General features: G+C 41.3%; 1 protein-coding gene across 3 annotated transcripts; it reads right to left on the minus strand.

The window, feature by feature from the left end:
- Positions 1-23,636: 23,636 nt before the first annotated feature.
- ARHGAP36 (Rho GTPase activating protein 36) lies at positions 23,637-57,056 on the minus strand. 3 transcript variants are annotated; one of them, XM_045583518.1, is made up of 13 exons: positions 56,938-57,056; positions 31,802-31,957; positions 30,346-30,411; positions 29,555-29,814; positions 29,123-29,315; positions 28,854-28,909; positions 28,463-28,613; positions 27,853-28,001; positions 27,500-27,676; positions 27,177-27,274; positions 26,935-27,041; positions 24,774-24,895; positions 23,637-24,737 (listed from the first exon to the last, which is right to left on the minus strand). In XM_045583518.1, exons 1-13 carry the CDS (start codon positions 56,993-56,995, stop codon positions 24,702-24,704), a joined length of 1,629 nt encoding a protein of 542 aa, XP_045439474.1. In that variant the 5' UTR covers positions 56,996-57,056; the 3' UTR covers positions 23,637-24,701. The 3 variants fall into 3 exon arrangements, with proteins under 3 accessions (XP_045439474.1, XP_045439473.1, XP_045439472.1); XM_045583517.1 differs by lacking the exon at positions 56,938-57,056 and having other exon boundaries at positions 31,802-32,107; XM_045583516.1 differs by lacking the exon at positions 56,938-57,056 and having other exon boundaries at positions 26,899-27,041; positions 31,802-32,105.
- Positions 57,057-72,089: the final 15,033 nt, after the last annotated feature.

Genomic DNA, 72,089 nt, shown 5'->3' on the forward strand with positions numbered 1-72,089 from the left:
GGTTTCGCTGAAGAAGATGTTCTGCCTGTGGTCTGCAACTTGAGTGAGTACTGAAGCATTAGTCTGCCTGTCAGCAGCCTGCCTATACATTTTAGACTTGACTAGTTGCCACATTCACATAAGCTGTTCTCTCCCTCTCCCTCCCCCTTCTCTCTATATATATATTTTTACTTGTTCCATTTCTCTAGTGAAACTAGACTGTTTACAATTGCATAAGAAATCAAATGCTTAGAGATATATCTGGTAATTTAATTTAATTTTATTGTTTAAGGTATTACAAATTGTAATGAAAATTAAATTATATTTTGAAAAAAATTAAAGACAAAAATGAGAGATATACTATATTATTTATCAGGAAACTAAATTATTTATCAGGAGACTAAAAATATTGCTAGAAAGTAAAATCTCCCCTAATTTACATTTGGATTAAACCCAATCCCAATTAAAAAAATCCCAGTATGTTTTTGGAGAATTTATTAGGTAATTCTAAAATTCATAAGGAAATCCAAAGGGCCAAGAATAATGGGGATTATGTAGAAGAGTTGCAAAGAGGAGGAATTCACCCCCTGTTAAAAAGACCTGAGGAGAGGGCAGGAGCTCATAGGAGGGAGTCAATGGGGGGAAAGGGGACCCAAATAAATTCAATAAAAAAGAGGGTACAGTACAAGCAAAAGGCTAGTCAAACTACTTATTAGAAGAAACTAAAATCCAGAATCAGACACATACCTATATGCTGACCTTGTTTATAATAATATACTATAGGACTTTGCAGAAAGAATGGTCTGTTTAATAGTTCTGAATCAAGTGACTATCCATAGGAAAAAATAAATTTTGGATAGATTCCAGAATGGTATTTTTGAGGAGCACAGTAGACTTTATCTATAGCATAACAACCATTTAATCATTATAAATTGTTATTTTTAAAGACATTGAAAGATTCTGGAAATGTTCTCAGAGCCCAAAGCAAATGATGAAATATTTAACAAAAAAATTACTTAAAATTCAGTGAGAACAATGAGAGTTAGTGGCATTTGAGCCTTGAAATGTTTAACTCACCACCACTATCAGCTCTGTGATGGAAACTACTCCAGGCATCTGCAATCAAGAAGATGGATTCCCTCTCCACCTAGCTCCTAGTCTAGGATCACAGTTTTAACCTGGGAAGCAATGACCACCAGCATCGCTTATCATCCTAAGCTTCATATTCAGAAATTCTCTTCTGAGCAGTCACAGTGCCTAGTATTTCTTACTCCATCCAGTCTCTTCTCTTAGGATAAAAGCTTTATTCCAAACATGGTAGGTTAAAAAAATGTTTTACCCTGAAATACAGCTAGCCCAACATTCCAGAAGGACAAAGATTTTACACTATGAGAAGCATGCTGTAGTCCCTTGCATTGGTGCATACATTCTTCCCAAGGAAAAAAGTAAGCATGAGAAACAAAAGCTCCATAGATGACAATAAGGAAACGGACTTGATTTTGAAAAGAATGTGGGTTTGTAATACAGCTGTATAACAAAGCCACTGTTCTCAAAACTGCCTGGTACTGGCACAAGAAAAGACAAAGGACAGAATAATAATTTAAAAATTTCAGTGGATTAGACAGGCGTGTCTGAGCCTTGTCCCAGAGCAGAAAGAAAGAACAGCTGAAGGTCTCACCGGGATGGTTTGTTGGCAAGTTAAGGGACAGCTAAACTCCAGGAGAAGGTGGAGGACTTCTGGATGGGGTTCTCCTGACCAGGCAGCCCCCACTGCTGCTGGGTCCCCTCCCAGAGCTACAGGCTTGGACTCAGAGACCGCACCATCTTGAAGGGGAAAGTGGATGTTATCAGAAAGTTTAAAAGTTACAACTGTGGCAACAACCAAATAGCTGCGAGCCCCAGAACCGGTCCCTAATTGGCACAAACATGCAGATTCAGAGGAGCTCTACACCCCACCACGGAAAGGTCAGATTTCGCCTGGGATAAGGTAAGGTTTCAGTCTGACGTATGTGAAATGTTATTTCCTAATTGTTTCACTCTGCATCTTCTTGATTTCTGGAAGGTTTGAGACGCTTTAATATTCCTAATTACCATTCAGGTTTTCACTTATTGGACTGGTTTTTTAATATCCTTTTCTCTGGACCAATCATAGGGCCTCTTTCAGGTGCAATGGCCTTAGGTAGAGAAATACAGTCAACCTGCTCTTAAACCCTGGAGCTCATTCTCCCCATGCCTCTCATTTTCCTGCCTCTATCTCCCTTTTTCAAACCCAACTGGGAATCAGAGATGTCCCTTAATATGGACTATAGAGGTCAGGATGCAAGGATGTCCATTGGCACACCCATAATGGTTGTTCATATTTCAAAACATGTTGAGTAGAGCCTGGCAGGTGTGGCTCAGTGGTTGAGCATTGACCTATGAATAAGGAGGCCATGGCTCAATACCTAGTCAGAATACGTGCCCCGGTTGAAGGCTTGATCCCCAATAGGGAGCGTGCAATAAGCAGCTAATCAATGATTCTCTCTCATCATTAAAATTTCTATCTCTCTCTCCCTCTCCAATCCTCTCTGAAATCAATAAAAAAATATATATACTTTTAAAAATTTTTTCAGAGGGACAAAGTGTGTAGAAATGAAGAGACAAGTGGGAAAAAAATCAGCCGAGGGGCAAGGGTGGATATAACAAGGTTAATATGAGTCTATTATGAGTTTATTGGAATAGAAAAGATGAGAGATGATTTTGGTTAGGATGGTAAAGTTGCTCAGTTCTGAAGGATTGATCACAATTTACTGAAGTGAAGGGATTGATCGCAATTTACTGAAGGATTGGCCATGAAGTGTGAGAGAAGGAAAGTCAAGGATGACTTTAAGGTTTGTAGGCAATTCATTCTCTTGGTTTTTTCTTATGCTTTCATTCTGTATATCAAGTACTTGTCATTCAACAGACTTCCATCACCTGGCTCACATTCAGTTATCAGGTGAGATTCCTCACTGTCTCTGCTTTTGCATGGACTCTTTCTGTTTCATAGAGCTCCTAGAGGTTTGAGTTTATCTGTTTTGGTTATTTTTTGGAGCTTTAGAAAAGAGGAAAGAGTAAGTAGGTAGGCACTTTGAAAAAGAAATTTTAAATTTTTACATCATTTTAGTTATTGACCTGATTCATTTAATGTTGGAAGTTTGTAAATTTTCAAAAATATTAAGTTGCTTAAAACTATAAGTAACCTTATGTAAAGTTTACCACTCTCAAAATATTGATAGCATCCTAGTTTTTGCTATTTAATTTTATATTTTTATGCAGTTGGGAATCATACTGTATACTGTTCCATAAATTAGAATTTCACTTAATAATAGCTCTAAGGATTTCCAAAACTCTAAAATTATTAGAAAGCAATATATAGCAAAACTGTTTGATTTTATTTAATTTTTCCACAAATTATTCAGCTAATCCTTGAGAACTGATTAAGTTTTCTTTATATATTTGGCAATTATGGATAGTGTTTTAGTGAATATTTTTTTATTTATATTTGTATGTATATTTGATTATTATTTTCTTATAGGCAAAGTTCCCACAAGTTGAATTACTCGTCAATATTTTTCACCTCTTAAAAACTGTTATTATACATTGCTAAAATGTATAATTTAAAATGTAAATATGCCACTTTCAACAATGGATAAAACATTTAGAAGCAAAATCAAAAAAGAAATACCTTTTTTAAAAATTATTTTTATTGATTTTAGAGAAGAAGGGAGAGGGATACAAATAAATAGAAATATCAATGATGAGAATCATTGATCAGTTGCCACCTGCACGCCCCCTACTGGGGATCGAGCTCACAACCCAGGCATGTGCCCTTGGCCGGAATCAAACCTAGGACCCTTCAGTCCACAGGCTGATGCTCTATCCACTGAGCCAAACTGGCTAGGGCAGGAAAAAAAGGAAATACCTTGAATAACATTAAAAAACAATTAGACCTAACAAATATCTATAGAACACTACACGCATCAAGAACAGAATACACATTCTTCTCAAATGCACATGGAACATTTTATAGAATAGACCCTATTTAGTTCACAAAACAAGGCTCAGTAAATTTTTTAAGTTTTAAATGTTATAAAGTATCTCCTCTGATAATATTGGAATGACGCTAGAAATAAATAATAGAAGTAAAACTAGAAAATTAACAAATATATGGGAATTAAATAGCATACTCTTAATCAATTGCTCAAAGAAGAAATCAAAATAGAAACTAGAAAATACTTTGAGATAAATAAATATGAAAACACAACATACCAAACTATGGTAAATCAGAGGAAAATTTATAGCTTCAAATGACTACATTTTAAAAGAAGCAATTTTTTAAAAGGAACCAATAAGTTAACTTTTCATTTTAAGTAATTCTAAAAAGTAAAAATTAAACAAAAGTTGGCAGAAGGAATGACATAATAAATATTAAAGGAGATAAATGAAATACTGAATATTTTTTTAAAAAATAGATAACAAACACAACTATCAGTTGGTTCCTTTGAAATATTAAAAAATGATAAAACTCTAGATAGACTGACTAAGAAAAAAGAAAGAAGACTCTAATCCTATATAATAAAAGCTTAATATGCAAATTGTTCCCTTTGGGCTGTAGTTATGATATGTGTTGACCATCAGGGGGCAGCGTGGAACATAACGAGCATCAGAGACACAGAACCCAGGTGGAGGGCTGTGACCTTTTGCTGGCTACCTGTGGGCGAGGGTGACAGGGAAGGGGGTGCGGTGAGAATGCGGGGTGTCCACAGAGCTCACTCTCACTCCCCCTGCTAGCCTCCCCCAGGACATCAGGGTCCATGTGCCAGGGAAGTCCCAGCACTCAGGTACTGGGTGCCCCATGAAGAGCCTGCCCTGTACCCATGCAGCCTCTTCTGGGTGAGCCAGGCCACAGCCACAGGGACTGCAGGGGCCCGTAGGGCTCCCCGTGGGTTTGCATAGGAGCCAATCTGCGAGGCCAACCAGGAGAGAGCATGCTTCCCACCCAGCTTCCATGTGGTGCCTTCCATGTGGTCAGGGCGCAGCGTGAACCTCTGGGCCACACAGAGGTTCACGCTGCGCCCTGACCCACAATGTCCAGCCATGTTCACCGCATCTGCACATGGGGACTTGGCTGCCATGATTCAGGCAAAGGGGGGCATCTGAGGGCCCGGGGGCCCAGGTGCTGCCCAGGGTCCAGAGGTCAGCTGGGACCTACCATTCCATGCTAGACACTCACACTTTGATCGCCAACCAGGCCTAGGGACAGCACCCATGAATTTCATACACTGGTCCTCTAGTAATTATAGAATCAGAAATGAAAGCGGGGCATTACTAATTACATTACAGAAATGAAATATTATGAGAATATTATGAACAACTATAAACCAACAAATTAGATAACCTAGATTAAATAGAAAGATTTCTACAAATACACAAACTACCAAAAATGACTTAAGAAGCATTAGAAATCTGAACAGACTTTTAAAAGGTAAAGAGATTGAGTCAATAATCAAATACCACACACCCCCAAAAAAGAAAACCCAAGACCAGGTAGTGTCATTGATGAATTCTACTAAACTTGTAAAGAATAATCAATACCAATCTTTAACAAACTTTTGCACAAAACAGCAGAGTAGGGCAAACTTCCAAACTTATTGAGTCTAGCATTAGCCTGTAATCAAACCCAAGTAAAGGCATCATGAGAAAATAAAGCTACATACCAATGCCCCTAATGAGTACAAATGCAAAACTCTTCAACAAAATACTAATAAATCAATTCAGCCTCATATTAAAAGGATTGTACACCATCCCAAGTGAGATTTATCTGTAATGCAAAGGGTGGTTTAACATATGAAAAACAGTCTATGTAATGTACATTATTAGAATGAAGGAAGAATAAAGCATCACCTCAATTGATGCAGAAAGCTTTTGACAAAATCCATCACTGAGTCATCATAAAACATTCAGCAGATCCTACATCTTAGATTGGAATGTATAAAATAACAAAAGACCATCATATTCACCTTATGAATGAAAATGAGCTAAATAATATACAAAAGTATGATGTTTTCCCACATCATTAGAAACTTAAAGTGCTGCAAAGTAGCAAAAATGAACTATTTTCCAGAAAATGATCAGCCAATCCTGAGAGACCCATGGTTATTTTATGCATAAAAGAGTACCATGGATGGAGGTAAGGAGAAAGCTGCCAAGCTTCTTAAAGAAGTAGTAAATGTCCCATGTTGACTGGTGTGACATTTTAGATTCCCAAGGAGTCTCAAGTCATTAATTAATTTGTACCCACCATCCAAAGCCATTAAGTGCATGGGGTACTACACTAAAATCTGGTGACAAGGTAAAAGCTGACAGGGATATCTCACCCTAAATTGTAAGCGCAAAGGAACTGATAGAATCCATTATAAATCACTGCAGGTCTTCTATGAGTACAAGGGAAAAGTTGATGAAAGTTAAGGGTGGGTCAGGACTATTGGAAGACATTTCTCCATAATACTCTAAAAATTTAACTAGTACAAGATAGCAGCCAAAGTAGTCCTCTAAAGACTAATGGCAGAACATCAATGTATAGTGACATATCCTGAAGCACAGAAGAAAAAAGAAAAAAAGAAAAGAAAAGAAAAAAAAAAAAAAAAAAAAAAAAAAAAACAGAAGCAGGACTGGAGAGCTAAGAGAACTAATCAGAGAACCAAAAAGCTGACATCCAAGTTCTGAAGTGGAGATACATTTTACATAGTTCTTGAAGTGATCAGCCGTCTGTAAAGTACAAAGAAATCTTCACATTCCTATTTGTGCTCAGAACCTAATCTCTGATAGAGGGGAAAACCTACGCACAAATGTTTATGGCAGCTTTTTTTCATAATTGCCAAAATTTGGAAGCAACCAAGATGCCCTTCAGTGGGAGAATGGATAAACAAACTGTTACATTTATACAGTGGAATGTTAAACTGTGATAAAAAGAAACAAGCTATCAAGTCATGAAAAGACATGAAGAAAACTAAAACGTACATTACTGAATGAGAGAAGCCAATCTAAAAAGACTACACATCAGATGATTTTAACTGTATGACATTCCAGAAGGCAAAACTATGGAGACAACAAAAAGCCCAGTAATTTACAAGAGTTCCAGGGGAGATAGGAAGGGATAAATAAGAAGGATATTATAACAGGGGATTATTCTGTATGATATTGTAATGATGGATATATATATAATTATATGTTTGCCAAAGTACATATAAAGTACAACACAAAAGTGAACCTCAAAGAACAATAACTTTACTTAATAATAGTATACCAGTATTGGTTCATCAATTATAAACCATGTACCAGAGTAAGGTGATATATTAAATACAGGAAAAGTTGTAAGGGATAAAGAATATATGGATTTTCTGTACTTTTCACTCACTTTTTCCTATAAAGTTAAACTGATAAAAAAAAATATATATATATAGTGCATCAAGTAAACTAAAACATACAAAATGCAGTAAAGACAATATTTAAGAGGAAAAATGAGAGCTATAAAGTGCACAGTAAAAAGAAAAAAAGGAAAAAAATCTAAAATGAACAACCTACCCTTCCATCTTGTGACACTGGATAAAGATGGGTGAAATAAATCCAAAGCAGATAGAAGGAAGGAATAAATAAGGACTTGAGCACAAATTAATTACAAATAGAAGTGATTACGAGAGCAAATGGGAGGTGAGGTAATGGGAAGTAGAAGAGGGAAAAGAGGTATAAATGGTGAGAAAAGGAGATTTGACTTTGGGTGATGAACACAAAATAAAATATACAGATGTTGTATTCCAGAGTTGTACAACTGAAACCTATATAATTTTATTTACCAATGTCACCCCAATAAATTTGACAAAAAATAAACAACAGTGAGAAATCACCTCACACCTGACAAAATGCCTATAGTAAACAAATGACAAGTGTTGGCAAGGTTGCAGAGAAAAGGGAACCCTAGTACACTGCTGATGGGAATGCTAACTAGTGCAGCCAATATGGAAAACAGTATGGAGTTTCCTCAAAAATTTAAAAATGGAACTCTCGTTTGACCCAGTGATCCCACTTCTAGGAATATACCCTAAGAAACCTGAAACACCAATGAGAAAGAATCTATGTACCCATATGTTCGTAGCAGCACAATTTATAATAGCTAAGATCTAGGAACAGCCCAAGTGCTCATCAGTAGATGAGTGGATAAAAAAAGCTGTGGTACATTTACACAATGGAATACTATGCAGATATAAAAAAGAAAGAACTCTTATTATTTGCAACAGCATAGATGGACCTGGAGAGCATTATGCTAAGTGAAATAAACCAATCAGATAAAGACAAGTATTACATGATTTCATTCATATGTGGAATCTAATGAACCAAATAAATTGATGAGCAAAAATAGACCCAGAGACATAGAAGCATGAACACACTGTTGAACCTCAGAGGGAAGGGAAGGGAGGGTGGGTGGAAAGAGATCAACCAATGAACTTATACGCATACAAGTAGCCCAGTGCACAAAATCCGTGCACATTAAAAGAGGATTAATTAGAAGAAATAATCTAATATTGCTATTTGCCCTTTCTCTATAATAGAAGTGTCAGAGATGAAAGAAAATTAGTAAAATGTATATGAAAACCCTCCTCCTGTCAGAGTCTGGGGCACACCATGAGACCGATAGTCAAGTCCCCACCCATCCACATGTGCCTCAAAATTGTGTGAGACCCAGACCTGGCAGTGCCCCCTCCCATTGGGCTAGATCCAGACCCGGCCAATCCCAACCTTGTCAAGCCTGGCCTGGCACCAGGATGGGAGGCATGGCCTGAGGTCCCCAGCCCAGACCAGGGAAGGGGATGTGCCTTTAGGTCCCCCATCAAGCCCAGCTGGGTGGGGGTCATGGCCTGAGGCCCCCCATCAAACTTTGCCAGGAGGAGGGGCCCAGCCTGAAGTCCCCCAGCTCAGTGTCAGGAGTGGGGCACAGCCTCAAGTCCTCCCTCAAGCCCCACCGGCAGGGAGGCACAGCCTCAGGTCCCCATCAAGCCCTGCTGGGCAGGGGGCATGGCCTGAGTTTCCCTGATCCGGCACTGGGGGTGCATCTTGAGGTCCCCTGTCAAGCCCCGCTGGGTGGGGGGCACAACCTGAGGTCACCTGTCAAGCCCAGCCAGGCAGGGGACACAGCCTCAGGTCCCCTGCCCTAGTGCTGGGGCAGGGGCACGGCCTGAGGTCCCCTGTCAAGCTCCACTTGGCAGGGGTGTGGTATGAGGTCCCCAGCCTGGTTCTGGGGTAGGAGTGTGGCCTGAAGTCCCCTGTCAAGCTCAACTGGTGAGGGACATGATCTGAGGTCCGCCACCTGGTGCTGGGGTGGAGGGAGCAGCCTGAAGCCCCTTAGCCCAGCACTGGGATAGGAAGCACACCTTGAGTTCTCCCGTCAAGCCCTGCATGGGGGGGTTGGGAGGGGCGTAGTCTCAGGTCCCTGGCCTGGCACTGGAGCGCAGGTGGTGGTCTGAGGTCCCCCGACCTGGTGCTGGGGTAGGGGGCATGGCCTGAGGTCCGCAGGCCTGGTGCCAAGGTGGGAAACACAGCCTGAGGTACCCCAGCTGACTCCAGGGCAGGAGACACAGCCTGAGGTTCCCTGTCAAGCCCCATGGGTGTGGGGAAGGGCTTAGCCTCAGGTCCCTGCTGATTGCTCCTTGAGGCTCCTTAAGGGAACTTGGCCTCAGCTGTGGGAGTAGCCATATTTGTGACAGAATGATGGTCAATTTGCATATTACTATTTTATTAGATAGGAAATGCATAACCCATGGACACAGACAATGGGATTGTGAGAGCCTGGGGGTGGGGGAAGTAGTCTGGAAGAGGTTAATGGAGGACCTATGTAATACTTTCAACAGAGATTTTTTTTAATGATAAAAAATAAAACAGTAAAAACAAAGAAAATGTTGGGTCTTCATACAGATAAAAGAAAATTAACAAACATTTAGCTAGAAGGACCACAAAAAAGACACAAATTACTAATGTAAATATCTACATGCACAACAATCAAATTAGACCCTTACCTCATACCAAAGACAAAAATAAACTAAAAATGGATTGAATACATAAATGTAAGAGTTGATACTTGTACCAGAGTAAGGAATAAATCGTTATGACTTTGCTGTCAACAAATCATTTCTTTAACATGAAACTAAATCACAAGTGACATAAGATAAAACATAAATTAGACTTCATCAAATTTAAGAACTTTTGTACTGTGAAGTATGTCATCTGAGAACTGAAAAGACAACTCACAGGATGGGAGAAAATATTTTTAAATTATATTTCTGGTAGAACTGTTATCCAGCATTTATAAAGAATACTCATATTTCAGTAATAAAGAGACAAAATAATATAAAAATAGGCAGACTTTATTTTTTTTATTGAATTTATTGGGATAACATTGGTTCACAAAACCATACAGGCTTCAAGTGTACAACTCAACAAAAAAATCAACTGCATTCTGCACGGTGCGCTCTTTGCTGAAAGCAAAGTCTCTTTCCATCCTTATTTATCATCCTTTTGCTCACCTCCATGTATCCCCAATCCTCATTCCCTCTAGCTATCACCACACTGTTGTCTGTGCTTAATCCTTTCATATTATATCATCCAGCCGCCCCAGCATTCTTTTTTTTAAATATATTTTATTGATTTTTTACAGAGAGGGAAAGAGAGAGATAGAGAGTTAGAAACATCAATGAAAGAAGCATTGATCAGCTGCCTCCTGCACCCCCCCCCCCCCCCACATACACACATACTGGGGATGTGCCCGCAACCAAAATACATGCCCTTGACCAGAATCGAACCTGGGACCCTTCAGTCCACAGGCTGATGCTCTATCCACTCAGCCAAACTGTTTTGGCCCCCAGCATTCTTCACCTCTGACAGCTATCAGTATGTTCCATGTTACCATGCTTCTGTTTCTATTTTGTTCCACAGTTTCTTTTGTTCATTAGATTCCACATATATATGAGATCATATAGTACTTATCATTCTCTCACTGGTTTATTTCACTTAGCATAATAGTTTCCAAGTCCATCCATGCTGTCACAAAAGGTAAAATTTTCTTCCCTTTTATGGCTGTACTAGAGGCCCGGTGCACAAAATTCATGCACTGAGGGCAGGGGGTCCCTCAGCCCGGCCTTCATCCTCTCAAAATCCAGGACCCCTCATGGGATGTCCAACTGCTGGTTTAGGCCAGATTCCCACAGATCTCCGGATCGGGCCTAAACCTACAATCGGACATCCCTCTCAGTCCCTAACTGCTCACCTGCTTGCCTGATTGTCCTTAATCACTCTGCCTGCCTGCCTGATCACCCCTAACAGCCTCTGCCTGCCTGATGGCCCCTAACCACTCTGCATGCCTCTCTGATCACCCCTAACTGCCTGCCTGATTGCCCCTAACCACCTCTGCCTGCCTGATCACCCCTAACCACTTTGCATGCCTCCCTGATCACCCCTAACTGCTCGCCTGCCTGCTTGATTGGCCCTAACTGCTCACTAAGGGGCTGCCAGCCAAAATGAGGGGCCATGGTTGTTCTGGTCTCTGGTGACTGTGGTCATTCTGCCATTTCAGTTGTTGAGCTTTTATTATATAGGATAGTATTCTACTGTGTAAATATACCAGAGCTTTTTTTAGCCACTCATCTACTGATGGTCACTTGAGCTGTTTCCAGATCTTGACTATTATAAATAATGAATATAGAGGTGCATATATTCTTTCAAATCAGGGTTTCATTTTCATTTGGATATATTCCCAGAAGTGGGATCACTGGGTCATAAGGCAGTCTCATTTTTAATTTTTTGTGGAAACTCCATACTGTTTTCCACAGTGGCTTCAACAGTTTGCATTCACACCAACATTGTATAGGGGTTCCCTTTTCTCCACATACTCACCAGCACTTGTTTGTTGATTTATTGATTATAGCCATTCTGGCAGGTGTGAGGTATTACCTCATTGTAATTTTAATTTGCATCACCCTAATTATTAGTAAAATTGAGCACTTTTTCATATATCTATTAGTCATTTAGAGAAGTGTTTAATCAGGGCTTTTGCCTGTTTTTTAATCAAATTGTTTGTCTTTCTGGTGTCAAGTTGGATAAGTTCCTTGTATATTTTGGATATTAATAGCTAATCATATGTATCATTGGTGTATATCTTCTCTCATACAGTGGATTCCCTTTTTATTTTGTTGGTGGTTTCTTCTGTGAAGAAGCCTTTTAGTTTGATGTACCGTATTTTTCGGACCATAAGACGCACTTTTTTTCCCCCAGAAGTGGGGGGGAAAAAGTCCCTGCGTCTTATGGTCCAAATATAGCCTACACATATACTTTAAAAAAAAAGTTTTTTTACTTGCCCGGCTCTGTGTGGTCTCTGTATGCTTGCCCAGCTCTAAAATGGTTCTAAATGCTGCTGTTTACTTTACAGGGTTGATTACATGTGTTTATGACTGTGATGTTGGGTTTTAATGCACATAAAATATTTTAGGACACTATTTGTTTCAGAATCTTTTTTCTTCATTTCCCTTCTCTAAAAACTGGTGCGTCTTATGGTCCGGTGCATCTTATGGTCCGAAAAATACGGTAGTTACATTTATTTTTGTCTTTGTTTTTCTTGCTTCAAAGATGTATCAGTGAAAATACTGCTGTATGGGTTGTCTCAGATTATATTGCCTCTGTTTTCTCCTAGAATTTTTATTTTTAATTAAAGTCACCCAAAATTTAATAAAAATAGATGATAAGTGATAGATAGATAGATAGATAGATAATAGATAGACTCATCTAGGATTTTATGGTTTTGTGATATACACTTAAGTCTTTTATCCATTTTGAGATTATTCTTGTTTATGGTATAAATTAGTGGTCTATTTTCTTTTTTTTTTTCTATATATCTGTCCAGTTTTCCCAATACCGTTTATTGAAGAGACTATCTTTACTCCATTTACATAAAGATAGTAAAGACTACCTTTACTCTTGCCTCCTCAGTCAAATATTAGTTGACCATATTGGAGTAGGTTGATTTCTGGGGTCCCTGCTGTGTTCCATTGATTTATATGTCTGTTGCTATACCAGTACCAGACTGTTGGATTACAATGGGTTTATAGTATAGTTTAATATCTGATATATTGATCCCTCAAACTTTGTTCTTCTTTCTAAAGATTTCTGTGGTTCTTTGGGATCTTTTTTTGGTTCCACATAAATTTTTGGAATATTTTTTCTAGATATGTGAAAGATGGGATTGTTGTTTAAATAGGGATTGCATTGAATCTGTAGATAGCTTTGTGTAGTAAGGTCACTTTAATTATGTTAATTCTTCCAATCCATGAACATAGTATAATTTATGCTTCCAATTGTTTGTATATTCATCTATTTCCTTTTACAATGTCCTATAGTTTTCTAAGTATATGTCTATTATTTCCTTGGCTAAGTTTATTCCTAGGTATCTTATTTTGTTGTTGTTGTTGCAATGGTAAATTGAATTGTCTTCTCAGTTTATCTTTCTAAGAGTTCATTATTGGTGTATAAAAATGACATTGATTTCTGCATGTTAATTTTGTATCCTGCTACATTGTTGAATTGATTTATTAAATCTAGCAGGTTTTTTAAATATAATTTTTATTGATTTCAGAGAGGAAGGGAGAGAGAGAGAGAGAGAAACATCAATGATGAGAAGGAATCATTGATTGGCTGCCTCTTGCATGCCCCCTATAGAGCCTGTAGCCCAGGCATGTGCCTTTGGCCAGAATCGAACCCAGGACCCTTCAGTCTGCAGGCTGATGCTCTATACCCTGAGCCAAACCGGTTAACGCTAGCAGGGTTTTTTGGTTTGTTTGTTTGTTGTTGTTTTTTATTGAGTCTTTATGGTTTTCTATGTACAATAGCATGTCATCTGCGAATAATGACAGTTTTATTTCTTCCTTTCCAATTTGGATGCCTTTTACTTTTTCTTCTTGCCTGATCACTGTGGCTAGGACTTCCAGTGCTATCCTATATAATAAGAGAGGAATTTGCTAATTATCCATTAAGCCTCACCGCATAATGACCAGATTACAGATCTGCAGGAGGATGGGGCAGGGAACTACTAGCGGGGGTAGGAGAGCTACAGGAGGGGGCAGGGCATCAAGCTATGAGGGGGGTTAGCTACAGGAGGGCAGGGCAGTGGGCAGAGAGCTACAGGAAGGCAGCAGCGAGCTACTGGCGCATGGATTCATGTGCGGGGGCTACTACAGTTGAATAAGAGTGGTGAAAGCAGACATTCCTGTCTTTTGTCCGATCTTAATGAAACACTTTTAGTTTTTGTCCATTGGATATGATATTGGCTGTAGGCTTGTCATATATACTATTAGTTTTTATTATGCTGAGTGATGATCCTTTTATTCCTACTTCTAGCTGAGAGTTTTTATCTAAAAAGAAAAAAGTTGCAGGATCTTATTGAATGCTTTTTCTGTCTATTGATATGATAATGTGATTTTCATACTTCATTTTGTTTATGTAAAGTATCACATTTATTGATTTGCAAATATTTTACCAGCCTTGCATCCCCAGAATAAATTTCACTTAGTCATAGTGAACGATATTTTTAATGTATTACTGAATCCAATGTGCTAATATTGTGTTTAGGGTTTTAGCATCTATGCTCATCAGGAATATTGACCTGTAATTTTATTTTTTGTAGTGTCTTTATCTGGTTTTGGAATTAGGATAATGCTGGCTTCCTGAAAATACTCTTGTATTTTTTTAATAGTTTGAGAATGATAGGTGTAAGTTCTTTCTTGAATATTTAGTAGAACTCTCCTATGAAGCAATTCGAACCAGGACTTTTGTTTACTGGGAATGTTGTGATTACTGCTTCGTTTTCATTAGATGTTATCCTCCTATTCAGATTTTCTGATTATTCCTAATTGAGTTTTGGAAGATATATGTTTCTAGGAATTTGTCAATTTCTCCTAGGTTGTCCATTTCATTGGCATATAGTTTGTTCATAATATTTTCTTACATTCCTTTGTATTTCCATGATGTCAGTTGTTATTTTGCCTCTTTTATTTCTGATTTTATTTAATGGGCCCTCTCTCTTTGTTTTTTGTTTGTTTGTTTGTTTGTTTGATAAGTCCTGATAAAGGTTAATTAATCTGGTTTATCTTTTTAAAGAACAAGCTTTTTGTTTCATTGATCTTTTTTTTTTCTGTCTCTTTGCCATTTATTTCCCCTCTGATTTTTATTATTTTCTTCCTTTTATTTACTGTGGGATTTTCTTATTGCTCTTTTTCTCTTTCTTTTAGTTGCAGAATTTGATTGTTTAATTGAGCATTTTCTTGTTTCTTGAGATAAGCCTGTATGCTATGAAATTCCCTCTCAACACTGTTTTCACTGTGTGACATAGATTTGAGGTTGTTGTGTATTCACTTTTATTTGTTTTTTATTTCTCTCTTGGTCTCATTGATAAGCCATTCATTGTTTAAAAACATGCTATTTAGCTTTCATGTGTTTTGATATTTTCCAGTTTTTTTATTGTAATTGATTTCTACTTTCATGCCATTGTGATCTAAGAAGATGCTTGATATAATTTCAGTCTTCTTGAACTTGTAGAGACTTATATTGTGTCTTAAGATGTAATGTGTCTGAGATTGTTTCATGTGCATTTTAGAAGAATATATATTCTGCCACTTTGGGGTGAAATATTCTGTAAATGTCAATTAAATCCATCTGATCTAGTATGTCATTTAAGGTTACTGTTTCCTTGTTCATTTTTTTTGTCTGGAAGATTTACCCAGTGTTGTCAGTGGAGTATTAAAGCCCCCTAATATTACATTATTACTGTCAATCTCTTCATTAAAATAAAAAAGATTTTTATATACTTATATGCCCTTATATTGGGTGCATATATGTTTACAAGAGTTATAATTTTTGTTAGATCAATCCTATTTGTATTATGCCATGACATTATTTATCTCCTTATGGCCTTTGTTTCAAAGTCAATTTTGTTAGATATGAGTATTGATATCACAGCTTTTTTCTTTTCATTTACATTTGCATTGAATATTTTGTTCCATCCTTTCACTTTCAGTCTATGTGAATCTTTTGTTCTGAGATGGGTCTCTTGTAGAGAGCATATATATGGATCATGTTTTCTTAGCCCTTCAGCTATGCTTCATCTTTTGATTTGAACGTTTAATCCACTTACATTTAAGGTTATTATTGATAGGTGTTTGTTTATTGACATTCTTTTATTTTACCTATGTTCCTCTAAGTCTATTTCTTCTCCTCCTGACAGCTGTCCCTTTAACAGTTCTTGCAATGATGGTTTGATGGTAATGCAATCCTTTAACCATTTTTATTTCTGGAAACCTCTTTATTTTGCCTTCCATTTGATAGCCTTGCTGGATAGAGTAGTCTTGGATTTAGGTCCTTGTTTTTCATTACTTTGAATCTTTCATGTCAATCCCTTCTGGCCTGAAGTACTTCAGTTGAGAAATCAGCTGACAATCTAATGGGAACTTCTTTGTAGTTAACTTTCTGTCTCTCTTTTGCTACCTTTAAGATTCTTTCTTAGTCTTTAGTATTTGTAATTTTAATTATGGAAAGTCTTGATTTGAGTCCCTTTGGGTTCATCTTGATTGGGATTCTCTGTGGGATTCCTCTCTGCTTCCTGAACCTGTGGGGTCTTTTACTACACCAGTTTAGGCAGTTTATTCTTATTATTTATTTAAACAAGTTACTTATTCTTTGTTTTCTTTCTTCTTCTGGTTTCCATATGACATGGATGTTGTTACATTTCATGTTCTCCCAAAATTCCCATAAAATATCCTACTGCTTTTTAATTATTTTTTTCTACCTTGTCTTCCAAATCACTTATTAAATCCTCTGCTTGTTCAATGTATTTCCAGTTCCCTCCAGTGTATTCTTGATGGCAGATACGCTATTCTTAATTTCCAACTTGTTCTTTTTTTAAATATTTTTTAAATTTTATTTCAGAGAGGAAGGGAAAGGAAAAGTGAAAGAGAAACATCAATATCAATGATGAGAGAGAATCATTAATTGGCTGCCTCCTGCACACCCTCTACTGGGAAATGAGCCTGCAACCCAGGCATGTGCCCTTGACCAGAATTGAACCTGGAACCCTTGAGTTCACAGACCAATGCTCTATCCATCAAGCCAAATAGTCCAGGGCCCAATTTGTACTTATTCATGGTTTTTATTTATTTTTCATGCCGTTTTAGTTCCCACTAAGTTCCTTGTAATTCTCACTAAGTTCCTAGAACATCCTTATAAGCATTACATTAATAATAAAACGAAAGATAGAAATCATATGATCTTGACTATTGTATAGGGTGAATATATCATTTTGCATTAGTATTTTTTATTTCTCTAGATAAATAACCAGAAGTGGAATTGCTTAGTTATATAATTGTTCTATTTTTAATTTTTTGAGAAATCTTGATACCATTTTCTAAATAGCTGTACCAATTTTTAATCCTACTAACATTCCTGCCAACATGTTGTTGACTTTTGTTATTATAGACATTCTGACAGAGGTAAGATGGTATCTTATTGTGGTTTTGACTTGTGTTTCCCTGATCAAGAAATAACATCTTTTCATATCTGTTAGCTATTGGTATGTCTTCTTTGGAAAAATGTCTCTTCAAGTCCTCTGCTCATATTTTTTTTAATTTTCACCTAAGAATGAGAGAGAGAGAGAGAGAGAGAGAGAGAGAGAGAGAGAGAGAGAGAGAGAGAGAGAGAGAGAGAGAGAGAGAGATGTTGATATGAAATGTGAGAGAGAAATATTGATTGGTTGTCTTCTGTATGTGCCTCAACCAGAAATTGAATCTGCAACCCAGATATGTGCCCTGGCTTGGAATCAAACTGGCAACCCTTTGGTGTTCAGATGATGTTCAATCAACTGAGCCACTCTGTCCAGTTATCTCTGCTAATTTTTAATGGAATTTTTATGTTAAGTTGTATGAGTGCCTATATGGTTTGAAAATTAACCTCTTATCAGATATATTCTTTGGAAATATTTTCTTCTATTTGGTAGGTTGCCTTTTCATTTTGCTAATTATTTCTGTTGTTGTATAGAAGCTGTTTAGTTTGATATAATCCCACATGTTTACTTTTGCTGTCATATCAAAAAAAAAAAAAAAGTTGTTGTTAAAACCAATGTTGAGGACCTTTTCCCCTATGTTTTCTTCTAGTAGTTTCATGTAATATGACTCAGCCATTTAAAAAGGATGAAATCTTGCTCTTGCAATAACATGGATGAACCTAGATAGTATTTTGCTCAGTGAAATAAGTCAAACAAATAAACATAAATGTCAGATGGTTTCATTTATATGTGGAATCCAAAAAAAAAAATAAACAAACAAGCATAACAGAAACAGACTCACAGATACCCAGAACATTTTGATGGTTGCCAAATGGAAGGGAGTTGGAGAATGGTGAAAAAGGTGAAGTGATTAAGAAGTACATAGTGGTAGTTGAAGTATGGTAATGGGGATATAAAGTACAGTATAGGGAATATAGCTAATAATATTGTAATAAAATTCTAGACTTTGTAACAGATATTTCCCTTTATGGAATAGAGTTTTCTCTTACAATTTGTAATTCTTAGAACTCTTCAGTAAGTCTTCTTACTGGAAAAATATATTGACATTTTATTACATAATAAAAATGTAGAATTTAAAAAAAAAACATATAATTGTCAAATAAAAACATTTTTATTTATTCTTTTTCTATCTCAGTGCCTTTTACTTCTTTTTTTCTAAAATGTATTTTATTGATTTTACACAGAGAGGAATTGAGAGGGACAGAGAGTTAGAAACTTCAATGAGAGAGAAACATCAACCAGCTGCCTCTTGCACCCCCCCCCCCACTGGGGATGTGCCCACAACCAAGGTACATGCCCTTGACCGGAATCGAACCCAGGACCTTTCAGTCCGCAGCCCGACGCTCTATCCACTGAGCCAAACTGGTCCCGGCTCAGTGCCTTTTACTTCTTGATATTGTCTGATTACTCTAGCTAAGATTTCATCATTAGGTTGAATAAGAGTAGTGAGGGTGGGTATCCTAGTATTATTCCTGATCTTAGAGGAGAAGTTTTCAATCTTTCACTATTCAATATAATACTAGATGTAGGTTTTTCATATATGGCCTTTATTATGTTGAGGTATGTTCTTTCTATACCCATTGGTTGAGGGGTTTTATATAGAAGGGATGTTGAATTTTATCAAATGTTTTCTGGATTTATTCAGATGATCATATGAACTTTTCATTCTTTTTTTTCAAGTGTAGTTGGAATACAGTATTATATTAGTTGCAGGTGTACAACATAGTGATTTGACATTTATATACCTTACAATATTATCACCACAATAAGTCTAGTAACCATCTGTCACTGTGCAAAGTTATTAAAATAGAATTGACGTATTCCCTGTGCTGTACACTACATCCCCATGTCTTACTGATTTTATAACTGGAAGTTTTAACCTCTTATTCCCCTTCACATTTTCAACCATCCCTCTATTCCTATCCCCTCTAGAAATGACCAAACTTGTTCTTTGTATCTATGTCTGTTTTTATTTTGTTTTTTCATTTGTATTTTCTTAGATTCCACATATAAGTGAAATAATATTGTATTTGTCTTTTTCTTCTGACTTATTTCACTTAGTATAATGCCCTCAAGATCCATCCATCTTGACACAAATGGCAAGATTCAATTCTTTGTAATTGCTGAATAATATTCTATTGTATACACCTATACCACAACTTGTTTGTCCATTCCTTTATCAATGGACACCTAGGGGGCTTCCATACCTACTGAATGAGAGAAAATATTTGCCCACTCAAGTGAAAGGAACTATTATTTGAGGTGAACTATGTAGAAATGAAATACGAATGAGAGGAGAATTAGAGAAGGAGATGACGTGGGGCATGTGAAATGATTGCTGATTGGTCTGAGAGGCCAGCTGAGGTTGGAAATTCTATTAGATGCACCATTATCTGGAGTGCTACTACTTTCTTTCACATTGGCTGTTATAAGATTGAAGAAATCAGACATTTGGAGGGACCCAAAACTGAGGTGAAATAAAGCAGAAGATGTATTTGGAGATCACATGGATAAAGATGCAGTAAGCTCTAAATCAATTTGCCCTGAGACCCTACCTGGATAAGGAAAGGAGTGAAAAGAAAAGGGAGGACTTAGAGGCACTGAACACCTCAATGAAATAAAAAAATTAAAAAAAAATGACATGGGACCCAGCCATTGTTAGGAGATTTAGAGTTGGGATATTAGACAATGGGATATTAGAGTTGTCTTTTAGAAGTGAATTCATGCAGTGATGCCAGGTGACTGAGGGTGGTCAGAGTATTAAGAAGTTAAAGGGCAGGGAAGTGGGGCCAGCATGCATGAGATGGGTTTTTCATGTGTATATTGTTGAAGGCACCTAAGATAAGGGCAGGACTTGGAGTCTCATGCCTTTTGAGCTGGTCCTTAGAGTATGGATAATAGTGAAGATAATGCTAACATCTATTCATCATTATCAGCCTCAACCCCTTGATTAGTAGTCAGCACTGGGGAAGAATATAGGGGAATCAATAGCATCAGGAGGAAAGCTGCTTTCAGGTAAGGCCAGGAAGTCAAGGGAATATTGTGAAATGATCTAATTTCCTGTTTGTCATCTGGTTTATTTGTTGGCTTTTAAGCTGAGTGGGAAAAGCACAAAGACATATTTTACTATTTTTGCCCCATATCATCCTGTAATGGCAATAAAAAGGCCTGCCTGGATCTTAATACAGATCTCTGAACTCAGGTAAGATATTATGGGCACTAGCATGGCAATTAATATAACAAGAACGTTTAAATGGATGAGCTCTACATTTTCATTGGCTTTAGTATATAGTGGTTATCGATACAACTGCTAGGGTATGCCAGATATATAATAGTTATTCTCTTATAATTTCTATCTGGAAAGAAACAACCTACTAGTATTAGGAAGGAACCTATAGCTTACTTTGTAAAAGTTCAAATTCTATCCAAAAAATATTGATTATAGATATCACAATGCATCTTTGTGTCAATGAAGAATCCTAAAATTGGTGGACTAGTATAATCTAGTGTTTAAAGTCTCCAGCTTTGGATATTAGCTGTTTTCCATTAACCACATTTGAAATTTAATCAGGTTATTTGGCCTCTCTGCATCAAATTTTCCTCAAGAAAAAAAAATAAGGATGACAGTAGCATGTATTTGGTAGAATTGTTGTAAATATTAAATAAAATTATGCATGTAAAGCTTTTAGCATTGTCAGACACTTTTTAAAAACTCAATATGTTAATTGCCATTATAATTATTACAGGAGAGGCCAAATATTATATTTTTGCTGTCTAAAGATCTATCCATAAAAAAATATCCTAAAGAAAAGTTTTTAAAAATAAATAATACACACCATTCCCTTTTTTGGAGTCCTATCCCTAATGGGAAATTTCTAAGCATGTCATGATGTCTCAAGCTTTCAAGAAAGGTTGGAGTTCCCATCAATCAAACAGCAGCATATTCTTCTCTTATCCTTGGATATCATGTCTCCATGTGTTTAGATTTTTATTTTTTGCCAACCCAAGAGGATTTTCTCCCCTCTTTTCTCTTTAGAGGCCTTCTTCTTTATTTATCTTTATTGTTTAAAGTATTACAGATGTTCCCTTTTTTCCCCATGAACCCCTTCCACCCCATCCCCACCCCTTCCAGGCCTTCACAAAATTATTTGTCTGTGTCCATGGGCCATGCATATATGCATATAAATTCCTGGGTTAATCCCCCCCCCCTAACCCCAATTTCTAAAGGCCTTCTTCTTAAGCTCCATTCATTTTTCCTACTTCTCTGTCACCCTTCTTTAACCATTTATTCCATTTTAACCCTTCCATTTTCTTTATTCAACTACTCCTTTTTGCTTTTCTTTCATTTTACCCTTTTATTCCATGTCACCCCTCCTTTTAATTCCCCATCACCTCTCCCCTTTATTCTAAATCACCCCCTCTTCTTTAGTCCACATCACCCCTCTTTATTCAATATTTATCCATCCCCTTGTTTCACATCACCCACTCCTTTTTATTCCAATCACTCCATCCCTTAATACCATGTCACTTTTCTCCCTTATTTCACATCACATTCTTCTCTTTTATTCCTCTTCCCTACCTCTCCTTCCACTTCAACTCCAGCCAGAGCTTCCCAGCAATGTTTTATTTTATTTATTTTATTTATTTTAAGAAGAACTTTATTGGTTTTAGAGAGAGAAAGAGGGAGAGAGAGAGAACATCTGACAGGCTGCCTCCTATTACCCACCTTGCAGTGCAGGAATGACACTCCTAGGGAGCCACACACCAGGGCTGAAATGGTTGTTTTTTTCTTAATCCATTGATTTTAGGGAGAGTGGGAGAGAAAGGGAGAGACAGAGAGAAGCATCTATGTGAGAGAAAGTATTCATTGGTTGCCTCCTACAGCAGCCCAGACCAGGGCCTGGATCGGGGAGAAGCCTGCAATTGAGGTCCGTGCCCTTGACCTAAAATGAACCCTGGTCCTTCCACCCGTAGGCAGAGGCTTTGTCCAATAAGCCAAACCGGCCCGGCCCAGCCCCACCTGTTCTTGGACTGGACACCAGCCCCCCTGCCCTAGCAGACACCACCGAGAGGTCAGCACAGCTTCCTGGGTCACCTCCCACACCCATCTCCCACCAGAAGGGGGAGGGTCTCCCCATGGATAGACAGAGGGTGCTCAACAGTGGACACATGAGACTGGGTGACTAAGGGGTTACGGCTCTGGAGACCAGGCCAGGCGAATCCGGATGATGCTCAGGGCGCTCCCCTCCCCACCCTCCAGAACTCCAGGTCTGAGCAGCAGGGTCTTAAACTGTCTCCTTTATTCATTCATTTATAGTTGAGTATGAAACAGCTAGGCACCCACACACACTCACGCGCCTGAGAGGGTCAAGGTCACTTGGCAACTGGGCTGGACCCCAGACCCTCAGGCACTGGAGGGGGACCCCAGCTGGACCCCCACCAAACCCCCGCCCAGGGTCTGTGGGAAGGGCAGGGATCTCATGTGTCAGGGCCTCGTGGGAATGTCACCGGAGAGACGGGACCCCAGCCCTCAGAGCCGTGGGCCCGGCGGAGGCCCTTGAGCTCCCGGCCTGGGGGAAAGTGCAGGGCCTGGGGTGTGGAGCTGAGTGAAGGCACAACCCCACTGGGGCCCCCCAGGTGGACCTGAGCTGAAGGCCCAGTGTGGGTGTGGGCATCGGAACCACGGGGGAGGGGGACGGGTGGGGCCTCAGGGAACCCAACGCAGCCCTGCTGGGAAGGGGTGAAGGTCCCCCCACCTGCCCAGGCCTGGCTCATCTGGCTCTCCCGCCCTCTCCTCCCTGGACATACATATAACATAGAATATAAGCCTCTCTCTCTAGCTCTTTCCTTTATTTCTACTTGATTCTGTATCTTTATTCAAGAAGATAAAACTCCATCTTTCTTTTTTTTCTCAGTGCAAAGGGGGGGCTGGGAGGGCAGGCCTAACAATGTTTTAAATTTTTAAAAAAACCACACACACACACAGTAAGCTGCTTTCACAACACAGATGTTTATTAATGATTAAATGTCAGAGAAGTTTTAACAATCACAAATCATCGAGTTCTGTGGTTGTTACCCAATATGTGATCCATTTCTATCCCTCAATACAATACATTCTTCATTCTATGAATCTTAGCAGTTGTTATCCCTCAATATCAGGTATAATTTTGGATGTCATACGTAACCCATATCTGTGTATTACCAAAGCATGTCCCCCAAATTTGTACTGTCCTGTGTAGAGGAACTACGGAGATGTTAGGTAAGAATATTTGTAATCTGGTGAGTTTGACTTGTTGGAACTATGTCCATATCTAACCGTTTTTGCTGACAGGGTGTGAATGCCAGCTGACTGTAAAACAAATTAAGGTAAAATCAAATTTTTCCTCTAACTTTTGACCAAAGAAAGGCTAGCTAGACTTATACTTGAGATAGCCCTGAGCAAAACTGCACATAATTTTGGGAGTGGCTGTTTGACGAGCCATTGGTCTAAATAATTTGGGAAAAAGAAATATCCTGAGGTGGTGGAGTTGCTGCGGGGACACGGCTATGAGTTGGTGTGACATGATTTCGCATTAATTGTTTGTCAGCTGTCAGTAGGCTGACCTAACATACTAGCATGCCTCTTGAGGGCCTTTCCAATTAAGCTCTTGGGAGTAGGGTAGGAAAGTCAGGAAAAACATGCAATCTCCTTTGGGGAAGGGAAAGCACCTCGAGATTTGTGAGCTTCTCTGAAACAGGCATTTACCACAAATGTCACATCAATGAAAGAAAAGGCTGTAATGGGGGAAAGCCAGGATCAGGGGTAAAAGAGAAAGGCAAGGTAGCACCAGGGAGCCTGGGCATGACACCTAAACATGTCTGCTTTTACCATTTGAAGGGACCAAGCATCCCCAGTGAAAGGGCTGGCAGTGTATTTGGACTTCTCAACCTGAACCCGAGCATCAGGTGGAACTCCTCATCCTCAGATCTTTACCTTCAAGACACACTCTAAATGTTTTCCTATAACATCTCCCACCCTTTTCCCCTGTCCGGCACCTTATAGAAGAAAAAACATCTAAGGATAGTAATAGCCGATGCCAGCTTTGGCCTCCTCGTCCTCGTCCTCGTCCTCGTCCTCGTCCTCATCCTCCTCCCGGGGCACACGGAACAATGGGCCGTCTTGCTCCAGAATGGGGAGGTTGTCCGCTCCTTCCTCATCGTCATAGGAACTGGCAGTGCCGGGAAGCACAGCTGGCTCCTCAGAGGAACCTGGAAAATAGTAACAATGTTAACTTCTTACTTTGCACAGTACCCAAGGGACTAAGACCTAATTTTGAGCTTCAAATACAATATGAGGCAAGAAGTTAGGGCAGAAATTGTTATTCCCATTAGAATTGTAAGAAAACTGCAACTTAAGAGCAGAATATAGATCTCTAAGACTATGCCCACTGTGGAAGCTGGAGGTGGGGGAAAAGGAGCTTGGTTAGAGAACAGAAAGAGTTAGACAGATACCCCATGCTTAGAGCAAATAGACATTACCTCCTGGGAGGTGGGGAAGAATGCGGCCTCCAAACAACCACCACCACCACCACACTACAAGCAGCCTAACTAATTTAACTAAGCAAATGAGTAATAAAGCTGGAGCCAGAAGCTTACAGCACTTCATGGAGGGGAGAAAGCAGGAGTCGATCTTCAGTGATTCTGGAAAGGCTTGTAGTTCATTACTTGACCAGTCTGAGACTTGTTTTTAAGCAGGGTGGTATCTACAGGAAATGTAACATTGGCATCTTCTTTATAGAACTGGATTTCTTTTGGATTCTGAATTTTAGAGTCAAGATAATTAGGCATTGTTACTGCTTCCATATTCATTTCTTCAAGATTGACAGCAGGGTCTGGCTGAGGGTCTGGAATTATATTGAAAATGGAGACATCTTCAGGCTCTGGAAACACATTGATAACTTCATCTTCTTCAAAAGTGTTGTCTGGGTATTTTTGAGAATCTGAAATTTCATTGTGAATTTGAGCATCCCTGGGCTCTGGAACCACACCAAGAACTAAGTCTTCTTCAAAAATTGAATTTTCTTCTGAGTCTTGGATTCCACTGACATCAGAAGCTTCTTCATGTCCTGGGATTTCTTCAGCATCTGAAGCTTCTTCATTGTTTAGGACTCCACTCATATTTGAGGATTCTTCCTCATCTTGAATATCTTCAAAATTAGAGACGTCTTCAGGGCTGGTTACCATATGAAGAGCTGGAACCTTTTCGGGGTTGGATTCTTCTTCAGAACCTGCAATCCCATTGACCTCTGGAGTTCCTTCGTGACCTAGAATTTCTTCAGTACCTGAGGATTCTTCATCATTTGGGACTCCATCAAGAGCTGGAATTTCTTCAAGATTGGGATCTTCTTCAGAGTCTGAGAGTCCATTAACCTCTGGGAATTCTTCATGATTTGGAATTTCAATACCATCAGGGGCTTCTTCAGGGCTTGGGACCACATGAAGAGCTGGGACTTCTTCAAAATCAAGGTCTTCATAAGAGTCTGAAATCCCATTGACTTCTAAGGCTTCTTCATTGTCTGAAATATCTTCAGCATTTGAGGCTTCATCATTTGGGATTTCATCAAGAGCTGGAATCTCTTCAAGATTGGGGTCTTCTTCCCAATCTGGGTTTTCATCATTATCTGAGGCATCTGCATGACCTGGGATTTCATCAGTATCTAAGGCTTCTTCATAATTTGGGATTACATGAAGATAGGGAATTTCTGCAAGGATGAGATTTTGGTAGTCTTCAAAATTTGGTCCTTCTTCAAGGTCATGGTTTGGGATTTCTCCAGGGTTTGGGATTTCTTGAACATCTGGGACCCCTTCAGGGTCTGGGACCATATCAAAATATGGTATTTCTTCAATGTCTGGGATTTCAATGAGTCCTGGAATTTCATCATCAAAATCTAGAATATCCTCAAGAGGAGGAAGATCGTCAAAATTCACAGTATCATCATCATCATCCTCATTATCATAATTATCTTCCTCGTCAAGCTCTGGTATGTCTTCAAGAATTGGACCTTGAATCTCAAAGTTATTTGGGATCTCAAGACCTTGGACATCTCCAAAGACTACTCCTTGATTGAGATATTCAAATACTAGTTCTTCATTAACTGTCACATCTTCCTGAGAGGATTCATTTTGCTCAAGGGGCTCATCTTCTGCAAGTACCTGGCCTTCAGGAAGGGCCTGACCTTCACCAAGGGACTGACCTTCAGCAAGGGCCTGACCTTCACCAAGGGTCTGATCTCTAGCAGGGAACTGACCTTCATCAAAGGGCTGGCTTTGAGCAAGGACAGCAGCCCGGGCTTCAGCAGAGGTTTCCACAGGATCAGAAAGTAAAGCATCCTCCTCCATCTTAATACGTTCACTCCTGAATGAGATTGAATTTGAAAAAGCAAATCAGTTTGTGTACTTGGATGGGTTAACAAAAAGGTGATCTTGGAATGCAAACCCCCACAAAAGTTTCTCTTCTGGGTAAGCATAAACAAACCAAGAAAATACTCACTGGATCCGCCTCAGATTCCTGCGTCTGATAAAATCAAGGGCTTCAGGACTGGATGTCCACACACGCTTCGAAACCTGCCTCTGAATATGTGGTGGCACCTGGGGGTAAAATTAGCAAATTAGTGTCATTATACATCTTTTAAATTTTTATTCTCATTTCTGTCAGTTGCCCAGGATTGAAGGCAACACCTAATGTGGAAAGAATTTCTAGACGGAGACTTTAAGGTACCTTTGGTCACCCTCAGGAAGAAATATACAAGTTATCCCTGCCTTGTGAACTGGAGAGAGAGCTGTGAAATAAGTGTGTCCAAAATTTCCAAATACCTGGAAGAGGACATCCCAGTTATCAATCATAGCACGGACCACATTGACAGAAGCAACATAGTGGTCAATCCCCAGATTTGTTTTCCTGGATTCCCTGAAGCCAAATTTCCCTTTCTTCAGGAGAGCCGTTCCGAACACCAAGGCCAAGTTGGTGGAAGTCATACGGTTGCCAAAAACCTAGGTAAAACACAGCAGAAAGTGGTTGATTCTAAAGTAGTAATGAAAGTCATACAAATGAAAATATCTTTATATTCTTGTTTCCTTTTCCCTCTTTTTCTCTGGCTCTGTCTTTCTCATATACTCCCACACGTCTCCAACCACAGCCCTCAGTACCCTTTCCCAGAGCTCTTTACCAACTGTCCATCAACGCCAATAGAGTCCTCGCAGTACTCGGTGATTTTATGCAGGGCCTTCAGCAGACGCTCCAGGGTGTCACTGTGGCATGGTGGCATCAGGTACACCAGTAATTGCAGGGCAGAAAGCTGATCTTGTGGCTTCAGAGCTAGAGGAAGGGGGGGGGGGAAAGGGTTGGCTTAGGGGACTAGACTCAGCAGCATCCTAAAACCAAGAGAAATGTGATTCTGCTTAAAATCACTGAAGGCTGTGGAGAAAGTCCAGGAGGCATCTTCTTTGCTCATTGCCATAGATTTGATCCCAGAAGCCCCCAAAACAAGAAAGGTTCTCATCAAAATAAAATACCTTCTGCAGAAAGTAGGTTCTTCTTCATCCTGAGAGGACACACACAGCTTTAAGAAACTCTGGAGAAATTTCCAAAGGCAGACTTATAATGGACTATTAAGATATAGAAGGAAAGTAATCTGAAGAGGTATTTTCATCTTTAGATGTTTATTCTGTCTTAGTTCCCCGGGGCTTGCAGCCTGAGCTCTGTCCCTACACCCCCACATTCCCTATACTATTTCCTTTCCTTGTCAAACAAGGAAGAAGGGAGAGCAGAAGACTCACCTGCTGTCAGGAGGAAGGACATGTATAGATCATCTGGCAGCAGAGAGTCCTTCATGTCACGGAAAAACTCCTTGAGAAGTGCGGCAACATCATGCACATTCTGATTCTCATCAAACACCACATCCAGACCTTGATCAAATGCTTCACGGAGCTATAAAAAAGGAGAGAACACCATGGACTGCCTGCCCTGCCCACCACAGGCTTCCTTCTGGTCATTTCTTCATTAAGTTTCAGGCTTCAGTGGAGGAAGCTGGCAATATTCTGTGCCTGCTACATGAAACTCCCCTCAGGAATTTGGGGAGCCCCCATGTCACCTGCTTTTTCTTATTAAAAAAAAAAAAAAAAAAAAAAAAAAAAAAAAAAACCAATAGTGTAAACAAACTCAATTTACCTTACTCACTCTCTCCTCTGAGTATTCCATGGTGAAAAGCCCCACCGTGTTTAAGCCTGAAAGAAAAGAGCAGGTATGCTAAGAATCTCTGATCCCCTTCCCCAGGGTATTTTCCTTCTCCCAGCTGCATCCAGAACCCAACTGGTGGCCGGGGAATATTCCAAGCCCTTCATCTTGCAATCTCTTTTCTCTCCCTATTTCTAGAACATGATTCTTTATCTTTAATTGTTTTCTACTTTAATTTAACCATCACTTTTTGTCCCCCTTACCATGTTTCTCAAGGAAGCTGCAGCATGCCTCAACAACACGAGGGATTTGCTTAGCAATTGGATTGAGGCTCATTTTCCTTTTGGATCCCAGAAGTCGACGGCCAATTGGAAAGGAAATTTTGGAAAGTTGCAGGGTCTTCAGCAGCATGGCCCCATCCTCCAGTTCAGCCAGGCTATCCACACATATGGCACCCTGTGAAGAACCCAGAGTATGTTAAAATGGGGAAGCAGGAAGAAGGCTTCAAACCTTCCTGAGTATTGCATCACATTCATAATAGGAAACATTCTTTCTGTGGCAAGCCAAGTACATCCCTACAACATGTTTTGTTCAGCCCCTCCTCCCTCAGAGAACACAGGCCTTGACCCTCATGCCCCACAACTTTGAACATCTCAGGAAGGGCCCCTGCCTGAAACCTGGAAGGTTTAACTCACTCGACGCCCACGGCGAGTGAACTCTCGGGGCAAGGAGGGCTCCTCCCGTCTTCGGTTGAAAAGGCGCCTGATGCGGCCAATCACCCTTTGCATCCTTTGCACCAGGTTTCCCCGACGACGGCGACGGCCTGCAGCCTGACTGGTAGCTTCTTCAATCTGCATCGCGGCTCTTAATTCAAGTTGCTTGCTGCGGGTGAACTCATTCACCAGCACCTCTTCCAGACTAACGCCAAAAGTCTTGAGTGATGCAGCTGAGGAGCCTAGGGGAGAAATGTAAATGCTCAGCAGCGCTCAAATCAGGAGGGACTGCAGGGGCTGTGACGCTCCTCTAAGCAACCTTTCAAAGCCAACCCCCACGCCTCCACACTCAGAGCGCTCCCCCTCCCTCTTCCCCCCTCCCCTTCCCACCCCCGGTGAGTGAGCCAAAAAAGAGCCTGCAGTGGTTTGGCTTCGCCCAACTACCCAATGGAGCTCAAGAGCCCTGCCTTAAGTCCTGCCAGGGGGTGACTACCTTGAAGCAATGAGGAAAATATCTTCAGGAAGATCAGCCTATGGTGGATCTTAAGGGGGGAATGCTTAGGCAGATCTGATGGGACCGCTTCTTGAGCCCCTGCAGTTAGTGCTCCATTTCCTGAAATCTTCCCTGACGGGATTTCTGGGGGGATTGGGGGGGGGGGGGGGGCGTGTCCCCAGGGGCAATAAGCACCGCCAATCTACAGTAGCCAGGGGCACAATACAGAAGGGATGCAGCATCCCCTTTCTTTCCTAAGGAAAATACAAAAGCTCCTTACCCCTCTGTTGTCCTCTTGGAATCAGAAACCTGTTCTCCAAGGTGTTTGGGCTGTCAACAGAGAGATCTATGGAAAAAAAAAAAAAAAAAAAAAACCACGCACACGCGCGCGCGCGCACACACACACACGCGCGCACACACACACACACACACACACACACACACACAAATGGGATCTTGTGACTAAAGCACCGCAATGCATTGATCCACAAGAATGGGGGGGGGGGGTGCTAAACAGCGCTATCCAGCCCGCGAAAAGTGTTTTGCTTTCTCCCAGCCTCAGTTTCCCCATTTAACAGTGGTTTGCTCCTATGTACCGCGTAGACGACGCCAAGAATTTAATCAAACCAGACAATTTTAGGCGCCCTGTGGCACGGCGCATGTTGTTATGCACCACTAGTACCTCAACACAACGCTTAAAACATAAATTCCAGGGCTCTTAGCATTGGGACAGTGCAACAGGCGAAGGGAAGGGAAGGGCTCTGTAAGAGTTGCCAAGTTACTGCGGACACTCTCACGCCTATGATGCCACGAGCTGCGGCGCGAGAAGTAACAACCCACGCTGTCCCCAGGCTCCAACTCCCCCTACCCCCCACCAGCCAAGGCTGCCTGCGGGGTCTCCTAGCCCTTTGCGTAGCTCCTTTCAGGCTGTGTCCCCTGTGCGTGCCTTCCAAATCTGCCTTCTCTGCACTTTACATTACTGCAGGTGCGCCTCCCGCCAGTGCGACCCCCTCCAACTCCCTTCAACTTTTCATCTGAGCCCCCTAGCCCCTGAGAGCCCAGGCGCGCTCGAACCCGTCCAGTACTGCTGGGTCCCACTCGCTCCCTGTGCTCCTAGCGCACCTCCCGCCTTTGCTCTACGCAATCGCAGAGATTGGTGCGTGTCTTTCCCACCCCCCCCCCCCCCCCCCCGCACTGTCTCACCGTCTCCCTTACTCTCGGTCTCTCAACTGCACTATCTCCGTCTGTCCCAGTCCTCTCTCCGGGTGTTTCTCTGCGCCTCGCTCCCACTCTGACTCCTTCTAGTACCGCATCTGGTGTGTCTGTCTCTTCACCTGTGCTCTGTCAACTTGTCTGTCCCTGACATCCGCGGGTCCGACTTGCCGCCCCTCAAACTCCCAGCCTTTGAACCAACTCAATCTCTTCTGCAATTCAACAAACACCCTTCAATTCCCTCTTCCTCGGTTCTTCAGGCGCCCGGAAAACCGACCAGATCTGAGACCAGAATTGTGCCCCCCCCCCCATCCTTCTAGACCCCCAACTCTCCCCGTCCTGCCCCGGGGGTCCACGAGTAGACCCCCAACTCTCCCCATCCTGCCCCGGGGGTCCGCGAGTAGACCCCCTACTCTCCCCGTCCTGCCCCGGGGGTCCGCGAGCAGACCCCCAACTCTCCCCGTCCTGCCCCGGGGGGTCCACTCGCTTAAGAGCGAGGATGCCACACTCCGGGTAATGCTTACCTCGGTTAGGCTTGAATTCAGAGAGAAACTGTCTAGCCACGAGTTCTTGGTAAGCAGTCTCTTGCAGCTTCTGACGCTCCAGCTCTGAGAGACTGTGTATTGATACCATCTTCCTGCGGTCCTGGTTGTGTCCTGGGGCTCCTCCCAGGACGTTCACTAAAAAAATGAAGCCGCAAATCAACAGCAAAAGGGGCATGATTCTGGGGCACCGTGTCCTGGCTGCCTTCAGAAAAGAAGTGCAGCCACCCATTCTGGAATCTGATGATTATCAAGGCTGCATCATCCAATTGTCACTGGACCTGGTGGAGGAAACTGTGGGGGGGAGGTTGGTAGAGGGGGAGGAAAAACTGGGAGGCGGCTTCACCCTGGAGCAGAGCTGCCTCTGGTTGCTTTAAAAAAAAAAAAAAAAAAAAAAAAAACCTGTAAAAAGAAATCAGCCCTGAACCGACAGTCCAGAGAAGAGAAAACCTAATTTGGAAAGAGAGAGAGTGAGGGAGAGAGAGAGACCTTACTCACAGTTTTAAAATGCACATTGACACAAGAATAATGTAATATTTTTCCATTAATTCAAATGCTGATGCAATTTATTTTTTAGTTTTTAATGGTAATACTCAATGTTGTCCAGGTTGGGTGAAAAGGGCACTTTCATCTAGGTTAAGAAACCCTGTATGTTTGTACAGTTCTTCCAGAAAGCAAACTGGGTACTTGAGTCTTGAGCCAAAAAATTATCCCCAGGCCCTTTGACCAGTAATTTCCCTTCTAGGAATCTATCCTAATGAAATCTTCCTACAGACAAGAAAAACCATATTTGCATGAGGCATAAGAGTAAAAAAATAATAATAAGGGAAAAATGTTCACCCAGCAATGAGAATAATTATATAAATTAGGGAATGGTCACAGTATGGGAAATTATGCAATCATGAAAATTATGTTTTGTTTATTTTTTATTGAATTTATTGGGGTGACATTGGTTAATAAAATTATATAAGTTTCAAGCTACAATTCTATAATACATCATTTGTATAGTATGCATTCACCACCCCAAGTCAAGTCTCCTTCTATCTTCATTTATCCCCTCTATACCCTCTTCTATTTCCCCTCCCTCCCTCTTTCTCTCTGTTAATCACCAGAAATGATGTGTACAAAGAGCTCTTAAACCACAAATACAAAATATATAGTTGTATTAATTATGATTACAACTATATGAAGAAAAACACAGATGAAAATAAGACCGAAAGAAATGTACTCAAATATTAACATATAGTATCTATATTCAGTGGTGGAAATTTGTTTTCCTTTTACCTATTTACCAAAAATTGTGCAACTTGATTATATTATTTTTTATGAAAAAAACACACACATCCATTTGTACCAAAACAAACATCATTTCCAGGAAAAGTCTAGTAAGGGTATCTATTCAGGATTTGTGATCAAAGAGAAGTTTGTCTTAGTGTATTAGAAAATCTGTCCCTTTTACATGGTGCCTACTATCTCATACTGCACCCAGACTGCTCAGGATCCCCCAGTGGGATCTGCCTGGACCCACACAATATCCTTTCTTGCACATCTTCACTTCTATAACTCCTTTGCTATTTTATTTATCCATAAAAATAAACCTGTGTTAAATGCACACTTTGTACCAGACACTGAAGATTCAAATATGAGCAAGATAATACTACTCTTTTCATAAATGGTTTAACTGTGCAGTGAAAGAGATACACAGGTTAGCAACAATTTACAAAACCTTGTGATAAGTAATTGGCCAAGATATAAACAAAGTATTGTGAGAGCAGAAAGGAGGAAACATCTAAGTCTGCCTGGAGACAGGGGGGGTAAAGAGGGGAGGGAGGAGGGAGGAGGGAGGAGGGAGGAGGGAGGGGGAGAGGGGAGAGGAAAAGGGAGGAGGAGGAAGGATGGAGGAGGGAGGAGGGAGGAGGGAGGAGGGAGGAGGGAGGAGGGAGGAGGGAGGAGGGAGGGATCCAGAAAGAGAGAACAGCAAGCAGCAAGTGCAAAGGCAAGGAGATGGGAGAAAGGTTGTTATATTCTTAAAGCTGTATAAAGGAGATAAATCTAGATAGGCAGGGGTGAGCTTATGAATGTCCCTGTTAGCCATGCTAAGGAGCTGGATTTTCTCTTGTAGGTAATAGGGGACTACTGCAGGGTTTTAAGGGGGGAGTGACAGAGTCCGAGCTGCAACATGGAAAAATCACATACAGTAGTGAAAATCCTGGTTTGGGTAGAGAGCCTGAAGTAGGTACATCAGCCAAGAGGCAAGAGATGCTGACACAAGTCAAGTGTCACTAGAGCTGGAGCAGAGGATGCATTTTATGGGTAGAATTGACAGGACTTAGGAGAATTTTTTATTGTAATTAAAAGGAAAGTATTTAAGAAGGCTCTGAAGTTTATGATTTGAGTGAGTGTATGCATGCTGGTTCCTGACAGAAAAGATAATTTGGAACAAGATGAACCTTTTGACAAGTAGGAAAGATGTCATATGCCATTTTTCTGAGATTATCTTTCCCATGGACTTTTATGATAATATTCTATATATTATTGGGAATGGGGCTTAGAGTCAAAGACTAGGTAATGTTGCTTTGCCAGAGAAAAGGTAAGTATGAGTTTATCATTCAACAATCTATATAAATAATTTCTACCCAAAAAAAGTCCACCCTACTTTTGTTTCCAAAATTCTATATTCCCATTTTTTTTAATGATCAAAACCACACATGTCAGAAATATATGCTGGCTGGATAACTAAAGTGTAGTATGAGAAAGGATGAGAAGTCTCTCTATGGATTTTTAATTCTTACCCTAGGTTTTTTGAAAGACCTTTCAACTTCAAAACACCATCCCCTCAACCCAAAGAGAATGCCTAAGCCCAATCAACAAACTGCATTCCACAAAATGACCATTTTAACCCAAACACATGCACATAACCTAACCAGAGACAGAGTAAGCCTCTAGCAATCCCCCATTCACAATAGCAGATCCAGAACCTGTTAGCCAAGGGTCTTATCCAGACACATACAGCCCAGCTCTGACTTCATTTTTCTAACATAGCCCCCTTCTTCCCTTACCCCAATTCAGATATTGTTGTACCTGTTCTGTAGTTGCAGCTATTTCTTCTTGCCGAGACTCACCACATCTGCTGGTTCTTTCACCCGAAAAATCAAGATGAATATCAATCCCTCTCCCCCACTCAAATAAGGTAAGAAAAAAATAAGAAAAGCTCAAAACAACACCAACCAGAGAGAGAGAAAAGCCTTTGAGAGATGAGTCAGCCTAGATGCTTATAATTCTGATGGAAATCAAACGCCTTGAATAAACCGTTTGTCATTGCCTCCTGCTCAAAGATACAGAGCTAAACTTAAGAGCAATCATGTGCTGCAATTTTGCTTGCAAAATTGTCACTGTCTTGCTTACCTTCAACTCTCTGAAGGCACTTAGAAGAATACACGACAGAAGCAGGGTTAGGAAGGCCAATGCGCCCCCAAAAAGAAGCAGATGGGTAGGGTTGGGAGGGGGATGAGTAAACAGGTTTAACACTATGAGAGATTTGCTTAACAGGTCCTTGAGATCTGAATATTTGCCCTCAGGCCTGACTTGCTAACCTGAACACAAAAGGGGGTTCCTCACAGGGAATTAACTTCCAAGAGACCTCTCTTGCTCCAAAGTGTCTTCCCCCTCCCCTTATAACATGGTGCTTATAACATGGTGCTGGCCTAAAGTGACCAGGACATTAAAAATATACTCAAGAAGAGGGACCAAAGCAAGCCCTGTCTTACAAAAACAATATCCTTAGACAAATATCTGTAGTGACCACTGGAGTTGGAGCTAAATGGAACTGAGTTCAAAGCCAAGCTTTATGACTTCTTAGCTGTGTGACCTTAAGAAAGTTAGTTGAGTTCTCTGAGTCTCAGTAGCTTCCTCTATAATAGGGGTGTCGAACTCAATCAGAGAAGGGGCCAAAATCTAAAATCCAGCCTAAATCGCTGGCTGAATGGTTTACTGAACAGTCATAAACTGTCATTGTGATGGAAACACAGCGGAGTGCAGTGATGACAGCGCGGTGCGGGCCACATTGCAAGGCCTGGCGGGACGGATTTGGCCCGCGGGCCTTGTGTTTGACACATGTGCTCTATAACATGAGGCAATGATGCAGTACCCATTTTAGCAATTGTGTGAGAATTAAATGAATAATGTATGTATGATATTTAGCATGGGTTTTTAATAAACATGTTGATAATGAAGGTTTTTTTTGTTTTTGTTTTTGTTTTTGCAGAGGGCGTGACTTTATCAGAAAATATCAAGTTTCAAAAGTAAACATTTAAAATTAGAATTTGTATAAATACATCCAAGGACTTACTCTCATCTATCTCTACTAAATCTGAATTATATGAAAACAGGTAAAGGATCCTGAAAGATTGTTGGGAATAAATCTTTCTTCCTCAATCTCTGATGGCATTAGGGTCAAGTATAAAAAAATAATCTTAAAAAAAAATTAGAAAAAAATAACTGCATAAGTCAGTTTTCAAATGCTATTATTCAGATTAGTAACATGTCTCAAAATGGATTTCCTTCAAACCATACAATTTTACATTTTCACTAAAAAAATGTATAATTTCATTTGGATCGATAAAGGGACTAAGATATAAACAGATACAGGAGAGAGAATTTGAACAAAGAGCAGAGGCACAACCAGATCAAGTCTCCAGCAATTCAAAAAGGGGAAACACGTCCTCCCAAAATGCATGTCACAGATGGAGGAACAAATTAACGTCCGAAAGGTCACCTGCTTTGACATTGCCAGGACAGAAATGCTCTCAGCTAGGCATAAATCCACAGCCTTCACAATTTGGTGGACTAATTAACTCCATTGCCCCAATTCAATAGTTAGGGATGGTGCAGTGATCACTAGTAAATCCCTGTGAGAGAAAAAAAGGGGGGACTGCATTGATGCCATCTTTTGAATCTTTAAAAATTAGTCATTTTATGCCATCATCAGAATTTTGCTCCAAGCCTCTGATTGCTCCTCAGAGTTTGAGATATTCATAGTGGATGGGGCTGGGTGCCCAGAAGGCATTGCATCTATGTTATTCAAATGTCTATAGGCCTTGACAATAGATAAAGACATTTCCCATTAAATTATCACAATTTGAGAAAAAGATACAGGTTTCTAGATGAAAACATTTGGGCACCAATTTTGTCTGCTGTCACATCATCTCATTCATCCTTGAGCATTAATGAGTTAACCTTTAAGTTGTTATCCTATAACCTCCATTTCAGCAAGACAGCAGAATGAACGAAATGGCTCATTTTATCGTATGCAGTGATGATGCTACAAGATAATTAAATTTGGGGATAGTGTTCTTAAGTATGTGGAGTCAGTCCAGCATGCCATAGCAGAAGCTCACAAACTAGAGGTATATTGTTGAAATATATTGAGAAAAACTCTGCTTTAAAGAAAAGAATGCTTCATGAACTGTTTATAATATTAGAATGGATTAGAGATAAAGGGACCTTGACTATCACCTAGTCCAAAGCTACCATTCCATAATTCACAAATCTGAAGCTCAGACAGGAACAGGGGTTTGCACAAGGTCACATGGCAGTTTGACAACAGACTGTAGACAATAACCCAGTTCTTCTCAATTCTAAGGCTCTTTCCTCTGTCCTGTCCACCTTTGATCTTAATATCTGCAAAATTTTGCATAGCTAGATAATTAAAATAAAAAGGGACACATAATCAAAACTTGATTCCATAAGCCAGGACAGATCATATCCAAAAGCAGACAGCCACACAAATTACAACTTCTTTGTAAAATAAGTACAGTATTCATTCTATAGAATGTGGGATGCCCTTTTAAATTTTTATTTACCAAAGAAACAGCTCAAATTCAGGATAGTGAAAGTCAGTCTTTATGTTATAAACATCCCAAAGGATAGTATAAACAATGTGAATCTGACATCAACTACAAGATTTATATATTCTCACTAATATCTGCGGTATGTGTCAGAGTACATGATAGTGCTGGCATCACAAGCTGTGACATTATTTAATTTTTTTTTCCTTCTGGTTGCTGCTTCCATTATGTTGTGGCAGAAAAAGGAAAAAGGGAAATGTTCCACCAATAAGAGGTAAAAAAATTTTAAATTGCCTGAGCTTTTTATGTTCTCAAAACCTATTCATACGTCCATGATCTCCATACCCTAACACACAGTAGGTGTTCAAGATTTTGTTGAGTGAATCACATGATTATAAACTCTGAGGGTTTTGAGAGAATATAACCATCTTATATTTAAAACAGCTATTCATGATTCATGAATAAATGAATCATGCCACTTTATCCTCACACCAACTCCTGAGAAGGACGTAAGTTGGGGTGTTATGTTTCCCCATTTTACAGATAATAACAAACTAGGGCTCTGTAAAGGCTGTGACTTACCTTAAGTTGCACAAAAATACCATGGAGGTATATGATCAGGGAACCACCTGTCTCTACATATACTCAGGCTTGGCCTTGTCCCTCCCACCAAACTATTATTTCTTGGTATGCATCACCAACATCTTCTTTCTGGAACTGGAACAGTCTGAATCAAGATTACCTTCTTTCCTAAGAAAGTGACTGGATTTTTTAAATATATATTTTATTGATTTTTTTTTTTTTACAGAGAGGAAGGGAGAGAGAAATAGAGAGCTAGAAACATCGATGAGAGAGGAACATTGACCAGCTGCCTCCTGCACACCCCCCACTAGGGATGTGCCCACAAAAAATGTACATTCCCTTGACCGGAATCAAACCTGGGACCTTTTAGTCCGCAGACCGACGCTCTATCCACTGAGCCAAACCTGTTTCGGTGTGACTGGATTTTGAGTCTTGTTTATACACACTATTCTTGGGAAATAAGAATAAAGGCAGATGATTAATAAATTAGATAAAATTATAAAGCAGATAAATTAGATAGGTGATGATGATGATGTTAGAGAGGTATATATACTGGCACATAAGTATAAAGATACAGGTATATGGTTTTGAAAAAGACTATTATGAAAGCTATAGGAGAGGAATAGATAGAGGAGAAAGGCACCAAAAGTTCTATTTATTCCTCCCACAACATCTCTCACTCGAAGCTGACAGCATGACATCCTATTAAAAATCTTGAGGTATGAACTAGAACTTGGGTTCAAATCCCAGCTTCACTACATGTAAGTTCACACTCACCAACCATGTTACTTAAAGAAATTAGCCGAGACTGGTTTGGCTCAATGGATAGAGCGTCGGCTTGGGGACTGAAGGGACCCGGGTTCGATTCCGGTCAAGGGCATGTACCTTGGTTGCGGGCATATCCCCAGTGGGGGGTGTGCAGGAGGCGGCTGGTTGATGACTCTCTCTCATCGATGTTTCTAGCTTTCTATCTCTCTCCCTTCCTCTCTGTACAAAATCAATAAAATATATTTTTTAAAAAAAGAAATTAATTATCTCACTTTTCTGAGTCTCACTTCCACTACCTTACAAAATAAGAATCATTAGGTATGGCTGTGTTAAAGACTAAATAAAAAATAGAGTGGAATTAAAGAAACCTGCAAAGTGTAGCAAGATGAGGAATTGCTCTCCAAAATACCTGAGAGTCAAATTTGAGAGGAAGACTGAGGAAAAGTGCTATTATCTGGAATGAGGCAGATAGTGCCTCTATTGAAAAATGCCCTTGCAGCATCTTTCGAATGCAAGAATGGGTACGTATAGCCTATTAGCAGGATGACTTGAACTGTTTCATAATCAGATATGCAAGTCGCCTAACTGTGGGGGTGGGAGAATTAGTATAGACCGTGGGATTTAGAAAAAAGTTAGCAGACTCACAAAAGAGATTTAGTCCCTACCTTCGGCTTCCTCAGCACAGTGTGCAAGCCATCCATGCAAGCATGGTGAGGGAAAGGGGGAGCCATCTGGAGTGTAAAATCCCAGTTCCTACCCTTGGGATTTTACAACCTACTTGAAGGTCTCATAAATATCAATAGTCTGAAAGACTGTCGAGAATGGCTCATGGGCATAACTTCATCATTCCCTAAACTAATTTAAATACATTTTCTCTCCTTTGTTCCTTTAAGCAATATTAAAAATTGACAATTTCCTCGGGTCCACCAGTTCTGAGCAGACCCTTACTCAGTTGAAGGTTTTCAGTATAAACTCAGTAAACTCTCATTCATTTTCCCCATCCTCTCAACTCCTTTGGTCCTGTAAGCCTCCCTCTTTAAGACACAATCCCTTTCAGACACACATGTTCCCTCTGATAGATATCTGTGCACACATGCATCTCATGCTCCTCACATATGCATTTTACAGAGAGAGAGAGAAAGAGGAGAGAGGGAGATAGAGAGAGAGAGAGAGAGAGAGAGAGAGAGAGAGAGAGAGAGAGAGAGAGAGAGAGAGTCGATCTCTCTTATGTAATCACTATAACAGAGAGAAAAAGATAAATGAGACTCTGGATTAAAGGGAGGATTATCAAGCATTTTCACCACCATCACCACCATCACCACCCTCTTCCCCACTTCCCCTGCCCCACCATAGTCCTCTTCCCCCACCTCTCCTGCCCCACCTCCGCCCTCTCCCCCCACCTTCCCTGCCCCAAGACCACAGCTTGGGTTTCTACAAAGTGGGAATGAGAGAGAAAAGACCAATGGGAACACTTCCATAAACCACCTGGACAGATGCCTGTCAAGGAAACCTTCAGAATAAAGTTGTTCTCAGAATCTGTGCTGTTACTCCTCCTCCATCTTTGTTTCCACACCCTGACCTGCTTCTCTCTTCTCTGACAAATTGTATCTTCCCCAAAAAGCATTCAATTTTCTGCATGGTTTTTTGTTTGTTTTTTCAAAATCCTATCTGAGTGATTGTCAGAGGGAATTGGGGCTCCCAGAAATGGTTTCCCAATAGTTTTCATGATAGGAACAGTATTTTAAAACTACATTATAATAGCCATATTTAAAAAACATGAAAACCTGTCTGTCTACCTACCAATCCCTCTTAAAAATTAGACCACTGTCTTGGCTATCATGCAGTGAAAAAAAGCCCTAGACCAGGAGTCAGGCTGGAAGCCTGCCTAGTTACTAAGCAGCTGAGAGGCCTTGGGCTAGTCTGAGACCATACCCAAGCTCTGAACAAAACCAGGGTAATTTATTATTATCCTGCTTTTCTAAGAACAAGGTAGAAACACAGCCCTCACATCTGCAGAGTCCTAGATTCTTCTACAGGATTTAACCCACTCTAGGACACAGAGCCATGCTGACTCTGTCCACAGCTGGAAAGAGAGCACTACCTCTGCTCCACAGACTTCAGGGCTCCAGAGGGGGGAGATTCTTAAGCAAGTCTCCCTCTCCCTCTTTATTAGAGCCTCAGCCCAACCCCACAGCCCTGCAGGGGTGGGCTCCCTGACTGGTGGCATTGGGAAGAGAGGGGCAGAAACCCACTGGCAGATGACTTCGAGCCCTCAGTCTGGGAGGGTAGTCCTGGGCCCCTGACTGCCTTTGGGTGGCCAAGCTGGCCCTGGCCAGGTTCAGCCATGCATACCCTGCCTCTAAGTGGCTTGAGCAAGCATAGAACCTGAAAGTAAGTAAAGCTTCATGGCTACCAAAGACCACTCTTCGAGCCTATCCCTGGGGAGAATTCTAAAAATTAAAGCATTTGCCTGTCTAAAAACATGGGCAACTTGTTCAGCACTTTCAAGCTTCCTCTCTCCCCCACATCCTTCCTCAAGTCCAGTTGGAGTGCCCCCACCTCCCACTCTAGCCCCTCAATAGGCTGTGTACTCAGGAACCTAAAGCCCTGTCCCTATACTATCTCTTGGTGACTCTCTTAATCCTGCCAGGGAATAGTGGTGGCATTACCTGCTAGTCAGTCCTGCGATGCGGCCACAGTCTGTTCTGTGACTAGCTGCTGGTGCTGCTAGCGCTGCTAGTGCTTATCTGCTGCTCAGATTTCCCCGATTCTCTGTAGAGCTTTCCTTGGAGGGGCGGGGGCTGATTCACTGCAATTTTCCACGTGGCAGCCAGCTCATCGCCTTACGCATACCTGTTTGCTAAATTCCCTTGAATACACCCACTGTTTGTCATTGTACCCTCACAAGCTTCTCTTCTTTATCCATAGCTGATATTTCCTTCAAAATTCAGCCCAAGAATCTCTTCCTCTTAATGTTCTGACTTTCCTCTCCCCTGGCCATGATATTCAGTTTTACATTGCAGGTAAAGGAAAGGCAGATCTGGAGGTGCAGATGGCTAAGAAACTTACAAAAGGACACAGATCTAATTAGTGGTAGAGCCAAAAGGAAGGCCAGTCATTCCTGGATCCCAGCTGAACACACTTTTTGCTACCCTTCATTTCTTCCCTTGTTCCCTGACTTGTATGGCATTTGAGAGCCGGGAACATCCCTTGTTGGCCCTTTGCACACAAGGAACAACCCCTTTACTCCTTGTCCTACTCTTGCTCCTTGATATTATCCAAGTACTCAGCTCTTCCAAACTCAGAGAGAAAAGTATCATCTTGTTCAAAGTTCAATGATCAGCAAGAACAAACAGAAACTAATCACAAAGTGCTCTATACATCTGAATGAGAATGGTCTCAGTAATCTCTTCCCTCCATACTCCCCCCTCCCAACACACATAACACACACACAAACCTATAGTCTTCATAGTTCTTTTCCTATCTTATTGGCATCTGGAGAGGTCAGAAAACTACCCACACCTGGCCCAACCATCTTACTTTCTAATACATATTCCAAAAATGCCTTCTAATCTGCAGCCCAATAATCATATAAATTATCGATACTATTTAGCCAAACAAAAAAATATTATTCATAAGCACTAAATATTCTCATCTGACACAACAAAGGCAATACTGGGTTAAAAAATGCAAGATCTCAAGTGGGAAAATTTTCAAATACACAACTATACCCCTTCCCAATTGAATTTCCTCCCCTCCTAAGTGAAGTAAATGGTGGAAAAGGGGATAGTGCTATTGACACAGAAGGAATGGAAAAGATAGGTAAGAATGTCAGAGACTATGCATGAGCCTGGCAGAAGGAAGGAGAGGGAACTAGAGCCTATGAAAAGAGAGAGAGAGAGAAAGAGAGAGAGAGAGAGAGAGAGAGAGAGAGAGAGAGAGAGAGAGAGAGAAGGAGAGGAAGAGAAAAAGTAAGAGACATACTGAGCTGCTGACTCCAGGCATACATAGGTATTGAGGCAGCCCAAAAAGACATGAACTTTTAAAGGGACCTAGATTGGAAGTAAGATCCAGAGCTCAATGACAAGTCTCTCTTATTTCCTAGAAAAGGGAAAGAACTTCTGGCTCTGGCAGCAGCATTGGTGGCACTCTTTAAATACCTAACACCATCACTACCTGGAAAATGCTTGCTTTCCTTCCTCCTTTTTTCTATCCCCATCCACAGTAATTAGATAAGTCTTACCCAGCACAGGAATGTAATTTAAATGGTAAGAATGGGTTTCCCTTCCATTGAAGGAGAGGGTCTCTCCCTCTCCTCCTACTGAAAATGGGCTGATGCTGCCTCTTCACATTACTTTAGAGCACCAAATGATGGAAAGGGGGAAAAGGGAGACAGTGGCAGTTTGAAGCCAGTCCAATTTGTCTCTGGCATTCATTCTCTTCCCCTCTCCCATTGGGTTTTTCTGAAACTCCTCCTTCTGGCCCTGGAAGCTCTGCTCCCCTTCCTCACTGCAGCATTTTGCAGCCAGTTCTCTCAGCCTTATGATAAGGCATTAATATCGGGTTGCATCTTTCTGGTGATGCTTGTTTTCTAATGTGGGATTTTAGACTGATATACCAGGGAAAGATTTGAGTTGGGGTTGGGTGGGCATCATGGAAAATGAAAACAGAAACCCAACCAGGTAGCCAGCTACCTTGCTGAAAAAGCAACATGAGTTGGCTTTGGGGGCAGTTGGGAGACATGATGTAAACCTGAATGCACAGGGAGCCAATAGGCAGAAGACTGACAGGTTGTTGGCTTGGGTTACAGTGATTGCCTTGGTAACATAAATGCAACAAGACTGCATGATATATTAGAGAAAAGGTGGATGATTGAATATCACTCAACCTGTTTTCTCAGCTGCGAAATAGGGAGATACATGCTCATCCCACAGCAGTGTGAGGAAGAGTGTGTGGAATGGCATTGGTAAAGTATTTATTTTTAAAAAAATTTTTATTGTTGAAAGCATGGTAAAATAGTTAGCACAAGTCCTGGCACAGAGCCCCTTTCTCCTTTAACTTCCCTTTATTGCTGTATACAGGAAGGAAAAGAACCTGCCAAGGTCACAAAGCAAGTAGCAGAATCAGCTTTGGAACCCAGGTCTTCCAAACATCCCCCCCAGGAAGGGCTCTTTCCACTCTACTTCCTCTGCTGAGAAGGCTGTCAGAGCTCTTTCTAGACTTGGTAGGGGTGGAAGTGGGAAGGAGTGTTAGGAACTGACTCTATGCAGATTTATATAGACACTGGATCACAGTCTCAGTCTCAAGGGCTCAGGCTTCTGCCTCATCATCACGCAGGTAATCTCCCCATGCCATCTTGGACTGATTCATTGCCACTTTAGTGCAACCTCTGCTGCCCAGCTATGAGACAGTGACTCACCCTCTAGCTGGCCAGGGTCTCTGCCCTCCAGGAAAGCGGCTTTCTTCTTAATTGACTGCAGAAGCCTCAGCTGCAGTGAGACAACGCCCTTCCAGGCAGGCTTAGAGTTTGGGAGCTTTGAGAAGCAATGGAATAGTTCCCTATCCAAAAACCACTACCCTCCATTTTCATAGTACCTAAGGGAGACCTCTGTATAGATTCTGTATAATAATAACTCTTCTGTGCCCTCAGGTCTCTGTGTTTCCAAGGGATTTCACCCAGGGCATTGCTTTGCCTCATGCACACACCCTGTGCTGTGTCGGGCACTGTGTTAGCCATTAGGGAGACATAAGTAAGAGGAGATATCCCTGACACCCAATGTGTATTCACTACAAATGTTTAAAAAATAACATGGGAAACTTGTAAAGGGAGAGAAGGATTCAGGGGGAGTGAGTTAGAAAGTCCCTGAGAGGGATGGAGGTGATGGGAAGAATGTCCTCACTGCAGTCCTGAGGACTAGATTGTAATCTGCTATTTACTGTGGCTAGTGAATGCCATCGCTAAAAATCACTGGTGCGGGCACTTCCCTTAAATACAGAAGGATATTGAATTCTAAACGAACCCCTATCCATCTGCTGCCTTTCTGGGCTGAGGGGCATCTCCATCTTAGCCTCTGATGCCTCCTTCCCCAAGATGCAATCATCTTTGGTGCAGGTGATGGAGAGGAAAGGGTTATAAAAATCTTTGGGATCTTAACTGAGATGCACTTTACAAGCTTCTTCCTTTAAAGTTCACAACCACTTCACGACCTAAGCCAGGGACTTGCTAAGATAGTCAGCCTGGAGGTGGCATAGATGGGATTCGAACCTAGAAATGGCTCCGAAGCCGTTTTGCACATCAATGAGAGGAAGCGGTCGGGATTCTCTTTCTCCACCTCTCCTTCACCGGCTGTGCATCTCAACAGAAAAGAGGCTAGAAAAGAAAAGGAACCAGATGGTCATCTGGCTGCGGAGAATTCTGGATTGACTCTGTAGTCCGCTGCAGTGGGCGGGTACCTCAGAGTTTCCCTGAGGGCGCCACACCCCCAAAAGTGCAAAACACCTTTGGTGACTTTACCGCCCCCTATGGCCGGTGGCTCCCTAACAAGTTCTGAGGGCTTGTGTGTTAAGGCAAAAAAAGCTCACCCGCTATTCAAAAGCTGTCGGGGGGGGGGGGGGGGGGGGGGGGGGGGGCGCTAGTTCTGGGCTGCAGAAAAACCTGACAGATTTGATGACATAAACTGGAGGGAGGAACGTTTATAACTCCCTACTACGTGTCCAGCACGGCGTCAGTGATTTTTCACAGCCATTGCCTTTTATGTTGAAAATTAACTGCTTTGCAAGATAATGAGCTCTCCATGAAGAATCTTCAAGCTGGATTAGAACAGTTTTCGGAAAAAAAGAAGCTTGTCTGCATATCTAAACTCCTTGTTGAAACCAGTCCTCCACCCATAACAAATGCCCAATCTCTGAGGTGGGGTGGGGGAGAGAAGCAACCCCCACCTCCCCACCCCCGAGGGTGGGAGCAGAGGTCACAGCAGTAAAGAGTCTGGGGAGGGTGCAGGGAGGAGGAGCCTCTGGCGGGGTCTACTGTACGCGGAATCAGGGTCTCTGCCGAGCTTTCGCGCCAGTCGCCCACCGGCTGACTCCCAGTACTTCCCAGTTTTCCTGGGTTCCGACTGAACCCTGCTTGGACCCAACTCACCCCACTGGCTTGGGAATGGGGAACAGGCAAACCCCAGGTCAAAGGGAAAAGAGCATCTCTGCCAGCACCTCCTGGTTTGCCCATCCCCCTACCTTCCTTCCCCTCCTCCCGTCCTCGCCCCCTCCTCTTCCGCCAGGAGGGAAGGAGGGGGCGGGCTGTGGTGTATGTATGTATGCATGTTAGCGTGTTTGTGCGCGCGCCAAGTGCGGTACTTCTGTATGTTCATTCGGTGTGTGGCTGGGTGTGGGGTGTGTGTGTGGTGCATGTTTTAATCCGAGCACTTGATTTGGAGTTTATTTGTGCGGTGCATGTTTTAATCCGAGCACTTGATTTGGAGTGTATTTGTGCGGTGCATGTTTTAATCCGAGCACTTGATTTGGAGTGAATTTGTGCGGTGCATGTTTTAATCCGAGCACTTGATTTGGAGTGTATTTGGTTTACGTTTGGACATGGAGCATGTGCTAGTGTGGTGTTTGTGTGTGCATGCTTGCAGGTTGTGTTTCTGTCTGATTACAGTGTGATTCTGTGGGTGTGGGCTGGATGTGGGTGTATGTAAGGTATGTTTCTGCAAGGGGTGGTGGTCGTACTGTGGTGTGTGTACTTGCCCTGAGATGTGTTGTGTCAATGTAGATTTATGGGTGGTGTTTGGTGTGGTGTGTGTGTGTGTGTGTGTGTGTGTGTGTGTGTGTTCATGAGTAAGGTGCTTTTATATGTTAGCCTGCTTAAGGTGTGTGTGTTCAAAGGTTTATGTATTTGAGGTTGCAGTATATATGTATCTTTGGGTGTGATGTGTTCGTGTGTATGGTGGGGATGCATGTGGGCAGCGTATATGCTGCACTGTGTGTAGCTGGAAACTGTGTGTAGCTGGAAACTGTGTGTGTGTGTCTTTTGGGGGAGAGTTGCCTTGTGAGTGTGCAAGTGGTGTGTGAAAGCACTGGGGTCATCTAAAGAACCCAGGTGACCATGTGCCTGGTGGATTTTTTGTGTGTTTTTTGCTTGTTTTTAATTTGGGTTGGGGGCGTTGCATCCGGATTGGCAGAAGGAAGTAGGGTCCCGAGACCAGGGCAGGGTCGCCTGAAGGCTGGATCCGCCTGCTGGATCTCCGGGATCTGAGCCTGCCCCCATACCCCGCCCACCCCATCGCTGAGCGCTGCCCGCTGGGGCAAGGTGTGTGCTTACCTCGCTGCTTGGAAGAAAGAAGCGGAGGGTGCTGCACGTGGTGGCCAGGTAGGAAGCCTAGGGCTTGGGACAGGGGGTGGTGGGAGTAAGCTGGAAAGATTCTTTGTCACTTCCCTCACCCCAGGAAATCTCAGGTTGTGCTCTACTATTGTCTCTTGGGCCTGGCTATTTCACACCTCCTTGGTTTGGTGTGGGCAGATCCAGTTGCCTGACATCCCTTCCCCCAACCCTTGAGCCTCCTGACCTAATTCAAGACTCACAAAACTTTCTCTACTTTACTATACCTCTCCCTCCCAATTGAGGACTCTCTCCTTTGAGCCAACATAGTTAGACTCTTCATATTTCTCATAACATGATCTTACATAACTGCAATTATTTGTCTCTCCTTTTAAACTCTGAGGTCCTGTAGAGAATGCCTGTTATACAGTGAGAAAAGTAATAGTGATCCTAGTAATAATGTTACCATTGATTAAGCACTTACTGTGTACCAGGCACTGTGGTAAGTGCTCTTTATACATTATCACCTTGAGACCTCACAATGACCCTATGAGGTAGATAGATTTTACACATCATATATCTAACTCAGAGTAGTTAAGAAACTTCCTCAAGATCACACAGCCAGTAGGAGGAAGCTAGTATTTGAACCCAGGTCTGACATGCTCTCTAAAACTTTCTTTTGTACCAGGCAGCCTCACCAAGAGTCCCCTGATTCCTTCTAGGCATTGAAGTCCCTATGAAACAATATCACTTCCCAACAAATATTTATTTTAAGTTTACTGACAGCGTCAGGAGTGCTCAGCATAATTTCTTTCTTTGTCTCTCAGATAGATGATACCTTAGCCACCTAATCACTTGCTTTATTGACACCTCAGAATCTGTAATTACCCTAGGCTTATAAGCACCTCACCAGCTCCAGTTCTGGGAGCTCTTCTTAGGCTGGTGCTGAAAGAAAGCAGAGAATGAGCATTTTCGAGACACAGGATCAAGAGAACTGGGTATGGAGGGTAATGGGGGTGACAGGGTTAGGATTGAGTAAGGGAATGATTTCACAGCTCCCCCAGACCTTTCTTTATAGTATTACCACTAGAAATTGGTAAATTTAAAGCAGATCAGTCATCTCCAATTCAAATGTCACACAGGAAAAACCAGCAGAGACCTCTTAAGAAAAGAATCCTGAAAAATAAATACATTAATTAAAAAAGAAAAAGGAAAAAATCCTGAACGGGCCCCATTGTTTATTATTCATGATTGAGGGGAGCACTGGGCTTGTGTAATGGGGATCATGCTGCTCTAATGCCTTCTAAGCAGCCTCATCTGAGAAATCCAAATTAAAACAAAGCATAGCATTTTGGGGACCACATTTATTTGGGGGTTCAGACTCAGTCACAGCTATAGGGCCGCTGGAAACTCTGATTTCCAGCTCAGCTCTCAGGAAACAAGCCTAGACTCCAATGAAGGGGTCAGGAGGTGCATCAAGAGAGACAATTCAACAGTGGTGAGTCACCGCACCACTTTTCATGGGGGAAGTGAGAAGCACGATTTAAATTGCTACTGTTATTACCGTGCCCTTTCAACTGGCACAAATGAGCCTGGTGTGCGGAGTAGAAGCAGCTGGAACATCCATAAAGCTTTCCCCCTAGCTGGGCCCAGGTCAGCATCTCATTCTGGGTGGGAAGGAAAAACACTTTCTAAACTACTATGTAGCCAGCAAGGCTCCATTTGAAAAAGAAAAGAAAAAGGCTAGAGAAGCCAGTCCAAAGCCACCCCAGGGCACAGACTAGCTGAAGCCCCTTGGTAAATTCCTGCAAAAAATTCATGCAAATTCTGGTGTCTCCAAGGATTTGGTCTCAGGAACGTGGCTTCCCTGCTGGTATGGAGCCAGCCTGACACCTTCTCACTCTCCTCTATACCAGCTTCACTTCCACTCCCTCACAGTCTCTGTGAGACCTCCTCTCTCATGTTGAAGTTTCTCTCTCTGCCTCCCACTCCTCACCCCCACATCACTGGACCACCTATCTAAATCCTGTTGTTTAGTCCCACCCAGAAGTCCCACCTGGATTTCTGCTGATTCTGGTTTACTCAAGCTCAGTGCTCCTACCTGTAAAATGGGGAACAAACTTCAACTTTGAAGAAGCCAAAAGCTCAAGGGCAGTGGCTCCAAAGATGCAGTTCTGAACCAGATTAGTATAATGAAAGGTTATCCTTACCCCTCCCTCAAAACCCATATAAATGGTGGGATAGGAAAAAGCTACCAGGACCCCTGTCAACACTTACACACACACACACACACACACACACACACACACACACACACACTTTTCTTTGGAGTTTAAAATCTCCACTATACGCATCTCTCTTTAAAGCCCATAACATGAATATTATATGAGGAATTTTAAAGAGGAAAAAAATGCTTAAAAAACCCACATTACTGCCAAATGTAAACAAAAATTTTCACCCTAAAAACAAGGACCTATAGGAACAAGGCACCAACGTGTGAATTTTATTAAAGGAGATCTTGGTTTCCCTGAAAGAGTAAAACCCTTTAAAAGTCAGGACCTTCATCTTTTGCATGGGAGCAGAGGAGTTGTAGAGTGAGACAGCTTTGAGTTTTTATCCCAGCTCCATTACTTATTTGCTAGGTGATCTTGGGAAGGTTACATCATCTCTCTGAACCTCAGTTTTCTCATCTATAAATTGGAGATGCTAACATCTGCCTTAGAAATGCTCAAACAACTGAAGGAGGTAAAATATGGAAAGCAGAAGCCTAATGGTTAATATGTATAGCAAATGCTCATGCAAAGGTTAGCTAACTCCCTCCCTCACTTTACTCTCCCTCCCCCACCCCTTCTCATATAGCCTAGATTTTCTCAACCAAGGTGTTCAGGGGTTAAAGCCAACAGATTGAGTTGCTGGTTTTCCTCATTACTGGTTTGTCTGACACTCTTGAAATAGCCCCTCTTTTTTTAGGATGATGTTTTGATCAGCCTTTTGCAGCCCCGGAAGAATTAGACCCTAAGTCCAATTCTCACTGTGCAGTTTCTCCTGGCAGTGTTAATGAGAGCCAGGTTTCAGGTGTAATACTCCAGACAGGAAAGTTTCAAACTACCTTCTAGACTTGCCTCCACCCCAATTCCCAACCCTCGCTGCAAACCCAGCCCCAACCCTACCTCCTCAATATGTACCATTGTGTTCAAGAGAGTGACTGCATGAATATTTCCTGGCTGAACTGCCCCACAACTCGTTTTTTTTTTTGTTTGTTTTTTTTCCTCCTCACCTCTACTCTAGGAATTAAGAAGTGCTTTCAAGGCAACCCTTTTTCTTTTGTTCATTTTTTTTATTGATTATGGTATCACATAATTGTCCTCAACGCCCCATTTCCATCCCAAACCCGCCCCACATATGTACCCCCCCCCCTGTTGTCTATGACCACTGGTTAGGCTTATTTGCATGCACACAAGTCTTTTGGTTGATCTCTCCCTTTTGCCCACACCCTCCCTTACCTTCCCTCTGAGATTTGACAGTCTAATCGCTGCTTCTCTGTCTCCGGGTTTGTTTCTGTTCATCAATTTATGTTGTTTATTATTTCCCCTAGATGTGTTAGATCATGTGATACAAGGAATTCCCTTATAAGAACCTGAACTGAGATAAGCTATAATGGTTATGCTGAGAGGCAAATGAATCAGTCTGTAGTGAGTTCCTTTCTCCCTTTTTCTAGCAGTCACCAAGTTTGGTGAGTAGATGGGACAATGAGGGAAAAGATTATGTTTCTTTGAGATATACTTTGCAGCACCTTACATACAGCTCCAATTAGTTGTTATTCATCTGTTTTCAGTTAGAGGAAAATAAATCGTACCCTTTATAAAAATGGTAAAGTGAGAGAAGACCCTAATCTGTGCCCTTTCTTCCCTGATGCTGTTGCCTCCCTCTGGAGAGAAAAACATGTCACTACAAGCTAAAGCTAAAGCTGCATTTAAGAAGGGAGTGGGGGTGGAGTTTAAGAAGTTGAGCGTAGGGGTGGATATAATTCTAAGGAGGGATAAAAATGTTACAGAATAATGCTCTCCAGTTCCATCAAGTATTATGCTAAGCAAAATAAGTCAGTTGGAGAAAGATAAATATCACATGATTTCACTCATATGTGGGATATAATGATCAACATAATTTGATGAATAAGAATAGATCCAGAGACAAATGGCAGGGAGAGGGTGGGTTAGAGAGCAACCAAAGGACTTGTATGCATGCATATTAGCATAACCAATGGACACAGACACTGGGAAAGTGGGGGCTGGCCTATGTGGGAATGGGGGCTGGGGGAGAAGAGAGACATATGTAAAACTTTAGACAATAAATAAATAAATAAATAAATAAATAAATAAATAAGGGAAATTTTTTGCAGACTAGAGCTTTGAGGCAGAAAAAGCTTTGAGAAGGTGGGCTTCAGGTGTTTCAAGTGTATGGAAGATGCTTTCAACTCCTCTTTCTCCTTCACCCCTCTTTTTCATCTTGCATACTACCCCTCACTGACCATTGACTCAACCACGCAAGTTAATCTATTCTCCAGTCCTTCTGAGGATGTAGGAATTAAAAAAAAAAAAAAAAAAAAAAAAAAAAAAAAAAAACTTCTCCAGCTCCTATCCATGTCTGCTTCTGAGGAAGCCCTGTAGCCTCCACTTTGAGGAGGGAAGTAGGAGGAGTATCAATTAAGGGTCAGTAATAGTTGGAGTAGGGGTTAAGGATAGGCCCCCACTACTTAAGAAGCTTCCCTGAGCACAGGGACCTACTGGTTGCTGGGTGTTGGGTTCCCATCTTGAGGAAGCTGTATGGATTTCAAGAGGTGTATCTGAAATGTGACAGTAGCTGCCAAGGCTCATTAAACAAGCCATCTACCTACTCTGCTGATACATGTAAGAACAAATGATACTGCCAGAAGGAAATAGAAATCACTTCTTAGTGACTCAGAGCCCCAGTGATGAGGACATGTGTGGTATCTGCATTGTATCTTCCAGCTTAAATGTGCACCTTTTCATAGAAAGGAATCTATAAGTAATAAAATAGCTCTAAAAATCAAAATTGGATTCTGGGCAAGGGACCACCATCAACATCCAATTGACCACCTACTAAATTTTTACTGCATATCAGCATAATGCTAGGAGCTTTGGAAATGTTATCTGTTTTATTCTCATTCAAGCTTTGAAATCAGAGCGAAGAAGTTGTAATCCTTGCTCAGTCACTGTGTGGCAGTGAGCAAGTTACTAAATCTCTCAGCTTTGTCTATAAAATAAAGATAACGCCAGAGAGTTGTTACAAAAGGCAAGGTAAATGAGGTTTTTATGTAAAGTGACTGATTCATAGTAAATACTTGGAGAAGGAATAAGATGCATCTTTTGATACCAAAGCCATTGAATGCACTTAATATAATGTTATCACTAATAATAATAATGTTTGTAGTCTGGAAATGTCAGCACTATTCGTTTGAAAAGAGATTGAATAACTTGCTCACAGCAACACTATAAATTAAGGCCTGGGATTCAAACCCATCTTCTACGTCCTTCCTAGTGCTAGGGAACACTTTAGGGATAATTGGGAAGATCACACATGGCTGACCTAATCTAGCCAATGCATTTAATTTACAATCTGAAGAAAAAAATCCTGTTTATTAGGTTGTACACAGTGGGATTCTAGATTATTGCATGGACTGCAATAGGCCTTCAATTAGATGTTTCAAAAGCTTGTATAATTATTAGGGTGATTTAACAACAAACCTGATAGAGCATTAAAGAAACAGAGAAAAAAAAATTACTATTGTTCCACCAACGTAACAGAATCTCTTACTCTATTTACCTTGTTGCTGAAATTTCTTCGTTTCAGAAAAGCTTTTTGACAGTTATAATCATATTGTCTTCCACATTGCTACATAACTCTCATAAACATAATATTATAGCTGTAGATATGTCATATAGTTTATTTATCTATTCCATTATTGTTGGACGTTGAGGTTGTCTTAGTAGATAAGTGTGAAATAAGGATGATGTTGCCATAAACACCTTCCAGGACTTGGTGTTCTGCTCTGTCAATGCCCAATATGCTTTCCATCATTTGATATTTAGTGTGATGAATATCAGCTCTTAATAATACATTTGAAAGAGTAGTATTTTTTGCCAGTTTTCATCAGATTCTGTATTTTATCTGCATAGTGGGTAAAGTGTGGGATAACCTATAAACTTTAACTCTACAGTGTCACTCCTCTCCCCACCCCCCACTATAGCAAAATATTTAGTTGAGGTGCAAACAAGTGATTTACAAAGGAAATTTAGAAAGTCCTGCCACTGGTGAATGGGGGTGCTTATCTGATACCATAACAAGTGAGTGGAGTGTCTCATTGGCAAACTCACTTCAGCTCTGGAAAATAATCCTGTTGCAGCTCAACCAAACCTGGCCTCAGCAGATCGATTAGATCCCATCTCCAAGAAAAGATAAATTTGTATATAAAGTGGGCTCAAGGGTCTCTTCAGCTTTAGAGTGTTGGCTGCTTTACAGAAGTCCAATTGTCTGAGGCCAAATCCGATGCCAAGAGAGAACTGGGGAGAGAATTTTCAAGTGGGTCAATCATGTTGTCCCTTTCCCTAAGAAATAAGAACATTTGGGGCCTCCATTCTTCCCAGGGTTCAATGATGCCTCTACCAAATGTTTTCATATATTCATCCATTGCCCATTGTCACCCCAAAAGATTTCTCTGATGTATGAACCATCTCCAAGGAAGGGGATGTCAGTAATAGAACATTTAGAATACCTCCTCCACTCTTCTCAGTTAGTAGCCAGCTACTTCTCCCTACCTCTGACTTCTGAAGATTTCTGGAAGGCATTCGAAGAGAGGCACCAATGGCAATTATAGCCCTAAAGAATATCAATAATTGCTCACAAAGTTATTATTTCATGTTGCACAGTATTTATTAGGGGGAGTACAATGAATGTCTTCTTATGTGGTCAAAAAAACTGTGCCAAAATACTAATTATTTCAAAATGATATTGTGTGACTTAAGTGAGATCATACATGGAAAGGAATGAGGCTAAGGCCCAGAATCATATATTAGGTGCTATTGTATGAGTAAAAGAGCTGGTGTAGGCAGTGGTGTGCCACTGGCGTATGTGGGGGAGGATAGGTCCCATCAGAGTGGAAATGAAATAGAAATATAAGGTCTTGTGATTGGTCCAAACACCAACTAAATACAGAATGACAACTGAAGAGAACTTGGGTTTACTTTAAAAATAAAAGAAAGGCCAAAACCGGTTTGGCTTAGTGGATAGAGCATCAGCCTGTGGACTGAAAGGTCCCGGGTTCAATTCTGGTCAAGGGCATGTACCTTGGTTGCAGGCACATCCCCAGTAGGGGATGTGCAAGAGGCAGCTGATTGATGATTCTCTCTCATCTATATTTCTAACTCTCTATCCCTCTCTTCCTCTCTGTAAAAAATCAATAAAATATATATTTTAAAAATAAGAATTAAAAAAATAAAAGAAAGGAGTAGCTTCAGTTGAAAATACTTCCAATATAATTAAACTAACTGTGTGAACTCTGTGGCATGTACATGGGATTTGTGTGTGGTGTATGCATGAGCTAAATGGGTATATTGTGTTGTGTGCTAAAAGTATGTGATACATGTCAAGTGTGTGTGTACATGTGCTCATTTGTGACTTTGTATATAGGCATGTGTGGGTGTGGGAATGTATATATATGTGTGTATTAATGGCTCTGTTTCTGTGTAACATGAGTGTGACGTGGGCTTCCAAAAGAGGGAAAGTCAGCTATCCAGGACTATATTTACAGAGGCACAACTGGAACTCCTCTTTTGGCCAGGTCACTGAGTAGTCCCAACTTGGAGCAAGTTCAAAGAAGAGCAGTTAGATATGGATAGGAGCCTTGCAACCATGTCACATGACAAACAGAATAAGAAACTGGGGGGATTTGGCCTGGATAAGAACAGGGGAGAAGGAGGATCCTGGGGAAATGGGGAGGGCTGGCACTGTTCCCTTGGGAAGATCATGAAGGCCAGCTCCAGGACAAGGACATGGATTTGGGTTCCGTTTAAGGAAAAGTCTTCTAATTCTAATAGACACAGCTGTCTTTGGATGGGGAAAGACTTCCTAGTGTGATACTGTACCTCTCCTGGTGGGTTTGTTCATAAATAATCCTTCATGTCCTTGATCTCATTAGAGTTACTTGGCAGCCTACTAGGCCAGGCAGGGGTTAATTGGTTCCCCCTAGTCCCTTTTTGAGGGTTGCATGTTTGAGCCATTATGTCTTAAAAGGTATCCTATAGCCCCTTCCCCTTTTTTCCCACTCACCAGGATCACATTTTTAAAAAGTATACAGAACAAAACTTAAACTGTGCATATGTGGGTCTTTTTCCTTCTCAGAGACCTTGGGGCTTGTCAGCAACTGTACTTGCTAAGCATGCTGCAGTCCTTTAGTAGTAGGTCAGGCTCCTGGGATGGTTCTCAGTAGGGTACTAGGGCTGGATTAAGTTGCTGAAGTCCCTCCTCCCCCTGCCTGCCCTCCCTGCCTGTGATGGAGCAGAGGAAAGAGGAGACAACCCCAGGTTTGGTTTATGGCTGGTGACCAATGACGCACTATCACCAATATAGATTTTGGAGGTGGAGACTATGAAAAAACAGGTGGCAGTGGGGGCAGGTGGCAGCCTGGAGGGGGTGGGGCCTAGAAGGGGGAGTGAAGGACAGTGTGTGTGGGGGTCCTGAGAAATCTCAAAAAGAAAATATCAGTCTTTTGAAACTGCAAGGAGGAAAAAATAATCGGTTTCCAAAATATACTTTATAGCAGCAGTGCCAGGAAACGGGTGAAATGCCACCCACATATTGTACTAGTGCTGTGATCTTTACACATCTATATACTCAATTCTTCAGGGATAGGGAAACCAAGAATTATTCTCAAATACTCAAGGGAGGACCAGACTAAAGACCCTATGCCTGCATCATCGGGCATTTTGGAACAGTGGGCAGCTGGCAGAACTTCAGTAGACCTGATTTGCTGACAACTCCTTGTATGACCTTCAGCGGGCCTTTCCAATCCCTGGACTTCAATGTCACCATCTCTTGAAGGCATTGAATTCCACGACTTTAAGTGGCCCATGTTGATATTCTGTAGTCGAGAATGGGACAAGGGGGACAGGCTTCAAGGCAAAAGCCCTCCCCCTCATCTTACGTTCCCCTAGGTCCTGTGTGCCCTGCCAGGGACATTCATCCTTGGGCCTTTTGGGCCCTTGGGTTGCGGAAGGCGCTCCTGCAGGTCTGGCCTCAAAGCTCTCTCCCTCAGTCCTAGAGGAAGGCTGAGCCAAAGGCTCCGCCCCCATGCTCGCCCCCTGTGCTGAGCCATTAGCGCGATTGCTAGGTATTCCAGGCAAAGCTGGTGATTTATGCCCGGCCTCGACGGGGCAGTTCCTTGAGCCAGAAACAATCAGCTAAAAGCCAGGGGGAAGGGAGGCAAGGGGGCGGCCAGCCAATCCCCGGGGCTCCCAGCTGGGGCTGCAGCCCCAAGCCGCCCCGGGCCAAAGCACTCCAGCCCTCCCGACTCGGTGGTCCCAACTCACCACGGCGGGGGCGGGGCTCAAAGGCCGAAGCAAACAGGCAGTCCAGAATCCACGCCATGACCCTCGCTGAGTGCCTGGCAGCCTGGAAACTAGCTTCCGCGCCTTCCCCCGCACCGGCCGCCCTAAGTAGCCCCCGCTGACCACGCCCTGAGCCGCACCCTGCACCCTGCTAAGAGTGTCTTGGTCACCGGACACCTCGGACATGTCACGAAGGGGGCAGGGCCTCAGGGAACCCACCCCCACCCCCGCCCGAGGGGAAGCCGCTGGTCCCACAGCCCCTTCCCCCAGGCGGAGCGAGGCCACGACACAGCTCCTGTCCGGGGAAGCTCTGACTGAAGGCAGGACCCTTCCCCTACCCCAGAGGTCCCAGAGTCTGAGGGGAGACGCCATCTCAGTCCTGGTGAGCCCCGAATATGAGAGGGAGGGGAGGTCCCTGCCCCCAGAAACCCTTAATAGGGCGCTTAAGAGCGGGCCTGTCCCCAGAGCTGGAATTTGAGGGCGAGATGGTGCACCTGTCCCAGGGAGCCTCAGATCTGAGGGCTAGGCTATATCCCAGACCTAAGAAACTCTATGCTTTAGCGGAGACATCATCTCAGCCCTCAGGAGGTCCAATCCACGCTGGAAACGGAGTCTACTTTGAGAGCCCTGAACCGGAAGGGGAGGCACCTCCTAGCCTTGGGGAATTCCCTGTCCTGGGGGAGGCATCACCTCAGCCCTAGCCTAGTAGCTCCAAGTGTGATTTTACAAAACTGCTCCGTTCTAGAAAAACCAAGAATCTGAGTAGGAGAAAAGAATTTTGTCCCCCAGGGGCCCCAAAGCTGAGAGTAATTTTACCGTCCTGGTCCGGTCCTGTTGATCCCTCAGGAAGCAGGAGACGCTTTCTTGTCTGAAAACTTTTGTTTTGAGAAGATTGATTCCCAAATAAAAGAACTCAGTGTAACCTGTGTATAAATATGGGGTACACATCAGTATCTATTCTTTTGCTTAGGGCACTGGCATAGGAGGGGCACCAACATTTATTTTGGGGAATGATTTGATATTTCAATGGGGAGTGGTACTGTGATGGATTTCATTACACTTGTTTTCATGGCTTTGTATTTTTAAATTTTAAGTACATATTGGAGCACATACCATAATGGGTTCCGTGTTTAAGGCATTCGATGGTGTTAAATCAGGCATACCCCCAAATCCTGGGGTAGAAGCAGCTGCCAGAGTTGGAACATATTGGGCAAGAAGGGCTTGTAAACAAAAATTATTTTTTCTGTTTAAGTTCAGGGGCCCAAATTAATTTCTCCCTTCAATTCTCCATTGGCAGTTGTACAGGCATGACTCTGTGCCTTGTTTTGCTCCGCTGGGAAAATGGAATTCTGTCTATCAAAGTGGTAGTGAGGATGTAGAAATCTGAAAATCTCTCTCCCAGGCCTGAAGAGTGAAGGCTGCAATCACAGGTCCTTCAGGGAGAGCAGTTATTACATTTTCTTTGCTAACCACTGATATTTGCATTTATGTGGCAAAAGGGGTGCATAAAATGGAAAAATCGCCTGCATTTTGCCATGCAATTCTTAGCAAAGTAGAGCTATAGTCATAGTTTAAAGGGCTTTGAAGCGTTTTTCTTCCTATCTGGGAAACATGCTACGTCTCTGCCATTGCATCAATTTCTAAATCATTTCCAATTTTCTCTGTTTTCGAAAAGCAATCAAAGACAACAAACATTCACCAGGCCTTCTCTTTTACCAATTTTTGCTGTACAAATATCTAGTCTTCCAAGCCAGCCAAAGCTAACATCTATAAATGTCCAGTTTCATGCTCTGGATATTTAAATCTCGGCCTTGATCTTACCTCTTCCTATGAGCTTATTCATCACCATTTTTCATAATAACCTCAGTGTCCCCTACCCCCAGCTGAACGTGTTATTGTTGCTGTTGTTGTTTTGGTTCCTGAAAGCATAAAGACTATCTGCCCATTACAATCCAATCTGTCCTCTCTGTGCAAGATATTGAGCTCTTCTCTCAATGAATTATTGCACAATTATTTTATATGTATAATTAAATAAAAAATAATAAGCCCTGGCCAGGTTGCTCAGTTGCCTCTCAGTAACTGAAGTTTCTCTGATTCCAGAGTAGTTCTACCTAGGGTCAAATTCATTACAGCTATCCTTTTTCATTGGCCTTTTCTGCAAGGAGTGTGATGTAGCAAAGGAACAAAGTTAAGGATGCTCATAGACCTGGATTGGAAGATCAATTCTGCTATGTACTAGCTATATAATTTTAGGAAGATTATTTAACCTCTCTGAGGCTTGGTTTTCCTCAACTGTAAAATGGGAATATTAACAGTATGAATGAGCTCCAGGAAAGAGAAAGTATATTCTTTGGGGCGGGGGGGAAGAGAAGGGGAAATAGAGTACAGAATTCTCAAAAAAAATTATTTAGCAGTCAAGTTAGCAGTTCCCCCTCCTCCCTTTTCTTTGGCTCACCTCTTCTACCACTTAATTACATAGTGTTAAGTTTCCTTTGAAAATATTGCCCTTAAGTAAATGTCACATAGTAAGGGAAAGCATTAATTCATCAATTCATTCATTCATTCAACAAATATTTGTTCAATGTCCTCTCTGTGCAAGATATTGAGCTATGTATATAATGTCCATTCTCTCAATGAATTATTGCACATTTTTAAATGTATGATTAAAAAAAAAAATAAGCCCTGGCCAAGTTGCTCAGTTGGTTGGAGTGTCCTCCTGTACATTGAAAGTTTGCGGGTTTGATTCCTGGACAGGGCACATACCTAGGTTTTGAGTTTGATCCTCCATCTCAGCTCATATGGGAGGCAACCAATCTCTCTCTCTCTCTCTCTCTCTCTCTCTCTCTCTCTCTCTCTCTCTCTCTCTCAATAAAAAAAAAAAAACACATCCTCAGGTGAAGATGAAAGGATTAAAAAATAATAATCAAAATGCAAAATGCATGCATACTATTATATAAACAGTGGAAATAAATCATAAGCCTATGCATAGAAAGAAAAGCTAACAGGAAACACACCAGAATCTTAATAGTGATTGTATTTGAGCATTTTAATTATGGGCAATTTTTAACTTTTATTATTTGCATATTTCAGTATTTTTCAAATTTTCTTTACTAAACATTTTCTGGAGTTAAAAAACACTTACTATAGAAAAATTATAACCTTGCCTCTTCTGAACAAATGACTAGGTTTTTTAAGCTAGAGGTGTGCTACTGTTACAGGGCACTAGGGCTGGCTTTCATGACCAAGAAAAAGCTAATAAGTTCGTCTGTGGGTATGGTGCAGGACTCCTTTCTTGTGCAGGAACACAATCAGTTATGGCACTTCCTCTCCAAGAATACAGAGGTCCTTAGAACTCCAACTGAGGAGCGAGGAGCCTGCTAGCCTGGACCTGCAATCCCTCACCTTAAAGTCAGTGTTTACAAAGGACAAATTGGTTACATCTGCCCTCACCCTGACAGCTCAAGGCCTAGAGCTCAACAGCGTGCTGCCTCTTAAGGGTATCTCATTGTAAACCAATTAATAGCTAAACACCCTGCTCCTTACTTGCGTCATTGTTTTCAATGACTTTAGCAGGAAGAAAACATGTTCTCACTTAGAAGAAGGCACAATAATGAAGAAAGGCTGGAGGCTTGTTGACTGTGAGAAGGAAGGCTTCAAAGCTGCCTACCTTTTTTCCTAAAACTCAAAAATACTTAGTTAATAATATTATATAGGTTTCAAATGTTTTGTTTTTTGTTTTTTAAGTTTTTGGCCCCCAGGCAAACAGTTTCTAATTACAGGGGATTCCAATAACCAAAAGCCCATACATTTGTTAAGGATCAGGATTTTCTAAGGTGTGATCCATTAAGCCAGATACATGAGAATCACTTGGGATGGTGCTGTAATAATGCTCCCACTCCAGATTTACTGAACAATTTGGTGGCATAAGGACCAGAAAAGAGCATTTTATCAAGCTCCCTATGGAAACTCTAATATAAAATAAAGTTAAAGAAATTTTAACAGAGAGAAAAGACATCTTTCCCTGAAAACCCTCCACTGCTATTTCTTCCCATTGTACTCCAGCTACAAGGAATACTGGGGAAGACATCAGGAAAATTTGATTTCTTTAACCCCACTCTACTTATTTTGGGTATGTGGGTAAATACATAGCATGAGCACTTGAGCAAGACTGGAAACTTGGTTTCTAATAGTGGCTAGTAGTATTCAAAATAAGCATATTCCATTTGGATTTTTTAAGAATCCTTGTGTATGTCTAAATAGCGTTTTTCAGTTGGATTATCTTGTTTGAACTTCCTACCTGTTGGGTTCCATGCATCAGGCAAGAAACAGCTAAAGCACAGTGGAAAGCCCAGGGCATTTAAAGTTAAAATAGAAGGAGTGAATATGGGCATACTGACTGACCGGCTGGATGAATGCAAATATGTTTGCTTTCCAACCTGAGCCCCAGGCTCCTCCTCCATGCCCACCTTCCTCAACAGGTTGTTATGAATAACATAAATTCAGAAGTAAGATAACAAAGAAATCTATTCCCAGGCCCATGGGGGGAAAAGATGGTAGATTAGCAAACATGCCTCCTAACCCCCTCTTGAGGAGTCCTATCAAAAGGTACACGTAATGTGTACAGGGATTATATGTGCTCTCTAAAAGGGGCTATAAGCCTTAGGACCTCAAGACTTCCACCTTGCTTTTCTGTTTGGGAGAGATTTATCTGGTTTCATGGTGAAAATATAGTAAAATTATGGACAATCTCTCTGAGCTTCAAAAGGTCCTCAGTTTCATTTCCAGCTACTTAGCATTCCTAGGATACAATCCCCACTCTGTGGTCATAGCTCTATTACTTCCAAAGATTTTCATATCACAGAAGCCTGACAAGGTCCTGCCATCATCTTTGTGAGGTAGAAATGGGAAGTAATTATTTCAATTTTTTAAGTTATGAAAAACTGAGGTAAAAATACAGTAAGTGATTAGCCCAAAGTCACCCAAGGGAGGACAGATGAACTGACACCAGCTTCCAGATCTCTCAAATCACACCCCTCCCCAGCCTGTTCTTTTCCAGTACCCCTCACTAGATCCCAGGAGTTGTCTGTCAATGTGATAATACCACTCAGGAAATGCAAGTTTCATTCTGACACAAAGAAGACAGAACTACGATTATGCTTCAGTCCCCAAGGAGGCAGAAAAACTGCTTTTAGTTGACAAGTGCATCACCCACACATACCCCCTCTGGTTGAATGAAATGACAAAATCTGAAATGCTCACTTAATTTTGTAAAGCAGTTTGCTCTTTGAGCTAGAGGTAGGCAGGATTAATTTTCCAACTCTAGAAGTTTCAACCAGGTTGAGGGTGGGTAATAGTAGAGATTAAGTGGGAACACAAAAAATGTCAGAAAGAAGAAAAACTAACTCTGAAAGTTATCTCTGCAAATTATTTGTTCTTATGTGTTTAGGTGTGGCAGCTACCAATGTGCTCTCATTATCTTTCCACATCTGAACCCCATACAGATTTGGGAGGTTGGTAGGACAGAGATTAGCATAGCACCCATTTTATAGAGATGAAAAAACTAAAACTTGGGGAAGTGAAGTGACTTGCCTGAAATCATTATTCTTCTTCCTTCTCCTCCTCCTTCTTCTCCTCCTCTTCCTCCTCCTCCTCCTCCTCCTCCTCCTCGTTGTCGTCATCGTCGTCGTCGTCGTCCTTCTTTTGATTTGGAACCTATACTTGAACCAGGCACTGTGCATTTTTCTTTCTAATTGGCTCCTTCTCACACTACCCATATCCAAGCTGAATTTGGTCTTCAGACCTTATGTACTTCCTGACCCACTTTGAACTGGAGACTTTACCCTAGCTAAGAATTCCAGAGCCCTAACAAAGCTTCCCCAAACGCCTATTTTTAGATATATATGCTGAAGTAATTCAGAGTGAAGTATCATGATGTCAGCAAAATACTTTGAAAGTGAGAGGGGGCATTTACAGCAGAAGGAGTGTGTGCCAGTATGGCAACTTGTTAAAGAGAATATGTACAAGCATTTATTGTGCCTATTTTTTCAAATTTATTGTATGTTAAAAGTTTGAAAATACAAACTTGGAGGAAATTTCCCTACCTAGGTAGCCACCCCACTGCCTATACTAAAATCTAGGTGTCAACGGTACATCTCCGTCCACAGGGTTCCACCTCAGGACTCCATCAGAATGTCACAGTCCCAAGCACAGAACTAGCTCTTCTCTTAGCTATATCTTTCAGGTCTCATCTGTGACTTGTGCCTGTTCAATAACCCTTTCACCTGCTTATTCTTCCTCTCTTTCCCTATGGGCTTATTCTTCCCTACAAAAATGTTCAAACACTCCTATATAAAATCAGTCCTTCTTTGACCCTTGTAGGTATCATAAAATCTTCTTTTTCTTTATCTCCTTAGTAGGAATTCCTTAACACTTTCACAGAGTTGTGTAAACTTGTTCTCCTCACTTCTTTTCATACATTCATTTGCCAGTCCACATCAAGATGGTGCCTTCTTCCCTCCACACACACATGCACACACACTCTACTGAGATTCTTTTACTGCAGCTACCAGTGTTCTTTTTGGAGCCATAATCCAAAGGGACACATCTATATCTTAATTTGATTTGCCATCTCTGCAAAATGCTACATTATGAATTGCTTCCCATTTACTGAAACTCCCCCCTTGGCTCTGAAGATGAAATGCTATGCTAGTGTTGTCATCAGTGTTCTCTTTCTGGGTTGCATTCTCCTCTGCTATCCTACATGGGAGCAATCTTCAAGGTCCTGTCCTTAATACTGTTTTTGCATGAAGGGGATTATCCACTATAATGTCTCTGATCTCTGGATCACTCACAGCACCCTAAACAGTGTATTTCATAGAGGAGACAATTAATAAATGTTTATATAATTGATTAACATTTATTAATTGCTCAACAAATGTTCTGTAAAAGTTGTTACTGGGGTTTACAAACATTTCCTGCATATTTACTTGACTTCATCCTGGTAATACCCCAGTGAGGTTGATTATTATTCCCATTTTTACAGAAGAGAAAAGGGGAATGAAGATATTCTGTGCTAAGTGTTTAATACACATTTTAATTTAATTTTCACAACAGCCCTGCAAAGTAGGTGTTCTTGGCCATATACTAAGAAAACTGAAGCTCAGAGAGGTACCCAAGATCACAAGGAGTATATAATTTACCTCCCCTGCTATTTCATTGTTCTGTAAATTTGATCATACCAAAATTAGTGAGTAATACTGGAAAGAAATATAAAACATATCACAGAGTGACATTATAATTATTGTTTACATATAAGTATTTTTTGAGTTTGCATTGCTCTGAAATGTAATGTCAGACATATAAAGAGCTAAAGAAAAATTAAAACCCTTCTATTTCTAAGCACTCCCTACTTTTCCCTCTCCCTGCATATTATAATAATAGGAAATGCTTATTGAGTGCTTACTGTATTCCAGGTATTATGCTTAGTGCTTTACAAGTGTGCTTTCATTTAATCCTATGTGGTAGGGGCTACTATTCTATTTCAATTTATAAATAAGACAATTCTGCATTATAGCAGTTAAGTAACTTGTTCAAGGACCCTTGGTTAGTTTTTGAAGTGATTGAAATTTTAAGTTAGGTTGGTCTGACTCTAAACCTAATGCTCTCTCAATGCCACTAGGCTGCTTTTCCAAAAGGATGGGGAAACCAAGGCTCAGATAGATTGTGACGTCAATTCTCCTGACTCTGTATCTTATATTTTTTCCACTTTACTCCAGCTGCTTGCATTTTTTTGTTGAAGGAACTGCTTTATATTGTCAATAATCTTTATGTCTGTGGTCTGTCTCCTCAACCACATTGTCAGCTCAGCCAAACCTCTTTAGGTCCCCCACAAAAGGTTCTTACTAAATACTTGTCAATTGACAAGCACGGTGCTCTCTTTAGTTGAGAGAATTATTAATAAACCATCAGACTTTGACAAAGCCCTTCTCATTTCCAAAGGAATCAAGCCCTTGGTGCTTGGAAGACATATCAATTTCTCCCCTTCCCGCAGCTTGAAGTCAGTAGCGCATGCTAACCGCCCCCGCACGGCATCCAATCTCTAGGGAGCCTGAATAACGTCAGAATCATTTCACTGAAGGCTGAATTATGTGCGTGACTCTGGGAGATGCAGTCCCAGAAAAGAGGGAGAAGAATGTGGGCTGTGATTTCTCATGCAGGTGGACCTTGGGAATGTGTCTTGCCATCTGAGATGATGTGTCAACCTCTAACAGCCACACTCCATAGAACAAGCTCTAAAGATTGATTGCTACTGTTATTATTGAGGATATTAATAATCATTCTTACATGTGTAGAGCGAACTTTCATTTACACAAAAGGCTCCTTTACAAGATTTCATTAGTTTTATTTTATTTTATTTTGCTGGCCTTCTGTAAATCCTTTTAGCTTTAAGATTCCCCAAAGTTGTGTGTGGTGGTGGTGGGGGGGGGGGGGAGGAAGGATAGGGGGTCCTCTATCAAGCTTTTATGGAAGAGAACTGACACAGGGAAGCTGACAACTAAGACCCTGAGAAGAACATTAAGCAGCTGGAATTGACAACCGACAATTGATCCTGCTGAGCAACATCCTATTGAGACATGTTAAGGACCTGATCACAGATCCTCTACCTCTTCCCTTCTCTATACCTGTTTCCAAAGCCACACAGTCCTCCTAGCCCAAGGAGAATCCTTAGCTCCTCCATCATTAGAATTCACCCTTCCAGGTCCTTTCCCCCATAGAAGCCTCAGGGACACCTCTATGGAAGCTGGCTCATCAATTATCTCTTCACCTCCCCCAGACCAATTTTCTCATGCATTTGTATGGGTTAGCTCAACAGCCTTCAAAGAGACAGGCAGTAGTAATAATCTCAGCTAGCACTCATGGAGCTTTTACTATGAGCCAGTCACTATATTAAGCACTTTACATGCATAATCTTTCTTCATCCTCATAACAGTCCTATGAGGAAGTTTTATTAGGATCCCTGTTTTATAGAGGATGAAAGTGAGGTTCAGAGTGAATAACTAGCTAGCCCCAAACCACACTAGCTAGCTAAATCACAGCTAGGATTCAAACCCAGGTCTGTCTGACAATGAGCCTCTACATTTTACTGGCTTCCATTTCACAGATAGAACATGAGACACAGAGATCAAAAGGCCACCTAGCATTCAGAGAGTCTCAGGAAGCCATAAAAATAGAGTTTTCCTCCCATTTTATCCAGTAAGAGGCTAAATTACTTCATGAGTCACTTAAAAGCCCCTGCTTCGGAATTTGCAAGCAGGGTCCACAGTGTGTGAGATTCTAAAGTGATGAGCCAAGGAAGGTTGATTTCCTCTAAATTTATGTAGTTTAAAAGCACCATGCAAATGCAATGTGTTCCTTATCATAATCCTTAATATTACTATTCCAGCCTATTCATCTACCAAAAAAGCTGGGATAGAGTCCTGGCTCTGCCCCCAGATTCTGGTGCCATTTAAATGCCAAGAAAAATGGTCTCAGACAGTCGGAGTGATCCATTATTCAGATATGGATTATTTTTCAGGAGTAAATTGTTAGCCCTGTCGGGTGGCTGATGAATTCTCCCACCTCACCTGGGGGCTCATTGCTCTGCATGGGACGTGCAGGGAATGTTAGCAGCTCTCTGGAGTTGCAGTGTGACTTTGCAGACAGGGTCCTGGGGGCAGGGAGTGAGGATGTTTTGGTTAGGTTCCAAGGAACAGCAACAGCTCTACCCACCCTTAAATGAGATGACAATGAACCCCACCCACCCATAGGTTAGAAAAGGAAAACTCTTAATGCTTGAAACATCTGTGTGGAAGACAAAATACAAAAAGAGGCTGACAGAGAGATGAAAAGAATAGGCTCAGGAAGAGAACCGGGGGGAAAAAGAAAAAGAAATGGAGACAGGGATTAAAAAAAAAAAAAAAAAAAAAAAGGACAGGGAAAGATGGAGAGGAAAAATGAATAATGGACCACAAAAAAAAAGATACACATGAGTAAGAAGAAAAATAAATCCAAAATGAGGAGCTAAGAGGAAAGGGAGAGATAAAAACAGATTAAGAGAGAAGGAAAAAAGAAAAAAGAAAAAGATAAAGGGGAAAAATATATGGAGAAAGATAAATCTAGAGAGAAAACAAATGAAAACAGATCAAGAGAAAGGGGGAAAATAAAATAGAAAAAAAAACAATAAAAAGATATAGAAATAAAAAAAAATCAGAGATAGAGTGAAAGCAAAAGGGATGGGGAAGTGAGGTTGGGTGGGAAATAGCAAATGAAGAAATAAGAGAAACATAGAAGAGACTTGCAAATATCATCTCCCATTTCGTTGGTTGCTTTTTTGTTGTTGTTGGCAGTTTCTTTTGCTGTGCAGAAGCTTTTTAGTTTGATACAGTCCCATTCATTTATTTTTGCCTTTCAGAGTACCAGAAATGGCTTATTGTTTGTTTGGGTTTTTTGTTTTGTTTTGTTTTGTTTTTTGTTTTTTGTTCTCCCCATCTTGTTTTTTCTCTTTGGCTGTGAGACACATATGATTTCAAGGTGTTGCTGTAGGCCTGGTCAGAATCACTAGGCTTCCCTCCCAGTTAAGAAAGCTCCCCTCCTCTCACTCCCACCATTAAACATTCTTGTGGGTTAAAGCATTGAAAACAGAAAAAGGCAGAGACAACCACCTACTGAAATAAAAGCCATAGACATAGAGTGCTGAACACATAAAAGAACACATGCACACACACACACACACACACACACACACACACACACACACGTGCGCGCACACACCTGTACAAAATCAGGCAGGCACAGACACATTCTGCAGCAAAGAGGCACATAGGTGCTGAAAGTCTTAAGATATAGACAGGGACAGATTCACATCAGACAGGTATCAGCATAACCAACCTGAATACAAAGATGAAAATGCACAGAAACTGACAAGGAAATAGATACATTGCTATGGAAGATGACACAGAGGCACCGAAAAAGACAGATGCACAATCAGAGAGGTGCAGAGGTGGATAGCAGCTAAGAGGAGAAGTTTTGTTTTATCTCTGCTTTTCTTCTCTTTATTTTGCCTCCACAATGTACCCTAAAAAGGGCATTTATGCCCTGGCCAGTGTGGCTCAGTAGTGTAGATTCTAACCATTAGAGTATTGTCCCATACACCAAAAAATTGCTGTGGGTTTGATTCCTGGTCAGGGTACATACTCAAAGTGGGAGTTTGATCCCAGCCAGGTGCGTGCAGAAAGCAACCAGTCCTTGTTTCCCTCTCACATAGATATTTCCCTCCCTCCCTTCCCCCCTTCCTGCCTCCCTCCCTTCCTCCTTTCTCTATCTTTTCCTCCCTTTGAGTTTTTTTTTGTTTGTTTTTTTGTTTTGTTTTTTAAACAAAGAGATTTACTTCCCTCTGTCTCCTGCCCTCATGCTTTTCCTCTGGACTTCTTGACAGTTGGTAGCAATGTGGTTTTTCTTAAATATTTGTTGTTGGAAGTATTACACATTCCCCCCAAACACACACTTTTTCCCCCCATTGACCACTCCTCCCCACTCCTCCCCTCTCCCCAGGCCTTCACAAAACTGTTGTCTGAGTCCATGGGTTATGCATATATGAATATAAATTCTCTAGTTAATCTCTTCTCACCCCCACTCACACCTTCCCTGTGAGATTCTTCTGTCTGTAGCATGCTTCCATGTCTCTGGATCTACTTTGTCAGTTTAGGTAGCAATGAGTTTTATTTAAATAAACTCAATCCTGCTAATGAGTCTGCTAGTTATTGTGTCATCCTTTCCAGGAAACAGATGCTCCTAACCAGTTAAAATGACCATAGCTAAAAGGCTCCTTCAAGCATGAGTTTAAATGGTGGAATATCAGATCCTGTGGCTGAGACAGATTTGGATTCTGTCTTAACTCCTACACCAAGACAATGACTCTAGACTCCCCTTCTCCCAAGCCAGTATTTCATGATCCTTTTAACTTTTTATTACTTTTAAATATATATTTTTATTGTTTTTTTTAGAGAGAGGAAGGGAGAGATAGAAATATTGATGAGAGAGAAATATCAACATCTGTCAGCTGTCTCCTGCAAGCCTCCCACTGAGGATCAAGTCTGCAACCCAAGCATGTTCTCTGACCAGGTATTAAACCAGTGACCTCTTGGTAGATGGTCCAGAGCTCAACCATTGAGCAAGACAGGCTGCGCATCCATGATCCTTTTTAATTTCATTGGACTTTTCTTGTTCTCCTCTACAGTTGGATGTAGATAATAGGGGGAGGCCAAGCAGCAAGATCTAATACCTGCACCACCACATGAATGAGAGGAGCACCATAAGATCTCACCAGATTAATAAAGTGTTTCTTGCAAAAGAGAAGTTTGAAAACCTCAGGGTTACACAAGGCCAGATGCGTTCTAATGGTCTTTCCAGTGCTGGCATTCTAGGATTATATAACCAAGAGCTAATTCGTTCAAATCTAAACCCAAAGTAATTGGACAAACCTTGATTGAATTTTCCAAGCCAATGTGGCATCACTGTCTGCCCCAATAAATATTTAGCCATCGCCTCAGTTTATTGATTTTGTGCAATATCAATACTTCTTGGCACAGTTTCTGACACTAATTGGTAGACCCATGATGATTTGAAACATGTAAGCACAATGTGGCCTCCTAGGAAAACCATAGATGGTTGTTGATGTGTTCATCTGACTTAGGCAAGATTGCACACAGACTGCATCAACCCTTCTGGCTTATGCTGGGTACATGGAAGGGTAAGACAACTGCCTTTGAATGGGGCATAGTACTTGAATGGATGGGTCAAGTTAGTTTATAAGTTCAGGGATAGTGTAGCCAACTGATGAAAAACCTCTACTTTTCTTGCCTTTATTTTTTAATTAAATTTATTGAGGTGACATTGTTTAATAAGATTACATAGGTTTTAAGATACATTTCTATGATACATGATCTGTATATTGCATTGTGCCCACCACCAAAACCAAATCATCTTCTGTCACCATATGTTTGGCCCCTTTTGCCTTTACTACCCGCAACCCCCTTCCCTCTGGTAGCACCATGCTATTGTCTGAATCTGTGAGTTTCAGTTTTATATTCCAATTATGAATGAAATCATATGGTTCTTAGCCTTTTCTGACTGACTTATTTCACTTAGCATAATATTCTCAAGGCCCATCCATATTGTTGCAAATGGCAGTATGTCATCTTATGGCTGAGTAGTATTCTATTGTATATACCAGGTATATACCAGATTTTCTTTATCCAATCCTCTATCAAAGGACACTTTGGTTGTCTTCATGTCTTGGCCACTGTGAATGAAGTTGCAATGAACATAGGGGTGCATATATTTTTGTGAATACATGCTTTTGAGTTTTTTGTGTAGATACCCAGGAGTGGAATTGCTGAGTCCTGTGGTAACTCTATTCTTAATTCTTTGAGGAACTACTAGACTGTTTTCCATAGTGGCTACACCAGTTTACATTCTGACCAGCAGTGAATGAGGGTTCTTTTCTCCCACAATCTCTTCAACACTTGTTATTAGCTGTCTTGTTGATAATAGCCATTATAACAGATGTGAGGTGGAATCTCATTGTACTTTTTTTTTTTTGTGTGTGTGTGTGTAAGATCTCTTTTTTTATTTTTATTTTTATTTTTACATATTTTATTGATTTTCCCCCCTCCCTCCCTCCCACACATCCCCTCCCTCCCCAGAGCTTTATGTCCATTGGTTGTACTTATATGCATGTATACAAGTCCTTCAGTTGATCTATTATCTCCCCCAGATCCTCCTCCCCTCCCCGCTGAAATTTGACAATCTGCTTGTTGCTTTACTGTCTCTGTATCTATCTTTTGGTTCATCAGTTTATAATGATCTTTATTATCCACAAATGAGTGAGGTCATGTGGTGTTTCTCTTTCATTGATTGGCTTATTTCACTCAGCATGATGTTCTCCAATTCCATCCAGGTTGCTGCAAATGATGAGAATTCCTTTTTTTATGGCAGCATAGTATTCCATTGTGTAGATGTACCATGGTTTTTGGATCCAATCATCTGCTGACGGGCACCTAGGCTGTTTCCAAATTCTGGCTATTGTAGATTGTGCTGTTATGAACATAGGGGTGCATATATCCTTTCTGATTGGTGTTTCTAGTTTCTTGGATATATTCCTAGGAGTGGGATTACTGGATCAAATGGGAGTTCCATTTTCAGTTTTTTGAGGAAATTCCACACTGTTCTCCACAGTGGTTGCACCAGTCTGCATTCCCACCAGCAGTGCACGAGGGTTCCTTTTTCTCCGCAACCTCGCCAACACTTGTGGTTTGTTGATTTGTTGATGTTGGCCATTCTGACAGGTGTGAGATGGTACCGCATTGTTGTTTTGATTTGCATATCATTGTACTTTTGATTTATCGATACATTCCCTAGTAGCTAATGAAGTTGAGCATCTTTTCATACATCTGTTGGCCATTTGTATGTCTTCTTAGGATATGTGTCTGTTCAGGTCCTCTTCCCATTTTTAATTGGATTGTTTGTTTGTTTGTTTGTTTGTTTCTTTGGTGTTAAATTCTATGAGTTCTTTATATATTTTTTATAATAACCCCTTGTTGGAGCTGTTGTTTGCAAATATCATCTCCCATTTGGTTGGTTGCTTTTTTTATTTTGTTGGCAGTTTTTTTTGCTATGCAAAAGCTTTTAAGTTTGATATAGTCCCATCATTTATTGTTGCCTTTATTTCCCTTGCCTTTGGTGCCAAACTCATAAAATCTTCTCTAAGACTAAGGTCTATAAGTTTAGTACCTATATTTCCTTCTATGTAATTTATTGTTTCAAGTTTTATAATTAGGTCTTTAATCCATTTTGAATTAATTTTCGTTCATGGAGACAAATTATAGTTGTATTCTTTTGCATGTGGCTTTCCAATTTTCCCAGCAGCATTTACAGAAGAGCCTTCCTTTTCTCCTTTGTGTGTTTTTGGCTCATTTGTAAAAAATTGGCCCATATAGGTGAGTTTTCTTTTCTGGGCTCTCAATTCTATTCCATTGGACTGTGCAATTTTTCTGCAAATACCATGCTATTTTGATTATTATAGCTCTGTAGTATTA

This window comes from Pipistrellus kuhlii, unplaced genomic scaffold (assembly GCF_014108245.1).
Source record: "Pipistrellus kuhlii isolate mPipKuh1 unplaced genomic scaffold, mPipKuh1.p scaffold_m20_p_19, whole genome shotgun sequence".
Lineage (NCBI taxonomy): Eukaryota > Metazoa > Chordata > Mammalia > Chiroptera > Vespertilionidae > Pipistrellus > Pipistrellus kuhlii.

Coding starts and splice junctions, on each gene's coding strand:
- ARHGAP36 (XM_045583516.1), bottom strand. CDS start 32,051: ATGGGTGGCTGCACTTCTTTTCTGAAGGCAGCCAGGACACGGTGCCCC. Junction 28,910..29,122: donor CAGCTTCCTTGAGAAACATG/GTAAGGGGGACA, acceptor CTTTTCTTTCAG/GCTTAAACACGGTGGGGCTT. Junction 28,614..28,853: donor CAGAGGAGAGAGTGAGTAAG/GTAAATTGAGTT, acceptor CCTTTTTTATAG/CTCCGTGAAGCATTTGATCA.